This window comes from Solanum pennellii, chromosome 3, assembly GCF_001406875.1.
Source record: "Solanum pennellii chromosome 3, SPENNV200".
In the NCBI taxonomy this organism is placed as follows: Eukaryota; Viridiplantae; Streptophyta; class Magnoliopsida; order Solanales; family Solanaceae; genus Solanum; species Solanum pennellii.
In genome coordinates, this window is record NC_028639.1 from 29756166 (window position 1) to 29828254 (window position 72089).

The following is a 72089-nucleotide window of genomic DNA, read 5'->3' on the forward strand; positions in this document are numbered from 1 at the left end:
GACCCGTCTTACATTCAAACAGTTATATTATCCCACCCTTAGGAACATTCGTCCCGGAATGACACTAAAAATCATTTGAAGGAAGGAATAAAGTCAAGACTAGCAGCCCAACCAATCAACAACATTAAATCAAAATAAATCATATCATTTCAATAAGACAATTTCCACCACTCCAATTACCACACATAAGGATAAAAACACTTCATCATGAGGTAATTCCTTCTCACAACACACATGAGCTCAACATACATAACATGAGTCCATTAGCACATAGTTCAACTTATAAATAGTTCGCATAACTTTTCACTAAGACTCACCATGTCAAAATGCACAACATAACACAAACAAAGCAAAACGGCAAAAATTTCAAGTTCAAGTGTTAATTTCACTGTAATACAACTTTAAAAATGCACATTTTTGCAAGACTTCACCAAAAATCATGAAATTTCAATTTCTAGTCATTTATATTATTAAAAAGAATGACTAACCTTAATTATCAAAAATATGAGGGTAACGGGACTTCATGTCGGCCTTGGCCTCCCATGTAGCACCTCAACCAAGTGATTTTTCCATAACACTTTTACGGAAACCATCTCTTTATTACTTAACTTCTTGACTTGCCTACCAAAAAATTTGAACTGGAACTTCATCATAAGAGACACTATACCATTTTAGGCCTACCGCCACACTAAATCTGGACAACACTTGTAAAGTGTTGCCTAAAATACTTTTGGGAAAACTTTTAAAGCGTGGCCTAAATTTTTAACTTTTGACTTCAATAATATTGACAACACTAGTAAAGCGTAGTCTTTAATGGTATATGCTACAGTTTATAAGCGTTGTTACAGTATGACAATATTGGCAACACTTATTTTCACATAAGACTACACTTTTAAAATGTCTTACATTTATAAGTGTAAGAACAACACTTAACAAGTCTGGCCTTAAAATTTTCACTAAAAGTTAAATATCCCTCCAACATTTTTGATTCTCCCTCCCATTTTTATTGGCCAAAAATAATAATTCATAAAATGTTAATAATTAATAAAATATTAAACATAAAAACAACACACTTTTATCTGTCTGAAGAACGACACTCTTTTCCCTAGAGAACTGAAGATCGAGCCAAAGAACATCGAGATGAAGAAGAGCGAGGTGAAGCTATGAACTGAAGATCTGAAGCAATGAACTGAAGAGCTGAAGTTATCACGGTTTCTCCGATACTGGATTCGGTCAAACGTAAGTACCCGATTCTTGATTCTTGGTTCTTGAGTTCATAACTATGTTTTCACAAGTTTATGTATAAGGTTTTGTTGTAATAATCACCATGGATGCTTGTACCTCAAAACCTCCAAGACCCAATCCCTGTTCCCCACAAGATATTCATCCCCACTGGAAACACCAAATGCTGCTGAAACCCAGAAAGATAATGAAGCTTAAAGTCACCTCTACTCCGGCGAGGTTGTGTAAATTCCCTTTTCCTCCTCCTCCTACAGCGAAGCATATGATGTTGACACGAAATAGTAGGGTAAACCTAATATTGCAGCTATTCCTGAAAGGAGATGAAACAGAGGGGGCTAACTTAGATAAGAGTTTTGGGTTTTCTAAGCAATTTGCGAGTAAGTATGAAATTAGGGAGGAAGTGGGTAGATACTATTTTGGGTATACTTGTTTCGCTATTGTCAAGAAGGTGAGCTTAAGGGTAAGAAAGTTGTTGTTAATATCATTCCAAAAGCCAATGTCTCTTCTTCTCAACTCTGTTTAGACCTTAATGATTAGAAGTGCATTTGTGTATTGAATTAGCTACAATGTCTGATTGTTGAAGTACGTGGTGTGAATAATTGGTCAATTTTATGAGTCCATTTTCTTTAATTTAACTTGTGTTAGGGTTTTAGATTTATTCTTTGTATGTCATGATCACCATTATATTTTATGAGTCCATATTCTGAAGCTGAGGTTCCTTTTTATATTCTACTAATTTTTATTTTTTGTTTAGAAGGAATTGATTACTTTGGGGTGTTAAAATGGAACAAATCACGAGTTATAGCTTAAATTCCAAAGTGCACGAAGAAAGTGCTGAAAATTGTGAACATCAAAGTGAGCCCGAGGAATATTCAGCAGCCGAGATATATGGAATTACGACTCGAAATCATTTGAATCAGTTAGTATCTATCTTTGACATAGTTTGCTCCTGTTCTATTTGTTAAAATCTTGATTTAACTTATAGTGAACCTCTTTAAGGTTCATTTTTAGCATTAAAACTTGTTCTATGTCTTGCACTTTGAAAATTGTTTTTCTAATAAATGTTTTTTGGTCAAACAATATGTTATATTAATATCACCAATTGTCTCATCCAGTACTACATGCTTTTTTATAGTTATTCTTTGAGAAATCAAAAACAGACAAGACCTCCCCTGTCCCTTCTTTATTTGTACGTAGCATGATATTTGATTGGTAGTTCTCTTTTTCTTTTCCATCATGCAATCACTTTCTAGACTAAAATAGTAACATTAAGCATTGGTGCATCTAAAATGTCTTCAGAATTTATTACATTTGCATATTTGGTCTGTATGCTTGGTTTGAATTGCAGGATAAACGGAAAATTATATGTAATGCATTATGATATATCTAACTGAAGATGGTGTATTGAACTATTGTACTTCTAATCCAGAGCTGATATATATGAATTTTTATGGACAAGTGTGTAATCAGTTCTTGTGATAATGCTCTAATAAAATACTTTAAACTTTTATCATGTACTTAATATTTGAGGATGTCTTTAAGAAACTTATATATATATAATCCTATTGTATTTTTGTCATTTATGTATGATTCGAATGCGAAAATGACTCAATCTCTGAATATGTAAGCAGCGAAATTATCGTAGTTGAAAGTAACTTTGGTGTAAGGAAAGTACTTTTTCATGGATAACTGATTTTGTGTTTTTTTTTTAATCTTGGAATTAATTTGAAGAGCTTGCAGTGAAGTTTAAAAAAACTTTGTATTGCAAATACATGGAAATTCCTTTGAGCTATTATTCTTTAGTTGGATTTTTGAAAAGTTCATCATATTTGAATTTTTTTAATTTAAGAACTGGAGTCAAATTTATGAGTAGCTAAACAAATTTATTCCTGAAAATCTCTTGTTGATTATAATTATTTATTATGACTTAATAATGTTATAATGAACATCTTTAGAAGGTTTGCTACAGAAATATTCTGCGAATAAGTATGCCCAGACTATGCCATCCTAAGGTTGAAACCAGTAGGCAAGAAGGCCGTTTAGGGGAGTAAACAAAGTTGAGGCGCTGTTAGGGTAACTAATCAAAGAAGAAAGTTGTAGTAGTGACTAGACGAGATGATTATTAAATCATTATTATTTTATAATAGATAAGTATAATCCATTAAAGAGGTTGGAAGGAATAAAACTTTTTAGCCAAAATGAATAAGATGAATACTTATTTAATCGATGATAATGATGATTATAAGATATTACTACTTTATATATTAAAAGATCTTAATACTGATATAAAAAGAGAAATTTATGACAAATTGGTAACATATGAGATAATAGAGATAACAACCCAAGGTTGGACTGAGTTAACCATACAAAGTATACAAGATGAACTTTATTATGACATGTATGATTTATATGATGATTTAGACATATTCGGAGATTAATAAAATCAAAAATGTTTGAAATTTGGCAAAGACGAAGTATAAAATATAGGAAAAAATTAGTTAAAAACCCAAGTAAACTAAGTAAGCTTTTTAAAATTTTGTACAGAAAAATATAAATGACTAATACAATAAGTAAAGAAACCAAAATAAGAAGAATCAAGATAGATAAAAAAGTACGAAAAATATGGAAAAAATTAAAACCATTATATATAGAATATGAATTATCGCAACTAACTAAAACAAGTAATGATAAGAAAGAATATTTAATAAATATAATTTCAAAAACAGAATATAAATATGTATGTTACCTAAAAAACAATATGAACAAAGAAATTTATAAGCAGCAATTGATAGAAAAAATAGATGAAAAAAGACAAGAATTACAATATAGAAAAGAAAGAATGATAGAAAATATATTAGCAGGAGTATGTAATAAATCAATATTTATACAAAGAAAAAACATATTTATACTAGAAATAGAAATAGATCACCTTGAATATAAATTACAACATAACATAATTCATAAATTATAATGAATAAAGAAGAATTTGCAGTAGATGAAAAAACATATGAAAATCAAGATGGAATGATAATAAAGATAATATTTTTAAATTTAGGAAGAAGGTATAAAAAAATAGGAAATAATCTATACCTAATGTTAGAAAAAGAAACAGCAAAATTAGAAGATAGTTTAACAGCCACGATAAGAATAACAAAAGAAAATAAAGAAATAGACAAATCAAAAGAAATAGAAAAAATAAAAATACAAGAAAACAAGAAGTACAACATTTAGAAGAAATAAAAAATACAAGAATAGACGAACTAGAAAAAGAATTAGCAAGATTAAAATTATTATATGAAAATAAACAAAAAGCAAAACAAATAAAAAAAGAAAAAGAATTAACAAATAAAATAAACGAAATGGAACAAAAATTAAATGAAGATCTTGAAGTAAATGAAGTAAATGAAATAGATGAAAATGAAAATGACCAAAAATCAGAAATAAGTGACATAAGTGAGACATATACAGAAATTTTAGAACAGGTAAATAAACTAAAAAAATTAGAAATAAACACAGGAGATATGAATAGACCCAGTACATCAAGAGTCAAAACCCCAGATAATAGTCCCAGAAATAGCCCTAGAGCTAGTCCTAGAAGGACACCACCAACTTATTATATAGAAAGTTATCAGCAATCAGATAGAACTAATGCAATATGGAATAGTAGATTAAATAAGAATTGGGAACAAAAACCAATAAATGAACAATATAATTGCTTAGATTTAGATTGTGTTACAGACATAAATAAAGCAATATTACTATGGATAGGAAATATATCTAAGCAACTGATAGATAACAAAATAAAAACAAAAGAAACACCAAGATATATAGAAAGAACATTCGTAGGAACAGCTAGATTATGGATAGAAAATCTACCCCCAGAAAGTTTAGAAGTACTTAGGAGTGACATAAAAAATGAATGGATCTCCATCAGCAACAAATTTAGATATACTAGATAAATATGAATCAACAATAAGAAATGAATTTGGAGGTATGACCACAGATATAAGAGAACAAAACAGAGAAAAAATAATAAACAGACAACTTATAACAAAATTAGCTATATGTAAAATGTGTTATATAGAACAATACACTTGTGCATTTAAGGAATACTACTACAAAGCAAAATATAATTTAGATGAAGCAAAAGAAATAAGACAACAATATTTTACAAAATTACCAGAACCATTTAGTACAAAAATAATTAAAGAATGGAATGATGAAGGATTAGTAGATACTTTAGGAGCTAGGATAAAATTCTTATCTCAATGGTTCATACAACTATGTGAAAGCCAAAAAGAAAAATTGAAAATGGAGAAGGTACTAAATAAAAATTTATCATGTTGTAAAAATAAAATGGCACCACAATTTGGATGTACAAATAAAAAACAAAAACCCAAAAAATATAAAGATTATAGAAAAAATAAAACTAAGTATAAATATAAGAAGCCAAGACAAAGGTATTACATAAAAAATTATAAAGTAAAAAGACCATATAGACCAAAGAGAAAAATATCCCAAGGTACTTGTTACAATTGCGGAAAGATATGACACATAGCTAAAGATTGCAAATTACCAAAAGATCCAAAAAGAAAACAAATTGCAGAATTAATTATAGACAATGACAAATATATGCAGATAGAATACATAGATTATGAAATAAGTGAAAACGACAGTATATATGAAGTATCAGATATAGAAACTGAAAATGAAGAAGAAAATACTAATTTAGATAATAATGAAACTGATGAAGAAATATAATGTTTGAAAATGAAATAAAAATAATAACTGAAGAAAATTGTGAAAATGAAGAACTATCACACCAAAAAATCATATTTGATAACACAATTTTTGAACAAATAAAAGGAAAAGAATTAGACCTAAGTGTTGAAAAAATACTTGAAATACCTACATTAAAAAATTGGTTTGAAAGACAAAAAGAAGAATATTATGTAGTTAGCCAGAAAGAACATGTAATAGATTGCAAATACACAAGCGGAAAAGCGTATATACCAATAATAAGCAAACGAGTAATAAATAAGGAAATACAAAGCATAAAGAATAAAACAGCTATAAAATATGTACATTTAGGAGGAACAGAAATATTAATAAAAGCATGTTTCAGAGAAGGAATAGATACTCCCATTGAAATATATTTGGCAGATGATAAGATAATACACCCTATAGAAAAAAGCGTAATCAGTGCAGTTAAAGGAAATTTAATATACCAAAAATTTAAATTCATAATAAGTGCTAATTATACAGTAGCATTAACAGATACAAATATAGATAAATCATTAGTATTATATTGGAAAATGTCAGGAATAAAGTTAGCACCAGGAAGTAAAATATTTACAGCAAGATGTAAGAATCTATACATATTAACTACAAAACATGAAATAACAGCAAGAAACAAAATTGATAAAATAAAAATAGAAGATCCTTTCGAAAAAATAATTACCGTCATAGACAATAATGACTATAGCTATAGAGAAATTGATACAGAAGAAGATTTAGAAATAGTAAAAGAAAGATTAAGCACCTCAAGCACACCAAATACGATAACAAGAGCTTCCTCATCAAGAATGAGTACATCTAAAAGAAAATATGAAATACCACAAAATTTATTAGAAGAAATAACACCAAATCATTATTTTATAACAGGAATAATGGATCAAAGAAAATACAAAATCTTGATAAACACAGGACAAGAAAATCATATAACAAGAGAATTAGTATTAGAAGAAGAAATTTTAAAAACAGGATACACATGCCCTGGATTACCTAGTGAAATAATAAATACAAACGAAGAAACAACAGAAAAAAAAATAATTATAGGAGGAATTCCATTAAAAATACAATTTAACATATACCAAGGAAACCATAATATCACAATAAGAGTAAAATGGCTAGAAAAAGTTAAACCATATAATATAGAAAACGAACAATTAACAATAACATGTCAAAATAAAATGACTGTAAATCAGGATTTTACCACCTTAAACTAGAAGAAGAATCTAAACAGTTAACAGCATTCACAGTACCACAAGGTTTCTATGAATGGAATGTATTACCATTTGAATGGAATGTATTCCATTCATAGAAACCTTGTGGTACTGTGAATGCTGTTAACTGTTTAGATTCTTCTTCTAGTTTTAGGTGGTAAAATCCTGATTTACAGTTAAATTTGCTAAAATAGTTGTATCCTTGTATTTGTCTTATTTTTAATATTTTATTTGGTATTGGGTAATTATATGTTTTAGTTTTAGCATTTAAATTTCTGTAATCTATAATCATTCTACTTTTTCCCCTTTTTTGTTCACTGTGTTTTATAACTACAAATGCTGGGCTTGTATGTTTACTATTACTTTCTTGTATGTAATTGTTTTTTAATAATTCATTTATATGTATTTTAAACTCTTGTAGATCATCAAAGTTGTATTTTAATGGTTTTTGAGTTATTATACTATTTTCGTCTATTAATTCAATTTTTACCTTTGTTTTATGTTTTTCCCATCCTTGTAATGGATCTTCATTATATAGTTGTTCTAATTGTTCATTAATTATTCTGACTCTATCTATTGTAAATATAATGATCTCTAATTGTGTTGTTTGTTTTTCATTTATATTTTCCATTTCTTGGTTTATTTTTTCACTACCTTTTATCCATTCCATAGATTTTCGTTGTTTATTTTTTACTCTTTCTGCTTCTATTTTATTGCCACATGGTGTAGTAAGCCACCAGTGTTTTTTTGTTATTATATGTGGGTAAAATTTGTTTATAAATGACATTCCTAGTAACATATCTTTTGTTGTGAATTCAAAATTATAAATTTCTTCTATTGTTAGTATTTTATCCCATATTTGTATTTTTATATTTTTTGCTTTGTATTTAGAGCCTGTTTGGCTCAGCTTAAAAGCTGGTCAAACTGACTTAAAAGCTGGTTTTTGACTTATTTAGCTGTTTGGCAATACTCAAAATAACTTATTTTAAGTTAAAAAAAAACTTATTTTAAGCTAAAAGTTAAAAGCTGGGGTAGGGGTGCTTTTTTTTTTAGCTTATAAGCTGTTTTAAGTTGACCACCCATTTTATCTTTTTGCCCTTAATATTTTTATACAATCTCCAAATTACCCACATAACCCTAACATCTCTTTCTTCCATTTTTCCCTTTTCACGTTTGGCATAGCAACTTCAGCACTTTTATCCAAACGCATAACTGCTTATTTTAAAAATAAGTTTCAGCACTTTCAAAAGTACTTTTTTAAAGCTGCTTTTATTAAGCCCATCCAAACGGGCCCTTAATCATACTTCCTTCATTGTTAAATCCTGTTACTACCATAGGTGTTTTTAGTTTTTCCCATTTATCTTCTGGTAGACAATTATATTTACATATATTTGCTTCTGCTCCTGTATCTATCATAGGGGTATAATATCTGTTGTGATATCCTTCTATGATAATTTTTGCGAGTATATATATTTTCATTATTCATTTTGTTCTTTTTATAATTATCTTTTTATTTTGACATGTTATTGTTAATTGTTCGTTTTCTATATTATATGGTTTAACTTTTTCTAGCCATTTTACTCCTATTGTGATATTATGGTTTCCTTGGTATATGTTAAATTGTATTTTTAATGGAATTCCTCCTATAATTATTTCTTTTTCTGTTGTTTCTTCGTTTGTATTTATTATTTCACTAGGTAATCCAGGGCATGTGTGTCCTGTTTTTATAATTTCTTCTTCTAATACTAATTCTCTTGTTATATGATTTTCTTCTTGTCCTGTGTTTATCAAGATTTTGTATTTTCTTTGATCCATTATTCCTGTTAGAAAATAATGATTTGGTGTTATTTCTTCTAATAAATTTTGTGGTATTTCATATTTTCTTTTAGATGTACTCATTCTTGATGAGGAAGCTCTTGTTATCGTATTTGGTGTGCTTGAGTTGCTTAATCTTTCTTTTACTATTTCTAAATCTTCTTCTGTATCAATTTCTCTATAGCTATAGTCATTATTGTCTATGACGGTTATTACTTTTTCGAAAGGATCTTCTATTTTTATTTTATCAATTTTGTTTCTTGCTGTTATTTTATGTTTTGTAGTTAATATGTATAGATTCTTACATCTTGCTGTAAATATTTTACTTCCTGGTGCTAACTTTATTCCTGACATTTTCCAATATAATACTAATGATTTATCTATATTTGTATCTGTTAATGCTACTGTATAATTAGCACTTATTATGAATTTAAATTTTTGGTATATTAAATTTCCTTTAACTGCACTGATTACGCTTTTTTCTATAGGGTGTATTATCCTATCATCTGCCAAATATATTTCAATGGGAGTATCTATTCCTTCTCTGAAACATGCTTTTATTAATATTTCTGTTCCTCCTAAATGTACATATTTTATAGCTGTTTTATTCTTTATGCTTTGTATTTCCTTATTTATTACTCGTTTGCTTATTATTGGTATATACGCTTTTCCGCTTGTGTATTTGCAATCTATTACATGTTCTTTCTGGCTAACTACATAATATTCTTCTTTTTGTCTTTTAAACCAATTTTTTAATGTAGGTATTTCAAGTATTTTTTCAACACTTAGGTCTAATTTTTTTCCTTTTATTTGTTCAAAAATTGTGTTATCAAATATGATTTTTTGGTGTGATAGTTCTTCATTTTCACAATTTTCTTCAGTTATTATTTTTATTTCATTTTCAGACATTATATTTCTTCATCAGTTTCATTATTATCTAAATTAGTATTTTCTTCTTCATTTTCAGTTTCTATATCTGGTACTTCATATATACTGTCGTTTTCACTTATTTCATAATCTATGTATTCTATCTGCATATATTTGTCATTGTCTATAATTAATTCTGCAATTTGTTTTCTTTTTGGATCTTTTGGTAATTTGCAATCTTTAGCTATGTGTCCTATCTTTCCGCAATTGTAACAAGTACATTGGGATATTTTTCTCTTTGGTCTATATGATCTTTTTACTTTATAATTTTTTATGTAATACCTTTGTCTTGACTTCTTATATTTATACTTAGTTTTATTTTTTCTATAATCTTTATATTTTTTGGGTTTTTGTTTTTTATTTGTACATCCAAATTGTGGTGCCATTTTATTTTTACAACATGATAAATTTTTATTTAGTACCTTCTCCATTTTCAATTTTTCTTTTTGGCTTTCACATAGTTGTATGAACCATTGAGATAAGAATTTTATCCTAGCTCCTAAAGTATCTACTAATCCTTCATCATTCCATTCTTTAATTATTTTTGTACTAAATGGTTCTGGTAATTTTGTAAAATATTGTTGTCTTATTTCTTTTGCTTCATCTAACTTATATTTTGCTTTGTAGTAGTATTTCTTAAATGCACAAGTGTATTGTTCTATATAACACATTTTACATATAGCTAATTTTGTCATAAGTTGTATGTTTATTATTTTTTCTCTGTTTTGTTTTCTTATATCTGTGGTCATACCTCCAAATTCATTTCTTATTGTTAATTCATATTTATCTAGTATATCTATATTTGTTGCTGATGGAGATCCATCCATTTTTTTGTCACTCCTAAGTACTTCTAAACTTTCTGGGGGTAGATTTTCTATCCATAATCTAGCTGTTCCTACGAATGTTCTTTCTATATATCTTGGTGTTTCTGTTGTTTTTATTTTGTTATCCATCAGTTGCTTAGATATATTTCCTATCCATAGTAATATTGCTTTATTTATGTCTGTAACACAATCTAAATCTAAGCAATTATATTGTTCATTTATTGGTTTTGGTTCCCAATTCTTATTTAATCTACTATTCCATATTGCATTAGTTCTATCTGATTGCTGATAACTTTCTGTATAATAAGTTGGTGGTGTCCTTTTAGGACTAGCTCTAGGGCTATTTCTGGGACATTATCTGGGGTTTTGACTCTTGATGTACTGGGTCTATTCATATCTCCTGTGTTTATTTCTAATTTTTTTAATTTATTTACTTGTTCTAAAATTTCTGTATATGTCTCACTTATGTCACTTATTTCTGATTTTTGGTCATTTTCATTTTCATCTATTTCATTTACTTCATTTACTTCAAGATCTTCATTTAATTTTTGTTCCATTTCGTTTATTTTATTTGTTAATTCTTTTTCTTTTTCTATTTGTTTTGCTTTTTGTTTATTTTCATATAATAATTTTAATCTTGCTAATTCTTTTTCTAGTTCGTCTATTCTTGTATTTTTTATTTCTTCTAAATGTTGTACTTCTTGTTTTCTTGTATTTTTATTTTTTCTATTTCTTTTGATTTGTCTATTTCTTTATTTTCTTTTGTTATTCTTATCATGGCTGTTAAACTATCTTCTAATTTTGCTGTTTCTTTTTCTAACATTAGGTATAGATTATTTCCTATTTTTTTATACCTTCTTCCTAAATTTGAAAATATTATCTTTATTATCATTCCATCTTGATTTTCATATGTTTTTTCATCTACTGCAAATTCTTCTTTATTCATTATAATTTATGAATTATGTTATGTTGTAATTTATATTCAAGGTGATCTATTTCTATTTCTAGTATAAATATGTTTTTTCTTTGTATAAATATTGATTTATTACATACTCCTGCTAATATATTTTCTATCATTCTTTCTTTTCTATATTGTAATTCTTGTCTTTTTTCATCTATTTTTTCTATCAATTGCTGCTTATAAATTTCTTTGTTCATATTGTTTTTTTAGGTAACATACATATTTATATTCTGTTTTTGAAATTATATTTATTAAATATTCTTTCTTATCATTACTTGTTTTAGTTAGTTGCGATAATTCATATTCTATATATAATGGTTTTAATTTTTTCCATATTTTTCGTACTTTTTTATCTATCTTGGTTCTTCTTATTTTGGTTTCTTTACTTATTGTATTAGTCATTTATATTTTTCTGTACAAAATTTTAAAAAGCTTACTTAGTTTACTTGGGTTTTTAACTAATTTTTTCCTATATTTTATACTTCGTCTTTGCCAAATTTCAAACATTTTTGATTTTATTAATCTCCGAATATGTCTAAATCATCATATAAATCATACATGTCATAATAAAGTTCATCTTGTATACTTTGTATGGTTAACTCAGTCCAACCTTGGGTTGTTATCTCTATTATCTCATATGTTACCAATTTGTCATAAATTTCTCTTTTTATATCAGTATTAAGATCTTTTAATATATAAAGTAGTAATATCTTATAATAATCATTATCATCGATTAAATAAGTATTCATCTTATTCATTTTGGCTAAAAAGTTTTATTCCTTCCAACCTCTTTAATGGATTATACTTATCTATTATAAAATAATAATGATTTAATAATCATCTCGTCTAGTCACTACTACAACTTTCTTCTTTGATTAGTTACCCTAACAGCGCCTCAACTTTGTTTACTCCCCTAAACGGCCTTCTTGCCTACTGGTTTCAACCTTAGGATGGCATAGTCTGGGCATACTTATTCGCAGAATATTTCTGTAGCAAACCTTCTAAAGATGTTCATTATAACATTATTAAGTCATAATAAATAATTATAATCAACAAGAGATTTTCAGGAATAAATTTGTTTAGCTTACAAATCTTGCATTAATTTCATTTCTTGCTTCTTTAACTTATATGTGTCTATTTTATAAGTTCAAAGTTCCAATTTTTTACCCTAACTATGAGTGTTTGGAAAAAATTTCAGCATACGAATTTGATCTTTTTCTAAACATTGTTAGTATTCTACTTGGTCTCTTTCAACCAAGCACCAATCGATGGCATCTCATCACGTGTACTTTCAAAACCACCAGATGAAATCATATAGGTTAATCTTATATCGCAGACCGACAGTGAAACCATTGAAGATTGAGCCTAAGTTTAATGGTGAGTAGTTTCCTCTGCATCAAACGTGCATAATCAAATCACAGATAAACACTTACTGATGTCTTATAGTGGATTACAGAGTAAGGAATCACTACCTTAACGTGAGGAGATATAGCAGGATGTAACTTACTTCATATTTCAGGTAAATGATTTTCTTTTTTAAACAGATTAATGAAGAGAACGATGAGCCAAAACCAAAGGGGCATCTCAGGTTAGATGAAAATTAAAATAGATATTTGGCACAAAAACTAACCAACTCAATATTGGTTATTGTTGTTTCTTATTGGCTGCTCTTTTTGTGTTGATAGTGAGAGGAGGTGTGTATGGTGCTACTAAATTGCAGTGGCTTAACTTTGAGTAATTTGTTTGGGATAGAGATAGTAAAATAATATAGAACATTATTTAAGATTGAATGTCATTTTCTTCTTATAAAAGTATTCTTGCATTTAAGAACCTTGTTGGATTATCTGTCTCTGATGGTTACATTGGTACTTTCTTAGAGATGAATGAGGTATCACTTACTATCAAATATATCACTAATACTACTTGCTTACTTAATTTAATCCTAGATGAGCCCTTAGCAACGATTCATTTCATTAATGGTCTTGAATCATTATAAGTTCAGATATGATGGATAAACATGTATTTTAAAGTCATGTCATGGTTATATTATGTTAAAAGATATTAGTCGTAACATGCCCCAATTTCTGATAACATGCCCAGACAGATATCATGGCTTTTCATACTAGGTTCTTGACATGTTCAGATGCAAGAGGTTACTGGGAAATTTGTAGGTTACTTCATTAAAGAGTATAGATTCTCACTCACAATAATTGCGTCCTCCTTTTTTCCACTTCGTACATAAGTCAGTCCATATAATGGAAATGTGGATAGTTTCTTGAACCTTGTTTAAGTTGTATATTGCGGTCTTGGACAGCAATACCTTGCGTAACCTCAAGGAGCAGATAGAAGCCGTGGAGGATGCTGAACGCCTTCGAGAAGTGATTTCTTTTGAATGTGGGTTGACACATGCCTGGTTTTATTTGGTAAGTTGCTGCTGTATATCCTGCCTTGCAAGTTCCATTTGCCAGTTAAATTGCTATTAGTCAAATAATTTGTAAGAAGTGGCTTAAAACATTAGTAAAACTTTCTTAATTGTTTGCAACATCATCGTATGCAACCTTTTTGAATACACCAACTTAAAGCGAATGGAATATCTGATAGCTTGTCATTTCATCTTATTGTGTTTCTTTTTGAAGTCTCTTTGTTCGTGGGATCCTCGTAAGAGGCCAACGACAATCGATGCTCTTCAGCATCCTCTCTTCCAGGTGAATTTAACTGCTAAATCAGAATCCTAATATTCTTTTCACTAACCATTTTATATTTTTCTTTCTTGAATTTAACTGTGAAAGAAAAATTAATCTTTATAGCTACACGCAAAAACTTACCTTCTTTATTGTGATGCTGATTCAATTGTTTCTCACTGAAAACACTGTAACATGTGTACAAACAAATCTTTATATGAATTATTAGTTATGTTTTTCTTGAAATTACCATTTCTTATTTTTCCCATCTGACAGACAGATAAATGTTGGTGCTACACGTAGGTGTCGTCTCGAGTGCTGATACCTTCAGAAATCTATGCCTTATTATCGAACGCTGGTTGGAAGTAGGACATACCCCTAGAATTATCAAGGTGAATACAAGCTAGTGTCAGTACCATTGTAAAAAAGAAGAAGAAATTGATCCACCTAGATAAGAGAAGCATCAATGATCTTAAAAGAAACTCGTTAAACCTCATATCCAAAGATGAACAAAACCAAAACTGCCAACAATATAAGTCGATGATATTCTAACTGGACATTAATATATGAGAACACATAACTACATCTCAATTCCAAACAAGTTAGGGTTAACTATATGAATTAGAAGACTTATTTTTTTTGTATTTCATATGATAATATTTCTGCTACTCTAGGAGCATGTGTATCATAAATATTTACTGAAAACTTTCCCTTTTTGTTTTTCTTATGCACTGTACCGAAGGATTTGAAATTGAATAAGTGAAGTTGTACTTGATTTTCGGTTGTCAGGAAAACTTCTTACAGCCTCTGGCTACGATGCCCCATAGTTTGAATAAGGGATTTACACTTCTCATAGTGATGTTTATAGTTTTGGTGTGGTGATACTGGAACTCTTAACGGCAGAATGTCATATGACCGGTATAGCCATTTGCATCTCATTGATTAAATTTCATTTGTGTTGTTTTCTCCTAGCTTTATCATTACATATATATAATATTTAGAACTCGAAGTTAAGGAGAGCAATTCTTTGTCAGACAGGCAATCCCTCAGCTACATGATATTGATGCCTTGACAAGAATGGTCGATCCTTCCCTCAAAGGAAACCACTTAAGTCATTATCACATATTGCTGACATAATTTCCCAATGCGTTTTGATTTGTGAGTGAACTTAAATTTCAGGTAACACTATGATATGTTCGTGATTTTCTCAAGTAAACAGTTATCTTATAGCGTTTATTCTCTATGATATGAAGGTTAGGTGACCAGATAATGGCAGCAAAACATTGAGTGAACTTCAATTTCAGGTAACACTATGTTCATTTGAGATCACTGAGCTCATCCTTTTTCTTGACACTTAATTTTCTTGCCCTCGGGTAACAGATCTTATAATGTTCGTGTTTGCTCTAAATTTCGAAGTTAATGGGATACATTATGAAAGTAGCTTGTTGGTGTCGGGAACTTTCTAAAGTCTTGGCATCCCCAAAAACATTTGGCGCTTACTTTAGAAAGGTACTTTTGCTCCTCATTATATATACTTTTCTTTCCTTCCTTGCTCGTAACATACTCTAATTTTTTTAGAAATGGTAGAACTATTAATAGATTTATATATATTGAACTAGCCAATTGATATGGATCAGTCTGGTTTAGCTTGTGGTCGATTAGAGGTAAGGATGAAGATACCCAGTAGCTCAGTGGATGACCAAAAAGAGACATCAGGGTGCAAGAATGTGATATTCCTCTTTAAGTGTCAAATTGCTTAAAAAGGGAAGGTCTATCATATGTCAAACAAGAATAATATTACTTCGATCTAACTCTTTTGTATTAGTATATGCAACTTTTCCTTGTAAGGGTCTGCAAAGCTAAAAAGTTACTCATATCTTCACTTGCTCTATATACAAGAGTAAAACTGTCATTTTATAACTTAGCCAGGTCAAAATGAGAATTTTTGTGGTATAAAGTAAGTAGTTATCCAGAACGCTTGTATTACATATGTTTGGAGATTTCGCTGTATCACAATGTCCAACTCTATAGTTATATTGACTGGACATCATTTATGAAAGGGTTTTCTCCTTAAAGAGACCTAATTGTTTCCTTTTAAAGTTTGGTTATACAGTTTCATCTGACATGACATTAGTATGTGCATGCAACTTATCTATCTTCCGCACAGTGCGACCAGAGTAGTAGTTGGTCTATTTTTCAAGAATTCTATGCTCAAGTCAATTTGATCTCATTGAAGTGGATGATGAAGAGTTTTTGAACTATTGTAGAAGTTTGAATTCTTTATATTTGATTTTGTTAAATATATTCATTGCTAGAATATATTGAACTATCGTAAGAGTACTTTTTGTACTATTGTGTACACATATGTAGAATATTGCTTTATAAATGTGTATGTACACGAGACATACTATCTTTAGAACTGTATTGCAAATTTATATATTTGATTTACTTATTAGCCAATTTAATGCTTAAGATTATTTATTGCAAATTAATATTGGAGTATTTTAAATAAAAATTGTGGCATATAAATATTTTATAACAAAAATAGTATTACCATACTTAAAAGTGTAGCCATAGGGCTTTAAATTGTGGTATGAACATGGGCAAGAACTACACTTCAAAGTGTTTTCATTCAACATATAAAAAAGGAAACACTTTAAAATTGTTCTCATACATTAGATAGAAAAGGCTACACTTTAAAATTGTTGTCATACATTAGATAAAAATGCAACAATTTAAAATTGAGGGCAATAAGGAAGCAAAGGCCACGCTTCAAAGTGTAGTTGTATGAGATAAAAATGTTCCTATATGGGGTACATAAAAGTGTTTTCATTTTGTATTTTAGGCTACACTTTTAAGTGTATCTGATAACGCAACACTTGAAAGTGTTGCCTAACCTCTAAGGTTACGCTTCTTTTGGGTACCCCTGGAAAAGTGTTACTTAAAGTCCAAAAGTGTTACCTTTTATCAAAGGCCACACTTTTTGCTAGTTTAGGCTACACTTTATTGGGTGGCCGTAGGCCTTAAATTGTGTAGTGAGATGTTATCCTTGACACCAATACCCTCAATCGGAAGAATGGACTCAGGATCAGTGATACACTTCTTTAATATAGAAACACAGAAAACCGGATGAACCGAAGCCAATTCACTGGGGAATTCTAATTCATAGGCCACCTTACCAACACTTTACAAAATTTCATAGGGACCCACATAATGAGGACTCAATTTCCCCTTCTGGCCAAACCTAACCACCCATTTCATTGGTGAAATTTTCAAAGACACCTTATCACCTCTTTCAAACTCCAAATCCTTTTTCCTGTGATCGGCATAAGACAAATTTTACCGACTATAGACCGTTTGCAATCGGTTCCTTATGATATAAACCTTTTCCAAAGTTTTATAAACTAAATCTTGACCAAGAAGCGAAGGATCACCTACTTCAAACCACCCAATAGGAGCCCTACACATCCTACCATACAAGGCTTCATAGGGAGCCATGGAGATAGATAAAGAAACAAGCAAGCTCCACCAAAGCAAATGCTTATCCCAAGTCCCTTTAAAATAAATAATGTCAGCCCTAAGCATATCCTCAAGGGTATGAAAAGTGCGTTCCGCTTGACCATCCGTTTCTGGATGAAAAGCGGTACTCAACTTCAGTTTAGTACCCAACCCTTTTATGAATGACCTCCAGAATCCAAATGTGAATTGTGCACCCCGATCAGATATGATGGATAACGGAATGCCATGGCGACACACAATATCATCTATGAAGATCCTAGCATAATCTTTCGCGAATAAGTAGAGTTGATCAGAACAAAGCGAGCGGAATTAGTCAACCTATCCACAACCATCCATATGGAATCGTATGACTTTTGAGTCCGAGGTAAACCCACTACAAAGTCCATATTGATGTCTTCCCACTTCCAAGTAGGAATTTGGATCTCTTCTAGTAAGCCACCCGGCTTTTGATGTTCGGCTTTTACCTCTTGGCAATTTGGACACTTAGCGACAAACTCCTCTATGTCCTTTTTCAAACCTTCCCACCAATATATCTCCCATTAGGTCATGGTACATTTTCGTCGAACCCGGATAAATGGAGTAGCGGGACCCATGGACTTCCTCAAGGATCCGGTCCCTCAACCCATCTATATCGGGAACACAAAATCTCCCTTGGTACCTTAACACACCATCCCCCCTAAGGAGAATGATTTATTTAACTTGCCGAGAACCGATTCTTTCAACTCCATTAATGGTTGATCGAGGTGTTGTTTGGACTTCACCTCAACCACTAGAGATGACTCGGAGTTATGATGGACTATAGCACCCCCATTCGGAGAATCTTCCAATCTCACCCCCAACCTAGTCAACCTATATTCCTCCTTCGCTAGGCCTTTCTTGGCTTCATCAATGTGGGATACACTACCCATAATCATACTACTAAGGGCATCCGCCACCACATTATCCTTGCCGGGGTGATAGAGGCCATTCATATCGTAATCTTTCAACAACTCTAACCACCTTCTTTACTATTCCACTCCTTTTGGGTAAACACACATTGGAGACTCTTATGGTCAGTAAAGACATCGACATGTACACCATACAAGTAATGCCTCCAAATTTATAAGGCAAACACCACGGCCGGTAACTCAAGGTCATGAGTGAGATAATTTCGCTCATGTACCTTAAGTTGCTTAGAGGCATAGGATATCACTTTCCAATGTTGCATAAGCACACACCCCAAACCCACTCGGGATACGTCACAATACATAACAAAACCCTTTGTACCCTCCGGTAAAGTCAACACCGGAGCGGAGGTAAGCGTATCTTTCAATAATTGGAAACTTTTCTCACATGCATCCGACCACTCAAATTTCTTACTCTTTTGGGTCAAAGTAGTAAAGGGAGATGCAATGGATGCAAAACCATCCACGAACCTCCGACAATAACCCGCTAAGCCCAAGAAACTCCTAATGACTATTGAATTTAATGGTCTAGGCTAATTCTTCACCGCCTCCATTTTCCTTGTGTCTACATCAACCAAAACTCACACTTGTTATATTTGGCAAACAATTGATGTAACTTAAGGGTTTGCAATACTACCCTCAATTGACCCATATGATCATTCTAACTCTTCAAATATACCAAGATATTGTCAATGAAGATAATGACAAATGAATCCAGGTAATGTCAAAACACCCTATTCATTAGGCCCATAAACGCCACCGGAGCATTAGTGAGACCAAAAGACATAACCAAGAACTCATAGTGCCCATACCTAGTCCTAAAGGCCATCTTTGGTACATCCTCACTTCTCACCCTAAGTTGGTGATACCCCGATCTCAAGTCAATTTTCAAAAAATATCTCACCCCATGGAGTTGATAAAAAAAGTCGCCAATCCGAGGGAGAGGTTACTTATTATTAATTGTCACCTTGTTGTGTTGGCAGTAATCAATACACATTCTCAAGAACCCATCTTCTTTACAAATAAACCTGGAGAACCCCACGGAGAAATACTAGGCCTTATAAAACCCTTATCTAGTAAATACTTAAGTTTAGCCTTCAACTCCTTCAACTCGGCTGGAGCCATCCGATAAGGAGGAATTGAAATGGGATTTTATCCGGTAGCAAATCAATGCCAAAGTCAATTTCCCATTCGGGAGGAATACCGGAAAGGTCATTAGGAAAGACCTCCGGAAAACTCATTCATTACAGGTACCGACTCAATGGGAGGAATTTCAGAGTCTAAATCTTGGACTCTTACTATGTGATATAGACAACCCTTTGAGATCATTTTTCATGCTTTTAGACAAGAGATAAGACAACCTCTATGAATAGCATTTCCCCCTTTCCACTCAAAAACGGGTTCATTTGGAAAGTTAAACTTCATCACCCTTGTCCTACAATCAATAAAAGCAAAGAAAGCATGCAACCAATGCATACCCAATATAATATCAAAATGTAGCATATCTAGTTCTGCTAGATCAACATAAGAAACTCTATTGGGAAACATTATAGGACAATTTTTATATACCTTTTTAGCAACAACCGACTCACCTAGTGGAGTAGGCACAATAAAAGTTTCATGCAAAATATCGGGTAACATATCAAACTTTTTGGCTACTAGAGGAGTAACAAAGAATAAAGTAGCGCCGAGATCAAGTAAGGCATATACATCAATAGAGAAGACTTTCAACTTACTGGTCACCACGTCGGGAGAAGTCTCTTGCTCACCCCTAGATGGAGAGCATAGAAGCGGTTCTTCTTTGTCTCCTCATTAGAACCACTTGCTTGTGATTTACCACTACCCTTGTCTTGACTACTCACATTAGGGAAATCCCTCACCTTATGCCCACTCTTGCCACAACCAAAACAATTATCCGTCCCCTAAAGACAATCACCATAGTGTTTCTTGCCACACTTCCCACAAGTTGGCTTCTTGATTAGTGAAATAGTATCTTTTCCCTTCTTGAATTTAGGGTTAGACACCCTATCACCACTAGCTTTTGGGAACTTGGAAGGGACTTGACTTGAAACCCTCTTCTTAAATCTAGGCTTGTCTTGTATCTCAAGCCTATTTTTTGAAGAACCTCCATCAAAAGATCTTGCCTCTTAGCATCATTACTCTTCCTCCTAGCCCTTGCCTCTTCTACATGCTTGGCATGCACCATAAGACGAGAAATTTTCATGTTGCCGTGTAGCAAGCCAAATGACACTCCTCTTGCAAATCATCTGACACCCCCATCATAAAGCAGCTCATTTCATCTCTAAGATCGGAAACCATAGAAGGAGCATATTTCGACAACTTAGTGAATTTCAAGGAGTATTCATGAACACTCATACCTCCTTGGCGAAGGTTGATGAACTCCACCACTTTAGCCTCCCTCATCTCCCTAGGAAAGAACCGATGCCTTCTTGAAGATCTCCCAAGTAACCGGCCCACCCCAAAGAGGCATATTATCCCTCCATTGCACATACCAAGTTTGAGGCACATACTTGAGTTGGTATTTGGCCAACTCGTCCTTCTCCCTCATGAACAACCCCATAGACAAAAGTATCTTATAGACTTCATCGATGAATTCTTGGGGGTCTTCATCAACCTTAGACCCGTAGAAAGTAGGAGAGTTCATCCGAGTGAAGTCCCTTATACGGGAAGCCATAGCAGTGACTTGTTGATGAGGAAGGGGGACAATCTCCCGATTCGATTGGGCCATCATATATTGGGCTTGAGTTGTTGCCGCTTGTGCTTGAGTAGCGATAGCTTGGGCCATTTGGAGAAGAGCGGTCCTTATATCTCATCCATCAAAGGAGCAGGATTGACCGGTCCATGCTCCATATTAGCATCTTCTTCAAGTGGAGGAACTTGATCACAATGGGGAGATGCTCCCGCATTGTCAATTTTCTCTTCAAGTCTTCGTGTCGTGTTCCTTCTTGTGTTCTTTCTTCGTGTGAGTACAACAATATGATTAGATGCAAAAGCACACAATAAGTATACTCTAATTGCATGATCTAACATTTCCAAGAAAGAGAGCGATTCCTAAGCATCACATAGGTTCCTATTCATAAGTGTGGTGCGCTTCACATTTATGAATAAAAACCGACATAGACGTTGTAGATAGAGAGATATAACTCAACGATATTCAACCTCATGCTTTGATATCAAGTTTTTCACATGTGGGTTTATCCCCTAGATGTAACCAGCATCGTCGTCCTCTTTAAGGACTAAGACTAGCCTCTTAGTCTCATTGCATTACATTCATAGGTTGAAATTGCGGAAAATTTAAAAGTTTTTATTACATCTACTTAGAGGTTTACATAGACCTCTACATATATAATATAGTTGTATTGAGTATACATAGACCCTTTGTATAGGAAGGTTACATAGCCTTCTACTTTTATTGAACATACATATATATAAGATAAAGAGATAGTCTCAAAGATTGTCTCATCTCATACCGTCTAAACGATCATCACAATATGGGCATAACCCTACATCAAATGTAAAGAAGCCACATATAGCTTATACAAGTCGTACAACAAAGAAAGTGGAATGAACATAAACGTCTTAAAAAAACAAAGGAACTTCATATGCAAGATATTGGCATCACCATCGAAAAGTGAGTACCTACACACTTGGATGATAAAGAATATCCAAGTCGTCTTCAAGTCGTCCAGAATGAGGCTTTAACGAGCGGAACATAAAAGGTTTGGGAAAAGGGAAGAAAATGGGGTTAGTTCTCCACATGTACTATGTATGAGACCATATGCACATATAATATCAAAATATGCTAAATGTGGACATTTAGTAAAAACATACCATTTTACCCCTTCTAAAAGTCTAATGCAAAATCAAACAAGTCATACCAACAAACCAAACATGCTTACTAACTCAACCAAGTAATATGTATCTCAAAATACTTGAACCCATAATTTACTACAATCCTATCATCAACGAATAACATCACAAGCATGATTAAGAGTTAGCCATATCATAATAAGCAAGACAATTACTCGTGAATCCTTATCAAGTCAACAAGTGTAATGACCAAGAAAAGCCCCATAACCTTACTCAATCAAGTAGAGTCAACAAGAAACCATAAACAATGTCTAACTCCACATAATATGACATTTAGATATATATTTCATCATATTTTTACAATGCAACCCAACACATACTCACAAGTGAACTAATCAACATTTAGCATTAACAATGTCCAAAGTTCATCATGTACATATCATATATCATCATAACATAAACATATATATAAGAACATCCCCCTAAGACACCCCTCAAGGCTAACTAGTGCAATGCTTAGGTAGAGTTCCCATACCACTACCTAGACTAAGCTAGACCCTTTAGGTTATACAAGTTGGAGATCAAATCCTTTTAATTCATTATACCTTTTGGGAACATCTTGCCCTAACCAACATAGACCACATGAGCTAGTGTGGAATCCGGTGTCATGAAACCCTACACCGTAAGAAGGCGGACTACTTGCCAAGGTAGTACCAAAACATGAAACATAGCAACTAAGTGGATCCACTAGCTAGTATTCCTATGGGGGAAACATAGTTCAAGAACTAGGAGATATAGTTAGGACCCTCTTTATGCGCCAAGCATTATAGTCTCTAATTTCAAGAGAAATTCAGTGCTCCTCCTTACCTATGTGGGAAGGGACACTCCCCAATCTAGTTCACTTGGTGTTAAGTTAGAGTCCCTTTTTCAAATGTCTTTAAGCTTTTAATTGTCAATCATAGCTTAGTTTAGGTCATAACGTCAACCCCTTGTATAATCATCATCATCAATAGCTTAATAAGAATTGTATAAGTATAAGTCCTTTGATCACAGTTCATATAGGTGAGGTTAACACATTACATATCAATTTATAACAATGCACATTGATATACATCACCATCCTTATATTATATACATCTTAATCAACCTCACAACCATAATCAAGACATTTAAATTTAACATTATACTACCCTATCATCCTAATATAAGACATACTCCAATAACATCATGACTTAACCACAATTGATCACAATTGGAAGTAAAGGTAGAGATTCTAAGAGTTACAAAGTCTTTCACATAGTTCATCATCAAGGCCTTACCATAAACCCTCCATTCAATATAATTTAGATGTTCAACATGATAATTCAATATTCAACATGATAACAATAATAGATGAGTCACTAAACCATAATTCAATACCAAATCAATGCTTAAACAAGGTTACTTAGGCCAATTTTTATAACCTAGATCACTTCTAAAGATTTAGCCTGAAAGACAAAAATTCATTCTAATTTTTTAATTATTGGTTCAAAAACATCATCTAATAGTGATATAACCCATAACCAAGACAATTGAATCAATCAAAACCCAATTTACATCAAGATCAATCTAGGGTTAACGGTTAAGGATCATAATTTTGCAATTGAACCAACCATTACAATTGATCGTAATCAAGTTAAAATAAATGTTAATATTTCCATTATATCCTAAATGAACCACCAAAAACTCAATCACAACATTAATTTCGTAATTGGATGAAACCTACATGAAAACTCAACTTTTGAAATCCATTTTGAAGGAACCCTTTGAGAAAAGAGTCTCAAAAGTGAATTAGATTCCATACCTTAATGTTTGGTGAAAATTTGATGGTGAATTCGTCCCTTTCAAGCCCCCAAACCTCTATCCTTGCTATTCTTCAATGGTGGCTTCCAAATATAGAGACAAGGTAGAGAGAAGATAGAGGAATTGATTTTAGAGTTCTCATTAGTTTAATGGGGTTGGGGACTTTATATAGGAGGTTAACTAACTTAATTATAATCCCCTAATCCCTTAATTAACCACCCAAACCCTTAAAAAATGAAATGATCTTAATTTAAAACGTGCAGGAAATCAAGAACCTCACAGACGGAACCCTATCGATGGTCCGTCTGTGAATCGACGTACTGACCCCCCTCCGTCCTGCACATCCGTAGGTAAGTTTAGAGACTTGTGCAGGCGAGGGCTTCCTCAAATTGTCTAAGTGTGGGACGACGGTGGCATCGACACCCCGTCAGTCCACACACGGACCGTAGCCTGTCCCGTCGATGCTCACTGCTTAGGCAGTGTTGCCTCAACCTACAGGGGTCCTCCTCAAGGACCCTTGTTTTGTCCTTGGGGAGTCGTGCCCAAACTTTTCGACCATGAAACAACTTTAAAACCTATTAACTACCCTTTCACCACTTTTCATGAATTTTCGACTCATAAAAGCTAGTCAAATAGGCTAAGGCACACTATTACCCCTATGAACCAACTTCCGGACGTCATGGACGTTCTTGGACGCTTTGGTTCTTAAACTTCCTAAATGACCTATATTTATTAAAATAGATCATAAAATAGTGTTTAGACCCCATTTCACGTAGGTTAGGCTCTAAGATCCGTCTTGCATTTTCAAAGTGTTACAATATGATGGAGAAGTGTCACCATCTGCGCCTCTAGCTTCTCAACCTTAGCTAGAGGGTTCACTCTTGCACCTAGTAGTGTCGATCATGATGAGCTAGGGGCCCTATTGGCTGCTTGCAGAGATGAGGACGGAGAGGAGTCGGCATGCTCTGGTACGGAAGGGTCAACCCCTTGGGCTAGCTCCACCATGTCTTTCAAATTGTCTTCCAACGGAGGAACCTTGACCAGGCGCCCTCTACAGGGTGTTGCTGTAACACTCTGAAAATTCAAGACGTGTCGTAAAGCCTAAATAGGTGTAATGAGGTCTAAATACTATTTTTAAGACCACTTCAATGAATATAGGTCCATTAGGAAGTTTAAGAACCAAAACGTCCACGAACGTTCATGACGTACGAAAGTTGGTTCAAGGAGGTACTAGCGTACTTTAACCTATTTGACTAACTTTTAGGAGTCGGAAATGTATGAAAATTGGTAAAAAGGTAGGTAATAGTTATTTGAATTGTTTCATGGAGTTCAGGACGAGAGGGGGACAGGTCCGTAGACTCACAAACGGCCCGTCGGTCGTATTCTGTCTGTGAGGGGGTAATTTTCCTGCAGATTTTAGTGTTAAGTCATTTAATTAATTTAGTTTTTTAGAGGTTAGTTAGGGATTAAGGGGAGACTAATTAACTAACTTAAACTCACATATAAAGGCCCCAACCTCAATTAACCTAATGATAACTCACAAAATAAACTATGTTCCTTCTCTCTTTTTTCTCTCTCTACTTGAACTCACCATTGAAGACTAGCAAGGATAAGGGTTTGGGGGATGGAAAGGAACGAATTAACCATCAAATTTTCATCAAACATTAAGGTATGAGATCTAATTCACCTTTGAGACTCTTTCCTCAAAGGGTTCCTTCAAAATGAATTTCAAAAGTTGATTTTTCTTATGGTTTCATTCAATTACGAAATTGAAGTTATGAATTGAGTGTTTGATGATTTATTTAGGTTATATTGAATATACTAACATGTAATTTAACTTTAATATGTGAATTGTTGATGGTTTGGTCTAAATTGAAGAACATGATCCTCAAACCCTAACCCTAGGTTGTGATCTTGACCTATATTGTATTGTGATCATTCAGTTGACTTGGTTATTGATTAGATTACTTTCCTATGGTGTTATTACGAATAAATTAAGATGAATTATAGGCCTATTATTCTAGTTCTTTAGATGTGATTTAGGGCATGAAGTAAATTGTGAAATTGGCATATGTATCTTGTCTTAAGCTATAATATAGTGGTGAATTGTATTATAGAGATGCAATGGGCCTTGTTATCTTATTGGTTATCATTGTGTGATGATGTTACTCACCTAATTGGGTTGAGTTATGGGTTTATGGTAAGACCATGATAAGGAACTATAAGGAAGACTTGGTAAGTCTTATTTAGAATCTCTATCTTTACTTCCAATTGTGATTAACTGTGGTTAAGTCATGATGTTTTATTGGAGTATGCCCTATTAGTATGATAGGGTGGTATGATGTTGAATTGAAATGTCTTGATTATGTTATGAGGTTTATTGAGGTGTATGCGATATAAGGATGGTGATAACTATTAATATGCCTTGATATGCTATGAAATGCTAATGTGTTAACCTTACTTATTTGAATTGTGATGAAAGGACTATACTCATGCAATTCTTATTGACCTATTGATGATGATGATTATAAAAGGGATAGACCATATGACATAAACTAATCTATGATTTCTAATTAAAGGCTTAAAGACATTTCAATAAAGGGACTTAGCTTAGCACCGAGTGAACTTGAAAATGGGAGGTGATGACTTCCCAAAGAGGAGTATTCACCCTATAGTTCCATATGAGATGTTGACTTCCAAAAGAGGAATACTCATCCAATGGATTCCCATGAGAGGCGGCCCCAACTACCAAGTGGTATCAAGAGGATATACTATCTCTTAGTTCTTGAACTATATTTCCCTCATAGGAAGACTAGCTAGTGGATCCACCTAGAAAACTACGTTTGTGTTTGGTTCTACTTTGGCCGGTAGACGACCTTCCATCAGTGTAAGGTTTTACACCACCGGATTCCACACTTAGCTCATGTGGTCTATGTCGGTAAAGGAAAGTGTTTCGTAAAGTTAAAATAAAGTAATGAAGTATAAAATAAGGTGACTTGAGAGGTTTAACTTAGTCTAGGTAGGGGTATGGGACACTACCTATGCCTTGCACTAGTTGACTTTGATGGGCTTTAGGAAGTTGATATCATGTATGCATATGATATTGATGTATATGATGATAATATGTTGATGATACAATGTAAATGATTATATATGATGATGATTATCCTCTTGATATATGTAGCTGGATTATATTGTTTAAGATGGACATTGGTTATGCTTTCTTGTTAAGTATACATGGTTAAGCAAGGTTATGGCACTTTGCTTGGTCATTGTACTTGTTGACTTGTTAAGGATTCATGAGTAGTCGTCTTGCTTATCATGATATGATTGACTCATACTCATTCTTGTGATGTTATTCCTTGATGATAGGGTTGTAGTAAAACATAATTTCATGTATGTTGGAATGCATATTATGTGTTTGAATTAGTAAGCATATTTGGTTGATTGATATGACTTGCTTGACCTTGCATTAGGCTTTAAAAGGGGTAAAATGGCATGTTTTGACTAAAAGTCTCTTTTTAGCATGTTTTTTCTTGTATATGTGCATAATGTCTCATACTTAGTACATGTGGAGTACTAACCCCATTTTCTTCCCTTTTCCCAAACATTTTAGGTTCCCATCGTTGAATAGTTTGGAAGGCGACATTGTTGAATGCTTGGATTCTTCATTTCATCAAAGTAGGGTAGGTCCTCAACATCCGAGGGCACACTATATGGCTTACAGACTTGTTATGAGCTTAAAGACTTTTTCAGTTCTTTACTTTTCAATTGAATACTATACTTTCGTATGACCTATATGTAGTCTTGTTGGATTGATGTAAGGGCTATGCCCATATTGTGATAATCGTTTAGATGGTATGAAATGAGACAATCTTTGAGACTATTTTTGTATCTTATATATGCATATGTGCAATAAATGTAGAAGGCTATGTAACCTTCCTATTCGAAGGGTCTATGTATACTCGATAAGGCTATAGATTATGTGTATGTAGAGGTCTATGTAAACCTCCAAGTAGTTGTAATGAAAGTTTTAAATTTTTCCTCATTTTCAACCTATGAATGTAATGACATGACTTAGTCCTTGAAAAGACGACGCCGCCGGTTACGTCTAGGGGGTAAACCCAGATGTGACAAACTTTGTATCAGAGCATGAGGTTGAATATCGTTAAGTTATTCCTCTCTCTCTGCCACATCTATGTAGGTTTGTATTCATAATTGTGAAGCGCGCCACACTTATGAGTAGGAATATGATGCCTAGGAGTCGTTCTCTTTCTTGGAAATACTATATCGTGCTATTAGAGTGTACTTATGGTGTGATTTTTCATCTATCGTATTGTTGTGACTATAGGAAGAATGATTACTTGAAGGAATGAGGCTCGAATACTTGAAGAGGAAATTGCCAATGCGGGAGCTCCTCCCCGTGGTGAACAAGTTCCTCCACTTGAAGAAAATGTTAATGTGGAGCAAGCACCAGTCAATCCTCCTCCTTTGATGGATGAGAATGTAAGAATCGCTCTTATTCAAATGGACAAAGATATCACAACTCAAGCACAAGCTTCCATAACTCAAGATCAAGCAATGATGGCTCAAGCAAACCGGAAGGTTGTGCCCCATCCTCATAAACAAGTCACTACTATGGCTTCCTGTCAATAGACTTCACTCCCGACTTCTTAAATTTAATTATGAACGCGAATTAAACGTGAGGGGAAGTCGAATTACTTTACAAACGATGAAGAGTGTTGTGGTTGAGTGCCTACAATGATGTGCAACACAAAGACAAAGCCAACACGCGCCGAACCTGATCACCGAACTTTTCAGGATGAAGGAAATATAGAATTTGGTAGAGAAAGGGTTGTGATTTGGGGAAAGTGAGGAGGCAAATGATTTTTGAAGATGTGGTATTAAATTGTGGAGTGATTTAGGGAGGAATTGAATAGGGGAAACGGTTATGGTAAAAGATTTGAAATAAAATGGAAAGAGGGAAGGAATTTAAAAGATTGGGTTACGGGTCGGTTCACTGGCAAATTGGATCCACGAGACCATGTTGATAGTCCGTAGATCTATCGAAGGACCTTCGATTGGGACTTTCGATCACTCTTGGACTTAGAAAAATTTTGAAGCTTACCTGGGATCCACGGACACCATTGACAGTTTGTCGATGGGGTCTTTCGATTTGATGATGAACCGTTAATGGGGTCCGTAGACCTCTGCACCAGCCTATTTTCTATAGATTTTTTATTTTTCCTCCTGCACATGTAACCCCACTTAGGTCGTTCTTTTTGTCTTTTTCTGGACAATTTTTAGACACGAACCCTATTCTATTCTCTAGGTAACACTAACACACAAAGAAAAAGAAAAATAAACACTTAGAGCAACTAAACAAAACAACTCTTTCTACATTGAAAACAAAACCTATTGTTGGCAAAAGGGTACACCTTGGATTGCATCCTAAGTAGCACTTCATTTTAATGTTGCGGCACGACGTAGGCCCTTGATTACTCATACTTCATCAATATGGTAGGCCTTAAGTACTTCGTGAACACTCTACGTATGCCCCATATAGATCTTTAATTTTTGTTTATTGATCGTAAACATTGTGCCTTCCTTGTTCTCTAGCTCAACCGCTCCATGTGGGAACACATTGGTGATGAGGAATGGCCCTGTGTGTTTGGACATGGGTTTGCTCAGAAATAAGAGCACTCTAGAGTTGAATAAAAGCACAAGATCACCAACTGCAAATTTTTGCTTTTCAATTCTTTGGTCATGATACTTCTTCATCTTCTCTTTATAGAAGGCTGAAATTTCATATGATTTTAGGCAAACCTCATCAAGAACATTCAAATCATTAAGCCTCCGTTATGATGCTCAGGTCCAATCCAAGTTCAATCTCTTCATTGCCCACATCACCTTGTGCTACAGCTCGACCGGTAAGTTACAAGTCTTCCCATATACAAGTTAGCATGGAGACATATCGATGGGGGTCTTGTATGCAGTATGGTAGGACAAAATAGCATCATCTAGCCTCCTTGCCCAATCCATTTTATAGGCATTTATAGTTTTTGCCAGAATTTGCTTGATCTCCCGATTGGACACTTCAACTTGCCTTCTAGTCTGTGGGTGTTAAGAATTAACCACATTGTGGCGAACACCATATTTCTGTAGTAGCCCTTTGAAAAATTTATTACAAAAGTGAGAGCGCCTTCGCTAATAATGGCCCTAGGTGTACCAAATCTGGAGAAAATATTCTTCTTCAGGAATGCGGTGACACTCTTTCCTTCATCATCAATTTCAGTCTTTTCCCCTAATTTGCGCATAGCTTCATCCTCTAATCTAGACAAGTGGTCGGCCATTTGATTCTCTGTCACTTTTCTGTCCTTTACCTTAAAATAAAACTCTTGGAGCAATAATACCCATATGATCAACCTTGGATTCGCGTCCTTATTTGCCATAAAATACCTTAAAGCAGAATAGTCGATATGTGTTATGACCCTCGGGACAAGCAAATAGGAGAGAAATTTCTCGAATGCATATACCACTGCTAGAAGTTCCTATTTAGTTATTGTGTAGTTCTTTTAAGCTTCCTTCAAGACTTTTCTCGCATAGTAGATAGGGTGAAGGATTTTTTCCCTTTTGTATCCCAATACCACACCAAGTGTAACCCCACTCGCATCACACATCACTTGAAATGTCTCACTCCAATTTGGTGAAAAAATAATGTGCCCAGACACTAAATTCTCTTTAAAATTTCCAAATGCTTTCAGAAAGGATTCATCGAAATATAACTTACAGTTCTTCTCGAGTATTTTACACAACAAATGTGAAATTTTCAAAAAATCCTTGATGAACCTCCGATAAAAAATAGCACAACCAAGAAAACATCTCACACCCTTCACTTAGATGGCTGGTGGAAGCTTCTCTATCACCTCAACTTTTGCCCGATCAACCTCTATATTTTCTGAGATTCGATGGCCCAACGCTATACCTTCTTTTACCACAAAGTGGCATTTCTCCCAATTTCGAACCAAATTGGAACGTTCACATCTCTTGAGAACCTCAACCAAATTACTCAAGCACCGACAAAAGGATTCCCCATTGCAAGAAAAATCATCCATGAATACCTCGATCGTGTCCTCCACCATATAAGAAAATATCGACAACATACATCGCTTGAAGGTGGCTGGTGCATTACATAACCCAAATGACATCCTTTTGAATGCAAAATTCCCATAAAGAAAAGTGAAGGTTGTCTTTTGTTGATCTTCCGGGGCGATAGAGATCTGGTTGTAGCCCGAATAGACATCAAGAAAGCAATACCAACAATTGAATCCAATTCTTTCTAATATCTGATCTATGAATGGTTTGGGAAAATGTTCCTTTTTTGTCCAAGCATCCAACTTCCAATAGTCCATGCAAACTCTCCAACCGGTCACTGGCCGAATTAGAACAAGATCGTTCCATTCATTAGGTACCACAATCATCCCACCCTTTTTAGCCAAGCACTAAATAGAACACACCCAATTACTTTCCGCAATAGGAAAAATGACCCCAACATCCAACCCTTGATGATCTCTTTTTCACTACCTCTTGCATGGGTGGGTTCAACCTTTTTATGTGGTCAACACTTGGTTTGTGATTTGGCGTGAGTTGGATTTTGTGGTAACAAATACCTAGAGGGATCCTAGTAATATCAATAATAGTCTATCTAATGGCTCTCTTGAACCTCTTAAACACCGACACTAAGCACTCTACTTGTTGCCCATTTAAATTGTTGCAATGATCACCGGCAAAGTGTCCTCTGTAACCAAAAACACATACCTCATATGAGGTGGTAGAGCCTTAAGCTCTAATTTTAAGGACTCCACAATAGATGGTCTCGCATGTCGAGACTCGCGATGCTTCATGTCCAACTCTAACTTCTTTGACTTTAACCAATATTCTTTTCTTTCAAGTGCAGCCACCAAAGAATCATACTCTTCAATTCCATCACTTTCAAAAATCAAGATGACCGCTGCTAGTGCCTCAACATCTAGTCGCTATTAAATTTGTACTTTGGATACACTCTCAACTTTGTTGGTTACAGCGGAGCTCACCAATCTGCTTCATGGACCTCAGATATTGAAAGTTGCTTCTTCATTGTTCAACCTAAACTTCATTTGCCCTTTTTCCATATCGACTAGTGCACGCCTAGTGGCAAGGAATGGTCTTCCTTGAATAATGGGGACCTCAAAATCAACCTCAGAGTCAAGAATCACAAATTCAGCCGGAAAGATGAATGATTCCATTTTCGCAAGCACATCATAGAGTACACCTAAGTGCCTCTTCACAGTTCAATCGGACATTACTAACCACATCGTGGTGGGGTTTGGATTCCCCAAGCCTAACTTCATATAAATAGACAGTGGTATGAGATTTATGCTTGCATCAAGTTCACACAACGCGTTCGTAAAGTGTAGTAACTCTATAATACATGGAATAATGAAGACAGCCGGATCCTCCTTCTTCTGCAAAAGAGACCTGGTGGCAATATCACTACAATGTTGCATTCTTTCATCATCTTCAAAATGCACCGACCTCTTATTTGTAGCCTATCCTTCATAAACTTAGCCTACCCAGGCATTTCCTCAAAAGTTTTTATCAACGGAATATTAATGGAAAGCTGTTTCAACATAGTGATAAGTTGACAATGTTTCCCATCTTCCGTTTTCTTCACCAATCTTTGTTGAGATGATGGTAGTGATAGGGATCACTTTTTGCGAGAACTCTGCCTCTGTCATTGTTTCATCACCCAACTCTCCACTAGATTATGCTATTTCATCTTTCTTTCTCATATCCCCTATTACTACAAACGACATAGGTGGGTCAATGGTCTCCTTACCTCATCGAGTAGTGAATGTCATGCAATTTCATCATTATTTGGGTTCTATATATTTTTGATTGAAAGAGTTCCAGGTTGGCGTGGGTTCACTGTAGTAGAAAACTGAATCATCTGTAGCTCAAGGTGCTTTATCGAGACCACATGGGTATCCACCTTTTGTCCAACGCGGATATGTCACTTATCATCTCTTTGACATTCTCATCAGTTGCCTCAAACCTCCTCATCATATTCTCAATTAGTGCCATACTACCTCCACCTTCCCTAGGGGAAACTTCCCCCTTTTTAGTGGGAAAATATGGCCTAAACCAATTGTTCATGTTGCCATAATTGTTTCCGTTGAAGTTGTTGTCGCGATTGTAGTTCCCGTCTCAGACATTTTAACCCTCTAAGTTGTAGTTTCAATAGTTTCGACCTTGATTTACTAGACCTTGGCGCAAATTATCCTGATTGGAAAATTGGGTGTTTGGTTGGAAACCCCCAGTCTGATCATTAACTCCATATGCATCCTCTTCATAATAATAGTCTTCTCCCAGGTAGTTGGGGTCTAGTCAAATAGTTTACCGTATTCACCTTCTCTGCACCTCTACTCACATGCTTCAAGACCAACCGAAACCCTGGTATCATCTACGCTATCTCTTCATGAATCTCATCGGCGAATGGATTGTTTGTAATTTGAACAGCGAAGGTGTTTCACCTAGTGTTAGACTTTTTAGTACTCCAAGCTTTATTGATATGAGATATCTTCTCTAACTACTCTACAATCTCAACATATGTGCATTCCATGTAGGAGCCACCAGCAATAGTATCAAGCACTTCTTTAATGTTGTCATCTTGACCTCCATAGAAATACTCCTTTAGTGACTCATCATCAATGCAATGATTCTGGACACCCCTCACTCATGCAGTTAATCTATCCCAAGAGCTGCTCACCAACTCTCCAGGCAATTCCACAAACTCATTCAACTTATCCTTGTGATTGAGCTTCTTGGACACTGGATAGTACTTTGCTAAGAAAACATCTCTTAATTGACCCCAAGTATGGATTGAGTTGTAGGTCACCTCAGTGAACCATATAGAAGCTTCTGCTATCAGTTATATAGGGAATTACTCACAAATCGGTGACATCCATGTCCAAAACTGGTCTACCGATGAAACTTTTGCAAATAACCCTTAGCTTTGTTATGTGAGCATGTGGATCTTCCGATCGCAGTCCCAAAAATAAATCCATCGCGGTGAGCATCTGCATCAGGCTACTCGTCACCACGAATGTGTGCCCAGGGGCAGTGGAGGTAGGATAAGAGTTCCATCAGAGTCTACAATGTTTACGCTACATCTATAATAGTCTTGAGTTTATGGGGCTGCTGGAGGTTGCACTCTCAAGGCGTCTCTTAATTGATTCTCAATGGGTGCCTCATTGTTTGCACCATCTAGTATTGGAGGATGCAAGCTTGCTCCATCACCGAAATTCCCTCTGTTTGGGTTACTTGGACCCCTTGATTCTCAATTCTCCGCAAAGCTCAATTTGTTACGAGATCGTAAGGTGTGAGTGGTTTCCCTCGACCCCATGTACTTGGCATACAATAGATAGACCTGAGAGAGACAAAAACTCAAAAAAAATTAAAATTAGGAAAAGTTCATTAATGTTAAATATTGTAGTTAAAATTTATCTAAAAGCCAAATTTCTCCGGTAGCGGTGCCAAAATTTTTTACGCTCAAATTACACCTCTCTAAATAAGCATAAGAGATCGTTATCAGGTAAAGAATCCAACTAGTAGGTTGGGATCGATCCCAGGAGGAAAATGGTTTAGACTTACTTTAACCAATGATTACATTTGTTTAGCCAAGGTTTTTCCAAAACAATTAAATAAAGGGTGGGGGGGGGGGTTTGTGAAATAAATTCCATCAATAGTATGGTTATCAAGTGAACAAAAGTAGACTTTAGTTGTTATCAAGATGAGAACGTAACTAGGGTGTATGTGTTCCTCACAGTTTCAAAACGCAGTATTCCTAGCAATAAAAATCATTTCCTAGTATATTACATGCAAAGCGATAAGATTGGTATCTCTAAATCTTTGGTCTGTCATCTAGAGAATTTCACCCCGCACCTTGGTCCGGCTACGTGCATGTGATTTACTTACCCTTGCCATTACCTCATATTAGACATCATAATCGATGTAATGCTTAGTTATTACATCTCACAAATCGATACTAGCATATTAGATAGTATCAAACTAAATCTATGTTGATAATTTTTTTTCCTATTAACTACCTCCTTGTTCCGGCAAGCCGAAACAAGATGTGTTCTAACGTTTTCCACCGTTAAAAAGACTTCTAAATGAAAGAGTTATCAATGCATACAATAACAATATTCAACAATTACTTAATTTCTACTCATACTTTGTTAATTACTCATGGTTCCAACAACCCTAGTTGTAGATTTAGTTACCATGTTATCAGGATTAGAATTCATATTTTAAGATGAAGAAATCATGAACTTACTTAGCATAAGAATAAACCCAAAAATCGCAGTTGAATTTGGAATCAAATGCTTCAAAACCAAATCCGAAAATCAATTAATTCTCAAAGTTGCAAAAATTAAATTCCAATACATAAACTAGTATAACATTAATAGTAATTAACCCCAAAATACCCTATTTAAAGAAACAAAGTAATAATGATAATGGAATTCAAATAAGGAACGTTTTGTTCAGGTACGCGGCTTCAATCGACGAGACAATTGACGAACTGTGGATTAATCGATGGATCCTGGTTTGATTCCTTCAGTCAAGACTTAGAAAATATTTTGCTCGTCGTATGGCACCCTCTCTTTAATCAAATAACGGACCAACAGAATAGTCGTAGATCCAACTACGGTCCGTCGATGCTATTCCGCAACTCCATACATAGAATCTTCAAATATCAGATATTGTAACTCTATATGAATCAAATGACGATGCACGAGTATGGTTTGTCGATCAATCAACGGACCGTCAATGCCACTCATGGTTCCACCCTTAGTTAGACTTCCGTTATTTTCCTCCAATGCCTAAGCTGCTCATCTACAATCACCACATACGGTCCGCCGATTGCATCCGTAGGTCTGTTTCTACAAATTTTTGAGTTGTCTTCTTCGCTTTCTACTTGAACATCTTTCCTGAAAAATAAGACACAAAAATGGTTAAAACCAATATAAGAAGGCTCTAGACACACACAAATCGTAAGTGAATTGCATTACAAATACTGTGAAATCATCGTACATCAATAAATAATGAAATTTACATGTAATTCAAAGACTAAAATACTCTCAGAAGTCTTCAAGAGAACAAATGTAAACCCTACAAGGCTAACAGGCCAAATGTCATGATATATGTCACTCGATCCCCAAGGTTCACAGAGAGTGTCTGTTAAATAAGATAAGGTTCTCCAATATGAAAGTTCCTCATATTCCGCTATTTCAACCTATTTTGTTTTCAAAAATATGAATAAAATCACGTGCTGACATATTAGGGAACATATTCAATGACTCAAACTCTTTAAATTTTCTCTTTTTCCCATCGAATGATCCTTAGGTTCCTTGACATATTTTATGTCGTCCTCGGGACACTAATATGTATGATTTCACGCCCTCATAAACATATCTTACGGTGACTTAATCTTCTACCTTGTCCCTTTGCTCGACTTTAAAACACCCACTTGGTTTAATTTGAGCATGTACCGTTCAGCCATATCTTAAATGGGAACAAAACAAAAATATGGTTAATATCATTTTGATGCGACAACATATGTCAAGTTTGCGTAAGAGGTAAGGAACTTCTTGAGGAACGTAAGGATTTAAACGAATTTTTCAAGATCAATTTTAATGCACATATTTAATAAAAATATATAGTCAAAACAATTGGTCAACATTCTTTATTAAATAAAGAACATATGTCAAGTTTGCGTAAGAGGTAAGGAACGTGCGTTGCACGTTTGTCCCTTAATATTTTTATTTTAAGTTTGTCTTTATAAAGTTCAATTATATAATAAGAAATGCAAAAATTAACAATTTTAGTTATGATTTAATCTCAAATGGTATAAATATGTCTATGAATAGCTAATTATTTTTTCAGATCAAACAACTTATTTATTGAAATAGTTTACAATGAATTTCTACTCGAAAAAATAATAAACAGATGTAAAAGTCTTTGACGAAAGTAGCAAAGACATGAAGAAGAAATAAATGCAATTCTAGTCATTGCTGAAATCACAAATATAAGATTCTTTTTCTTTTGTGCTTATATGAATTGCATTCTTCTTCTTTTTTTAAAAAAAATATACAATAGTATTAATGAAAATAGAAAAAATTGACGAACATTATTCTCATTTTCGAATATCTTTTGATCTTTGTTTCCATAAGATGAAAATTAATTATATGAACCAAAAGATTAATTTAAGAAATTGGGATAAATAGTTCTAATTTAAAAATAATCATTCCGTTTTCATATCAAACACTATATTGCTAAACATACTAAGATTGAGGCTTAAACCACACATACATATATAAAAAGGATAGATATACCTGGAAAAAAAGAATCTCTAGCAGAATGAGAATGAATGGAAGATGAGAGCAAGAAAACGTATTGTGTACCTATATAGAATTTTGTAATGTAAAGAATATGAAAAGATGGAGAAAATTATATAAACATTGATCAACAATAACTAAGAAAAATATGACATGAAACGTTTTTGGATTGTAATCAAGGAGCTTATGACTATCTATCTTCAATCTTAAGTATTGAATTTAGTGTAAAGCATTAAGTGCGGTTGGAATGAGTTTAACTGCAGAAACTCAAAGGATCATTAATTAAAAAAAAACTGTTTTGCTATCATTATTTATTTAATTTTCAAATTTTGTAAATGACTTTCTAATTTAATAAATAAGTGAAGGGCATTTTAGTAATCCAACTTTAAACTCAAAACCTTCCCACTTATAATATATATATATATATATATATATATATATATATATATAAAATCCAAGTATATGTAATGTTTTTTTTTTCATAAAAAAAATTTGTACAACTTGCTGCAAATTAATTTTAATAGTAAGTAAATTAATAGTGACTACTCTTTCATATGAATAAATATTTACTTTAAGGTACATGTTCCTTCAAAAAATAAAGTGTTATTGTACTTGATCTTGTCTTTATTTACTAAAGAACAAAATAGTACTAACACCCTTTTCTATTTATTTAAGGAAAAACTTTTAAGGAAATAAAGGAAAAAGAGATTTTTTCATACCCAATAAGTTTTTTTAAAAAATTTTAAAAACTTGACAACCCACTTTTTGGCCCTTTTTCTACTATAAGTAGGTCATATCTCATATCAAGAAAAACAAAAAAAACATCATAAAAAAATCTACGCATAATATTTTTTCTTTTTTCTGAAGAACACCGGACTACATTCGGATATGTTGGAGAGAGAAAAAACTTATTTACCCCTTTATTTTTATTTTCTAAGTAATATTTTCAACATTAATTGTTTCTACTTCTTTGGAAATTCATGAAAGAAATAGAGTAAATAAAAAAATTTTGGGGCTCAAACAACATATCTGATTCAAAAGACACAATAATGGGTTCTAAATTTTAATCAACATTTGTTCTCCTACGTTTTCAAACAAGTAAGTAACAATTATTTTGTATTAAGAGCCTTGTTGCACTGCATTCAACAAATATTATTAACAACTATCTCATAACAATAAATTACAAACAACAATTTTATCAAAGAGCAAAATAACTTTGCTCTGATTCCATTTGTATGATTTACAGAGAATTGTGTATACCTTATTATTCGTAGCGGAAGTCGATTGCTCCAATGTCCTGCTTTGAATAACTAGAAATCAAATATTGATTCACAAACTAAATGTCTATCTTCATAAAGAAAAAGTTCTCATTTTATTTTCTTCTGGTTTGTGTTTTCTGTTGTTTTTGTATTTGTTACGTTGTTTTTTCTCTTTCCTTCTGTAAAAGAATTTATAGGGGTTGGGAAGTTTTCAGTTTATTAACTGTTTCCTCCCTTCTTTTTCAAATAAGGTATAAGTAATTCATATCTCTTATCAGAGAAATAATCTCTTGGGTCTGATTGGGTCGGGTCAATCCACATGGGTGACCCACGACCCTAAACTTACATTTTTTTACCAAGGTCTAGCAATAGCGATCCAATGTGATGAAAATTTTTACCACGGATCCTGAATACATAAGGTCCTTTCCCACGATTGATTGCTTTGTCTACTTGGCCTCCGATGGACGCAAATGTGAACATGGAGTTATACATTCGAATATGCTTTCTAAAACTTATACCCTATTGGCCTGAGTTTGTGCCCAATTGATTTTTGAGGTAGATTGGAGGTTGACACAGTAATGATTGCTCAACTCGGCCTTCCATACAATAAAATGTGAATTTTGGTTGTCTCGTATTTTTACTTTTGTGCGCCTCATACCATAAAATGGTGCCACAATGTTGATAATTATATGTTGGAGGTCCCAATTTGTAAGGCGTTGAGTATTCATCAGCCACATAATTTAGTTTTCAATCAATTGAAGTAGTTTTATGTAATAATAGTAATGTTGTACACCTGATAATGTGTTATGTGTGCATGGGTGTTTTCCAAGGCAGAAGAGACGTACTTTTATTTTGTCCATTAATTAGAATGATGTGGCCAATCTGTTCATACATGGAAACTGAGCCTATTCCTCTTTCCCCTACTTGCAATTGAGATTCCATTGGACAATGGTTACGTGAAAAGTTTTATCATAAATGTATACATCAGTACGTCCATGTAGTCTGTAAGCAGTGGTTTTGTAACACAATGTTGCACTAAGTATTCTTCCCTATTTATTGATCACAAGTTTGGATATTTTTATCATTTTTGAGTAGTGTAACAACGGTGTTAATTATTGTAGGTGGATGTATCCGGTGGCTTGCTATAGATAACTCTTGTACATGGTTATTTACCAAAAAGATAGGTCAGTTTTACATTGTGGGGCTGTGAGTATATAGTAATATCCAACAGTATCAGCTTACCATTCATTTCCTGATCATTTCTCCTGGCGGGCAGTTTGATAAATTCATCAAATTGGTAAAGCTTCTCACAAAGTGTAGTAGCTGTTGTATTTTCTTAATTGGTTGATATTTGTATTTTTGGCTGATTAATGTGAGCTTTCTCTTAAATTTCGCATAATAGCCCTTGAATCTTTTACATTGGTTTATTTCCTCTGTCTTTTGAGTAGTGTGTGTCTGGGTTTGAAATCTTGCAAATCTGCTTTGCAACATCCTATCTTGCAGCTCTTAATCCGGTAGTAGTTGTTGAAGCAATATAATCTTTGTGAATATATTAGCAAGTCTTTGTAATCTTTTACTATGTCTGTGATCAATTCCATTTCACCTGTTTCACACAATTGTGGAAAGCAGGTTATTTGTGCATAAAATTTTATTTAGTAAAGACATTGGTGTACGACTACCGACCAAAATGAGTAAACATAGTTTGTATTGATATTATACTTATTTTTGTGTTGATATTATGTACTCTATTGTTGCTCATTGGTTTGTATTTTTCCATTATGCCTAGTGCTAAATAGGTCAATATTGAGCATAACACAACCTACATTTAATTAGTGTATGCTAACCTGTACTTGTCCCCACCTGTATCGATGTAATGTTGTCCTCTTTCCACGAGTTATACAATAGTGGTATGGTAGACTTTGCGAAAGTGTGGGGAGTTAGTTGCAGTACCTTGCACACAGGGATTTAATTTCTAGCCACAACCTTGATTTCAGTGGGCTGCTGTTGTGGTTGTTGCGGATGAATGAGATAATACAGTCATGGATGTTTCTTTTGTAGAGTATGGATCAGATATATGAGTAGTAGTTGTAATTGCAGGCGGTTGTAATAAATTTCTCATCGGGATAAGTAATTGTATACTGTGTTTTTATTATATTTTAGTTGATTGAAGTATACGACATGAGTGAGAGACATACTCTAGACGTACACACCTTTTTGGTGTTTCGTACTATTTACAATTATAGTGTCTATATGACGTGCAATTTTAATATATTTTTCGAAAAAGTAACATTCATTAAATTAACTGACATGCGGCAGTTTCTGTTTATGCCAAAGTACACACCCTTTTTTCCCATTGAATATTAAAAATTTTCAATTTCACAAAAGTTTGTACCGTTTAGCGTTAAAATAAATGGTGAACAACACCAATATTTTTTGTCCTTTTGTATTTGGGTTCTGAAATTTTTAATTTTTGGGGTGGAGGTGGTGGGTGTTGGTGGTTTGAGAGCGCCTATCGACAGCCTCTGAATCTTATAAGTGCACCTGTAAACTAAAATTGGTTTGCAAGTATTGAAACTCAATTTCATGCACTGCTACATTTATCGACAAAACACAAATCATATTCATGCAGAACAATGAAAGTTCAATGCCTATAAAATTTGATATTGCTATAACACTAAGTGAAGAGACGCCTAATAATATAGCACAAAATAAATCTATCCAAATACCTCGAAGCTTCACATTAACAGAAACGTTATCAAAATTGTGCATACTATCAGTATCAATTGCCGAACGAACAACGTTTTCCTTTTAAAATGAGATGCCATCATCATAGATATATATCATGCATTCACTTGAGATATCATAGTACCTCTGCAGTATTTCTGTTTGCAACCAATGATTAATTTTATGAATCTATTATGTCACCAACTCTTCAAGCATTGCTGATATGTGTGTATTGTGGCCTTTCAGTTTTTAAAGTAAAAGAAATCATAATTCACATAGGATTGGGAGACAGCAGAAAATTGAGAGAATGATATTAGCGCCTGATAAATCATTTACATTTTCTCCCACGAAACAATTAATCTCCAAATCAAAAAGTACCATACGGTCTGCAGATGCTCATTAAAAGAGTTTGACTGTTAGTCCCTAACTATTCACAAACACACTCTGAACAAAACACAAGGATTATAAAATTTAGACATTAGAAATATTATGTTAGTTTGTCCTAAAAAATCATTGAAGTTTGTATTGCATTAGTTGGCATGCAAATATGCATTTTAGTACTACTATTTGAAATCCTCAGTCTATAGGTCAAGTGTCACATTTCTCGTTTGATGCATAAGACAAAGTACAGGTGGCTAATCATTACCAATGACTCCTTTAAGTGCTGAATAAATTGTATGTACTATGTGCTTAACGTTGTTGATTGTGATTTAAGATAACAACAGAAGTAACATTATTGTATTCAAGAACTACATAGTCAAAATTTTGAGTATTCAAATCCATTATTAGAGTTACTAACCTTCGTCAATACAGATGCTGTATGAAAGTACTCCTTCAGGAACTAATATGAGCTACATTAAAGTAGGGAAATGATCTATGTTTTTTAATCCTCCAATTATAAATCCTCGGTGCACAGGTTGAGTGTCATATTTCTTATGCGATTGAGGAGACAAAGTACAAGTGGCTATTCATTACCACTCATGCATTAAATGGCACAAGGAAGAGTATGTACCATGTACTAAACATTGATAATTGAGATTCGGTATAAAAATACAAGTAACATAATTGTATTCAATAATCAATTAACATTCTTATTAGACAAAGCCATTAATATAGTTAGTACATACATCATTACCATCCTAATACAAACTACTTCATTGGTGAGTTAATAGTAGCTACATTAAATTAGAAGAATTCTCTATTTGGCATTTGTGTTGGTGGGATATAAGTTTTCTTCGTCATCCGCTATGCATATGCTTCTCTTCTTCTTGTGTTTTCTAGTAGAAACTCTTCTCTTCAAAATGGGATCTGGTTCGTCATCCTGATCTTCTTCCGGAGAATCTCGGGTCTTAGATCCCTCTGCATTGTAGTCACTCGGTGTATTTCTCTCTTTCATTTTTCCTTTACCATGGAGAATGTAATACAACTCAAACATTGATGACAATATAAGGCTATCTGGGTTTTACAATTTTGTATTGAAAATGGCCATTAAATATATTTTCCATATTGTGTTAAACTATACGACTTGACCTTAGATTCTGGGTAAGTGTTGTATAGCCATGCCACTTCGTCATCTGGAATGTCAAGTTCTGACTCTATTTTTGCTAGTCCAATGATAGGTTCTTTGTTTTGTATAATGAGGCTTCTCATGTTTTAGATATTTGTAGTTGAGAATGTTATGTTGCAACTGGGTTTGTTGTTTAGGTTACTTTCATAAACTCTTTTGTTGCCTGTAGAAGTGACTTCCCCATCATCGGGAACTTCTTCTGAGTTGTTTGTGTGTGAACTACCTGCCTCATGTTCGTGTGATTTTGTCATTTCTTCCATTTTCAGTTTTTCCTGTAATTTTAAACGCATATTAATTATTAAGCTGGTGTAGGTTCAACGGTTAGTTCTGCAGATCAATAACCTATGTGTAAAATAGATAAGTATTATATTGTGAATGATAACAACACCTATTGAAATAGTGCTGAATAAGTTCAAATACTTGAATTTCAATATTGTCAAAACTTCAATTGATTTAAGCTTTACATTTGAAAAGAATGTAGGTGAAAGTGATTCTTAATTGGAATATGTCGTAGTGTTGGGATGTTTGATGTATATTATGAATTGTACGTGACGAGAAATCAGATCTCGATGGTTGTCTAGGTATAAATAAAATCTCGATGGTTCAAACTTATCACATCCACCGATTGACCGAGTATATTCGACATATGTTCACTTTGGAAAGTCCAAGGGGAAACCTACTTATCCATATGCAATTGATCATTGCTTGTAAAGTTCACACTTGCCCATGCATTCATGTTATAACCATTCTCCATTCATGTGGGGGATCGTTGGGTATTTAGCAAGAGTTAATGGGAAATGGAAGGAAGAGGAAAAGAAGAGGAACTTGGAAATTGGGAACTTGAAGAGTTGAGAACTTGAAATGTCCTCTTATGCTTTAGTGAAAAGACGGAGGTGGAAGGAAAAATAGGAGATTATAAATATAGAAACACTTCTATTAATTGTTAAAAGGGTTGAAAAAAGAGACCCCCCTCGCGCCGTTATCGTTGTCACTCACTCAGCTCGCCTTCGGCTTTGGTTTTGGCTTTGGCTTTGGAAAATGATCGAGAGATTATTTTTTAGAAAAAATATGTTTTAATCATTTAGTTATTTATTTATTTATGAATTAAATTAAATTTCCAAAACGTTTCAATTAATTAGTTATTTAACCAAAACATTTCAATTATTCAGTTAATTGACCGACCCGACTTGGATCAGCGCCCAACCTATTTTATTTAAATTTTTTTCCATTTTTCATTTTGAATTTCCCGTCATTGACAGTGACTGTTCTGAAAGGTTGCAACTTTTAGGAACAACCATGACCGTTTGAAAGGTTGCATCTTTCATGAATGGTTGTGTGGATTTTGAAAGGATTGAAACCATTCAGAACTAGTTTGTCTTGCCTATAAATACATTGATTCTTCATATTTTTCCTTACAAAATATTTCTGATCTCTTCTTATTCTTCTGGACATAAAGTTTCTTCATGGACATTACGGCTGTTGAGTGGTTCGCTGACACCAGAATTTTTGGTATCAATACGCTAGTGATTGATATCATTCTATCCTGGGAGGATATTTTACAAATAAAACCTTGGATACTAAAGGGGAATAATTTCCTTAATGGGACATTGTGCATTCAGTTGGCTTGGCCTTTTCCTTTTTTTCTTTTTCCAGATTCTGCAATGTTTAGAGATTTTACTTGTTGTGAATTATTTTATGTTCTTTTGATCGTACTGATTCATTGAACTTTGGTTACTTCGTGTTTCTGCAAAGTTGTTCAAATCTTTAATTATGTTTTAAAACAGATTGGCAACAAGTGTATCTTACGTTATTTGAAATCCACTTCTTCTCTAGGTATTTTATTTCTAAACCGGAACTCTATCCAATTTCAAGGACTTTTTTTAATTCAATTTTGGTCCATGATAAGACCACATTTTATTGATATAAGGCAAAAGAAAAATTGGTCTTTACATAACATAACTATGCCCAAACGGCTAGTCCAATATAATAAACCTTGTCTTTCCTAATTAAATAATCATTGTGCTCTGGAGTGCTCCATCTTCCTATTTGTCGCCTCCTCCTTCTCTCTCTTTGTCTTGTTTTCCATCTACCATCTGGTAAGCTCCACACTTTCCCTTTGAATATTTCTTTCTTGCTACGTCCACCAGTGAAATTCTGTAGATTCTTTTTTTATTAAAGAAATCAGTCTTTCTTCTAGTTGTGTGCGACTCTTTTGGTGAGATAATTTATGTGTGACATATGTTACCGCTAACCCGGTGTTTAACTCTCGCACCAATAAATGGAGATCTATTTTTGCTTTATTCGAGATCTTGTAAAGAAAAAGATCTCCAGGTTCAATATATCTCTTCTCATGAGCAGCTTGCGGATATTTTTATGTAACCTCTCTTGAAGTATAGTTTCTGTGATTTGTGTGGCAAATTGAACCTTATATATGTTTAAACTTGATGGGAAGTGATAAGTATGGTACAAGCTAAACTCTCAATTACGGGTTAATTTTTCATTGCATATGCATGAGCTCTTGTAGAAATACCTGCTATATGATTAACGAATGCAACAACGGGATTTACTTTACATATTAAATTCAGTCATGAGCCTAACTCCATATAATGAGACAAATTTCCAATCTCTCTACAGATATGGGACTTCTTAACATCTATGATATATAAGTTAACATAGAGAAACAAAAATTGTGTCCTAATCAACTTGTGTTTCATACATCCTTTTCCTTGCAAAGCATGATGATTATATCTGTTTCTACATATGCAATACATTGAACACATGTTTTTTTAAAATTAAGAGTTGTATCCAGCGGAATACTACGATTTAATGACTAGATCCTCCAACTCAGAAAACCATACTTTGAGGTAAATTGTGCAAATTTCCAATGCCTAACAACTCGATTGTTTGGTAGTGACATTTTTTTCTTGTGTACCAACATTGTAATTGTTCCTTTAGATTTTTTCAAAACCTAGACAACATAGACCAATCGTGGACCAAGTTCACCTAAAGTTAGCAATGCTAATCCATGGATATTCTGAGATAGATCAATACTGGAACAAAAAACAAGCTCGCCCAAAGTGTTTATTCTCTCATTGTTATTTTGAGAAATGGAACTTATCATAGCAAGCAGTAGTGTGGCATATTCATATTCATGGCTACTATTTCAAGGTATGTTCACCTAATATACCTTCATTTAGTTAATTTCGTGTATAAGCTTGTTGTGGTTAGGCTATCAGGTTAGTTTCTCTACGTATATTCCATCACTTCTGTTACTTGTATCGAATAAAATCTATCCTCTTGTCCTTCGATACTGAAAGAGGGCTGATATTTTTCTTTATTTAATTTCGTGTAGAAGCTTGTTGTGGTTAGGCTATCAGGTTACTCTGCAAACGTTTACAAACTTCAGCCTCACACTTGCACGAATTTTACTAATTATAAATATTCTTAAAGGTAGTAAACAAAAACAGTGAATAAACACTTTAAAGGAACTCTTCCCAACCTGTATTAATTATGAAAATCAATAAAAGGAAGACTTCACATATTAATCTACGGCCAGAACATCCTCTATCTGACGAAATTCCACCTTTTAAAAATTACTACACAAGGTAGTTACGACAACCACATAGGCAGGTACAATTGTCATATGTCCAACACTTGTCATTATAGAACATAAATTAAGTTTCCAATAGATATATTTCTAAAAGATAGAATATATTTCGAATTCAAATATATTCTAACCGAATTTACAATATTCCAATACTTAGAATATTTGAGCCTACTTTCCAACATTTAGAATATTTCAGCCTACTTCCAACATTTTGAATATTTCAGCTAGTATCCAACACTTAGTTTTATTTCAGCAACTCTTCGAAATGCCTTTGCCTTGCCATCGTCAAGCCCACAACCTTGCCTTGTCAAGCCAACACATTGTCTTATCTTGCCGCGACTTTTGCCCACACGTAAGACTTGCACGTCCAAACTACCTTGCCAACGCCCAATCACCTTGAATCTTTTTGCACTGTTTTACCCACATACATGCCAAGACTAATCCTAAAATCCTTGACATGCATGCACGTTTTTAGTTCACACAGTTTACAGGCCTAACAGACCACCCGCACTACTTGAACTCGAGGCTCTCTTTGAGACTGTTTTGAGATAATCACCGATTTAATCATCGAACTACCAGACGTCCTTTGCTTTATCCAAAACTCCATCAGCTGCACTCTTGACTTTCTAATGAATCAAGAATTATGTCTTTGTATATTTCTTACTTTTGCCCATAACCCAGTGATCAAGGATCTGTCCTATCTCCACATCAAACTCTGTAGGAACTTATAGAGGAGGCCTTTTTGACCTGTTCCTATCCAGATCATTTGAATCTGTAAAGTAAGGTTTCTGAAAGCTAACATGGAAGGTGTGATATATTTTCAACCTTTCAGGCAGATTCATTCTATAAGAAACTTCACCCACTCGTTTTACCACTTCAAATGGGACATCATATTTAGGAATCACACACCGATTTCTTATTTTGCTTACAATATGTTTCCATATCTGAGGTGTAACATTAATCAACACTTTGTCATCCACACTGAACTGTACTGAACGACGATGTTGATCAATATACTTCTTCATGCGTCGTTGAGCTTTTTGCAAGCTGTCTTTTGCTTAATAAAACATTTCTAGTGTGTTCCTTGCGACATTGTACACTGTTGGACACTTCTTCTAGTTCATAGACTGAGCAACATCCAATGGTGTCAGAGGTTTTTTGCCTAAAAATAATTCAAAAGGTCTCATCTCTGTCGTAGACGACTTGTGCAGATTATACAAAAATTGCATAGTGTCTAACAAAGCAACCCAGTTCCGTTGACTTGTTGTTACATAGTGCCTCAAGTTTTACTCAATTAAATGATTAGTCCTTTCCCTTTGTCCATTTATTTGTGGGTGATTTGCAGTAGATAATTTCAACTCAGTTCCCATTCTATTGAACAATGTTGTCCCAAAATTGCTTGTGAACCTTGTATCTCTATCACTCACAATATCAGATGAAACACCAAAGTATTTAACCACATACTTATAGAACAAATCAGCAGCAATCTCAGATGAACATAATTCATGTGCACGAATGAAAACATGATGTTTAGAGAACCTGTCTACCACCGCCATTATAGATGCTTTGCCATCTACCTTAGAAAAACCATATATAAAATCCATGCTTACCAACAACCAAAGCCTTTAAGGAATAGGCAGGGGCTTCAATAAACGAGCTTTCTTTTTTATGGTCAGTCTTGTCCATGTGAAAAACATTGCAACTCTTGTAACAACCCTAAAAAAATGGATATACTAAGTGATACTTAATGTGTCAAGAATGCCTATGATTAGACCTGGGTTCACACGGATTGATGCGCGTAGAACTAGACTTCGGAACCCTTGCTACATCCAAGACAACTAATTTGGGGAGTTAGTTGAGCTAGGAAACGTTAGGTCCAACCATGTAGGGATCTCAAATACGAAGATTTACTCGAAGGAATCTTTACCTGACTTAAAAAGAGGAAATCTTAGGTTTTGAGGGTCTAGGGGTAAAATTGTATTTTTCCAGGATAAGGTTAATATCGTAATTACCCTAAATATATAATTAATTATTTAATTAATAATGTGGAGGGGCAATTTGGGGAGAGAGAGCCAAAATTGAGCTCTTGTAGTGAGGTCTTGCTTCACCCAGGTTCGGACCTAGGTGCAAGCAATGAATTAATGTGATTTTTATTTATGCTATTGAATTAACACAATTAATTAATAATTATTATTCATTAACTGATTTAAAATAAATTAAAAATCAGATTTTTAATAATTAAGAAAACCTTATTTGACTAAGTCTTAAACTGGACTCCTAAGCCTAATATAACTCCTACTCTCTCTCACGTTTATCTCTCCATTAACACGCTCGATCTCTCTACCTCTTTCATAAAAAAATTCTCTGCGAAAATAAAAGCAGAAAAATAAACCAAATTCTTCACACTTTAAGAACTCACACGAAAATATAAGAAAACAAGCTAAGGGAACACGTTAGGCAAAGAGAGGTTTTCCTGTCGAAAGTTTTGTGTTGAAAACTGGGCTTGGACGTGAGTTTTTGAGAGGGTTTGGGCAAAAACTTCAAGGTTTGAACGTCAAAATAAGGTATGGGTTTTCTTATCTCTTAGTCCCTTTCCCAAGAGACCCCTTAAGGTTCATATTATTTATTCGAAAACTAGGATTGTTTCCCCTCTTGCATGTCCCTGTCACTAGCACCCAATTAATCGTAGGTTTGGTATGATTGCTGGTATCTTTAGGTGTATGTAATGTTTCGTTATTAATATGATTATGGTGTGTACTTGAAATCTATGATAAGCAACCATGTATTGAATGTTTGTGCAAGTGTGTGCATGTGCAAAAGAATGTTACTATGGATGTACTTGAATGGGGCCGAATTTAAGACTTCAAGTTTAATAATGATTTGGTTGTAATTTAACGTACATAAATCTATGTAATCGTAATGTTCATTAAAATGAAAATAGGGCTGATTTGAGTGTCAACATTTTGGCTAAACGACTCTTTGAAATACCCCCCCTAAAAAAGTGTTAAACGATCCATGAATTGTCCTAAGTTTTTAAGTGGAAATATTGATGTAAATAAGTTGAGAAAATTATTAATTTCAAGCCAAAAAAAATATAAGTTTGGTTTAGGCTAAAGTTTAGTGATGAAATCTGGAAAAATTAATTAATTTTGAAGGGGTGAGGCCACCAGGATTCGAACCTGTGACCTCACACGTGTGGAATCTTAATTTCGCAAGAAAAAGAAAAAGAAAAAGAAAAAGGGTCTGGGGGATTCGAAATGTGGTCTACTGGTTGAGAAAGGAGAGAGCAACAAATTAAATATACAAAATGGGAGGCGTGGGAATCGAACCCACGACCTCCAGGTAGTGAATGAAAGGAAAGAAAGAAAGTGTGAGGCGTGGGAATCGAACCCATAACCTCAAGGTTGTAAAGGAGAAAGGGAGATATAAAAAGAAAACAAAGTGAGGCTGTGGGGGCTCGATCCCACAACCTCACTGCCAATGCATAGCTAAGTCAAACTTTAAATAAAAATAAAATAAGGAGGCTGTGGGGGTTCGAACCCACAACCTCATAGTCCCTAGAGAATTAAAGATTAATTAAAGAGAGGCTGTGGGGGTTTGATCCCACAACCTCATGGTCTATGCGAAATTGAACAAGAGGAATTAAATTTTAAATGAAAAATAAAAGGCTTTGTGGGGGTTCGATCCCACAACCCTTCAGACAAATAAGAGAAGAATCCAAGGAGAAAAATAATTATAGAATGGTGATGTTGGGGCTCGATCTAGGGTCCCAATGTCATGAAGACTAAAAATAAAGTCAAGGAAAAATGTAAGTATTGTCCAAGGGGTTCGAACTTGGGTTCCCTTGCCCAAATTTCCGTATTGATACATAAATCATATGTGATTAAATGTTCAAGAATAATGCCACCTACTTAGATCGAAATCGAGATCTTGGCATACATATAAGATATATAAGTCTTGTACTACATAATCTTAGGAAGATATGAGTCACTTAAAAAACTATGAATGAAGCCTCATGGCTTGTGTGTATAGACCCATAAGTCTAGCATACGATTAAAAACAAGTAAACCTAAGATGTATGTAATGAAATGATGAAAGCCTAGAAGGGTTAAGTACGAGTGTAAGATAAACTAAATGGCCAAGTGCATTGCCATATGACGAAATGAACAATGAAATGATAAAATGAACAATGAAACGATGAAACCCTAGAAGGGTTAAGTAAGAGTGTGAAACACACAAATGGCCAAGTGCATTGACATATTATGAAATGAACATTCACGTAAAAGGGGTGAGTAATTATGAAGAGCAAATGCGCTAATGTTTATGAATGTTGCGACAACATGAAATGAGGCTAATGTAAAAGATGATAGCAATCTCAAATGAGCCTAAGTAAATGTTACCAAAACGTACTCACCTATGAGAGTGTAAAGTTAATGAAGCGACCAGTCTCTATGAACACTCTAATGAACATATTGAGATTAACACACTTAATACTAATGATGAGATGAGAAATCATCTATTGAGCTATGATATCCTCATACTAGAAGCCAGCTTCCAAGACGTATGAGTTGAATGAAATGAAACTTTATACTGAGCACCGATAGTCTAGCTATGAACGGTGATGCCTTCTAGCGGGAAGGGAGGAGGTTCACGTAACTCTCATGAGATGATACTGTTCGGCATGCCGAGTATGGGTCTCCTTATATCTCCTAGTCTTCGATCCTATACTTTCAATATAGGGATCTGTCGGGGTTAAATTCCCATGTACGCTAGTATGTTTTGGGTCACTTTGGCTGGTGATTCCACCTCTTTTCGGTGTGGGGGAGACACTGGATTTAATGAGGCTCACATGATCTATGTTGGTTAAAGTTAAAGTTCCCTATGAATAAATGAGGCCAGCCTCAAATGATGAAAATAATGAAATGAACGACACCGAAGGTGTCAGGATAGGATAGTTAAGAGGTGAGCTAGACTCAAGTAATGACACTAGGTTATTCTTGATCATCGCACAGCAAACCCGATGACAGTCTTAAACTACATCCTAGGTATATCTGGTGTTCACACTAGCCTATGAACGAAATGAAATGAAGTACGCATGAATGAATGAAGCAGACTCTGTGTTTTCTAATGAAGACTTCCTAGTTGAGGTCCCTATGTTGAGCCCTCATTTTGGAAAGTCTTAATGTCAAGTCCATGATGCATGTTACTCTCATGGCTCGACTTTCCTAATCCAAATTTGGAAAGCTCACTGACTTCCTAATCCAAATTTGGATAGTTCACTAACTTTGCTAATCTCAATTTGGCAAGTCCACTGACTTGACTTTCCATAATAATGTTGTTAGGAAAGATCTATCCTTTCTCATGCATGTCCTTAGTGTGTGCTTGCATATACCCATACTTAGTACAAGTGTGTACTAATTCCTTACAACTCTATATTTTTAGGTACAGGCACAGGTGGATGCTAGAGCTTACAGGTTGACGTTGCAGCTATCCGGACGTGGAGCTTTCATCTGGACTTGGTAGACCCTCATGCTTTCGAGGTTGTCTACTATTATTATCTATCTTAGATGTAGGCTTTAGCTAGTGGAGCATGTTTCACTAGTGTTTCATTTCCCATTTCATTTCAGACATTGTATTGGTGCCGTTTTGGCAAGTACACATTTAGTGTAGTTATGAACTAGTTCTTTCATTTGATGATCTTAATGTTAGATAGTTGATGCTAAACAATTATACATATAATAGAATGTTTAATAAGCATGTTAGGAAACAAAAAGTTTCAAACTTTCTGCTAAAATTAATCTAGATGAAGTAAGAATGACGTATGTAGGCTTGTCTGTGACCTTTAAGAGGTCAACAACGCTGGTCTGTTCTGGGGTCTAGACTCCGGCCGTGACAAGTCTTCACTTGCATCTCTATATCATATTCCATATTTGGCCATAAATAAACATGGGACAATAGGTCTAACATCCTTTGAATACCTGTATGGACAGCCCAAGCCGTATCATGTGCTTCCTTCATCAAGTCTTTGTGCAGTCCACCCTGATTTGGTACAATGATTCTCCCCACTCTAAAATGGAGCAGATCATCCTCGATCAAATATTGTCTCATTGTCCCATCTTGAACTTGGACCATTCATTTAACATATAATGAATCATTAGCAGCACACAACCTGATTCTACTAAAGAAATCAGTCTCAATTTTCAAAATTGAATACGCAACAAAAAATAACTCTTTTCGACTCAATGCATCAGCAAATTGGTTGTGTTTCCCCGGCTTATGTTCCCACACAAAGTCATACTAAGCCAGAAATTCCTACCACCATTCCTCTTTAGGACTCAACTTTTTCTGAATCTTGCAAAATGTATTAGCAACATCGTCAGTTCGCACCTTAAATCGAGTTCCAAGCATATAGACTCTCAAAACCTGCAGGCAATGTACAAAAGCAACCATTTCTTTTTCATGAGTCGAATATCTTTGTTCTGCATCGTTCAATTTTTGACTTTTGAAAGACCACATGATAACCTTCCTGCACTAGCACACCTCCAATAGCTTAATCAGATGCATCATTGTATACTTCAAATGGTAACTCAAAACCAAGAAGTTTAACTATAGGTTCAGTCGCAATAGTTTCTATTAAATTTTGAAAAGCTTCTTGACATCGTTTAGACCACACCCACTTAGTATCTTTCTTTAACAAATCAGTCAAAGCCGCTGCTCTTTTTGAATAACCACCAATGAAATTCCCGTAATAGTTAGCCAACCCAAGAAACGATCTCAAATCCTTAACACTACGTGGTGCCTGCCAATCAACAATGGCCTGCACTTTCTTAGGATCCATTCTAACTTGGCTTTTACAAACAAGATTCACCAAAAAATTTTTATCTTGTTGAGCAAATTAATACTTTTCCATCTTTACATTAAGTGTATATTTTCTCAATTAAGACAGAACCAAACATAGGTGATGAACATGTTCTTCCAAAGTTCTACTATAGATAACAACATCATCCAAATAGACACCCAAAAAATCATCAAGATAGTCAAACGATTTATCATTCACTAAGTTACAAAACTTAGCCGGAGCATTAGTTAGCCCGAATGGCATTACAAGGAATTCATACGAACCATATCTAGTTACACACGTAGTCTTTGCTTCATAACCTTCTGCTACTCTAACATTCCAATAACCTGCCCTGAGATCAAGTTTAGTGAACTAGCATGCCTTGCTCAACTTGTCCATCAAATCCTGCATCAATCGAAGGTTCTCATTTTCCTTCTACAGTCCCTCCAATTGTAGTATCGTTGTATCACTAAAATTCAAGATCACTACAAGTTTTCCGTCGAAATCTTTTCGATACACACCAATGTCATCACCTTGAACATTTGCAGAATCTAGTCTCAAATCAATGATTTGTGTCCAAAGATCCACAAACGTTGGGTCTGCCCAATTTTCATCAGTGATCCCTACGAAAGCTTCAATTATGTGTGACAATTTACATAGTTCAGCTTTCTTCACCATCGTCCAACTGGGCACTCTGATACCAATTGATAGAGGGTCGATTTTTTTCTTTAATACCACTCCTAGGTAGTCTGCAAGCGTTTACTAACCTCAGTATAAAAATACTTAATGCAGTAAACCAAAATGGTGAACAAACACTATACAGAAACACTTCGCAACCTTTATTAATCATCAAAATAAATACAAGGAAGGCTTCACAAATTAATCTAAGTCCAGAACATCCTGTGTCTGCCTTAGATAAATTTTCACCTTTTTAAAATTATTGCACAAGGCAGTTACAATTAACATGTGTCGAACACTTGTCAGTACAAAATTTAAACTAAGTTTCCAACAACTATATTTCTAACAAATAAAATACATTTCGAATTCAAATCTAACCTAAATTACAACATTCCATCATTTAGAATATTTCAGACTACTTTCCAACATTTAGAATATTTCACCCTACTTCCAACACTTCGAATATTTCAGCTAGTTTCCAACAAATAGTTTTATTTCAGCAACTCTTGTAAATGTCATTGTCTTGACATTGTCAAGCCCACAACCTTGCCTTGTCAAGCCAACACAGTCTCTTATCTTGCCGACGACTTCCACCCACAAGTATGCCCTGCAGATCTAAGCTGTCTTGCCAACGCCCAAGCACCTTGAACCTTGTTGCACTGTTTTGCCCGCATACATGCCAAGACCAATGCCCAAATCCTTTTCATGCCTCCACTTTGTTAGTTCACGTAGTTTAGGGGTGTAACATATACCTTTATCAAACTTACCTCTTCTATAGTTGCTTGTAGTGTATCTTCTTTTTCTATCTGCTTTTTATGCTTTAGTTATCTTAGAAGCTCAATCTCTCTATGCTTGTTGAGTACCACGTGTTCCGTACACATACTAAACTTTTACACCATAACAATCTAGTTTAAGCTCTCGCTGTTAATGTACCTCATGCGAATCATCTCTGGATAAGAGACGTTTAGTGAGCTCATGGCTTTCATAGTTGTTCTTGTATTTCTGTTATGACTGCACTAGTCTTTATTATGTCATAAAAAGGTTTTGTACATTTGCATTTATTTATTTTTTTGTTAATATTATAAGTAGCTCTAATGAATGATACCATGTCTTGGAGGTGTTTTATTTTCATCTTGCTTCTCCTTCCCTCCTTTACTTCCTACATTTGTTATTTGCTTTTGCATAGACAATTACTCTTCGTTCTAGGATATATTTTTAACTTACCCATTGGTGGAATTCTGAAGGTGTCATCATGACTTGAGATGTTGGATCGTGATTGTAAAAGAAATGTTTTTTACGGCATGGAGAAGATGAATAGAGAGAGAGATTAGGCTTTGGAGTAAGGTTTGGAGGAAATATGAGTCAAGAATTTAGTTTTGTTCTGATTTGGTGGAAGAAGAGTGGATCCGAAATGGTTAAAGGGAACTGACTCCTTTTGAATATTTTATCAAAGTTAACCTTACTCGAAATTAATTCAAATTTGATAAGACATAATGATTTAAATAAAGTTAATGCGCCTCTCAACTGAAATAATATAAAATAGTTATCTTGATATAAAAGAATTTTCAAATAAAAGACTAACTATACAAATTTTTAATTGTAACTTAATTTATTTTGATAAAATAATTTCTCAAATATTTATAAAGGTAGATATTTTTAATTCTTTCTATCATATATAATAAAGATACAAATTTATTCTTTAAAAAGAATAATTTCCGTGAAATGATTTTGCAATTATTTTTATTTTTGTAAGAAAATTATTCCAACATTATTTGCTAATGAATTAACTCAAATAGTTAATTAAATTATGGATGATAAAAATTGGGTGTTAGCAAGCACGTGTTGCTTTTATTTTGAAAAATATTACAGCATCTGAAATTATGAAGAAGTTGTAGCATTTGCTACTACTTTATCAGAGTTTGTGAAACCTTCTATGTGATTAGATCATGCTAAACCAAACAAATCTTTCACTAAATAATAATTATTATAATTATTGTTAAAAATTTAGATATGATTGCAAAGTCAAAGGATATAACATAAATTAAAGTTATAAATTTCCTTTCTTAACTGATCTCTAATTCACTGTTTAAGTTATCTTTTTGTGAGTAATATTAAATTTTAGATAACTTTGAGTAATATCTTACATATAATTACTGGAGATTATTTTTTATATATCTTTTATATTTTATATATATCAACTCTTTCACCCTAAAAGAACAAAAAAAAATTATATACATCAAAATTATAAGTGAGTGTGGATGCGTGGGGATGGGCAGGTTCCCCTCTTCAGTTCCTCTATATCATACATAAACCATGCTTAGAGCCTGTTTGGCTCAGCTTAAAAGCTGGTCAAACTGACTTAAAAGCTGATTTTTGACTTATTTGGCTGTTTGGCAATACTCAAAGTAACTTATTTTAAGTTAAAAAAAACTTATTTTAAGCCAAAAGTCAAAAGCTGGGGTAGAGGTGTTTTTTTTTTTTAGCTTATAAGCTGTTTTAATTTGACCACATTTTTATCTTTTTGCCTTTAATATTTTTATACAATCTCCAAATTACAACATAACCCTAACATCTCTTTCTTCCATTTTTCCCTTTTCACGTTTGGCATAGCAACTTCAGCACTTTTATCCAAACACATAACTACTTATTTTAAAAATAAGTTTCAGCACTTTCAAAAGTACTTTTTTAAAGCTGCTTTTATTAAGCCCATCCAAACGGGCCCTTAGTTCTCATCCTAGGAATTCCCTATCCATTCAAACATTAGCTTTACTCTTTTCTTTTTCTCCAATATTTTATGATATTGTTCTTTATAAGTCATCCCTCTTCCCCATCTCCCCTTCCAAATAAAATATCATTAACAATCTTATTTTTGTATGAATATTTTGGGTTTTTGAAGATTTTCTTGCTTCGTACTCCATTTATTTTGTAGCTAGCAGGATGTAATCTCATTTCGTCAGTGATAACAATTGAGATATCGACACAGTTGTAGGAAGCTTCGAAAATAATATGTCTTAAATGGCGAATTTCGAGATTGAGCTTAGTGTCTCTAAATTATGAAAATGAAAATTGAATTTTTTTTTAAACACTTTTAAATGTTTACATGCTTAATTTGGATTGTTTACCTTAATTTTTTCCTACTTATTTTCCAGTTGCTTTCTAGGAAAATATAAATGATCAAACTTTAGAGAGCATCAACCTCAAAACTTTCATTTTTGTAATTGGTGATTAAGTTATCATGGATCAAAATGGTAACCAACAATTTCTATGATCCATTTAGAAAATTCATCTAAGCCAAGAAAAACTTTTTCCCCTTTTACCACCAGCTGCTAAACTAGCGTTTGTACCAACTGTGTCTGAGGCACCTCAAGAATGAATTCATCTGCTATAACAACTCATTATGTCGGTTAATATCATTCTAATTTCTTTTTTTCCATGAATATTGTGGTAATCCAAAATCGTAGCCGATAGGTGCTTCATGCATAACATTTTAAGTGTTCGTGTTCAAAAACTTGTGTTATGTGCTTTAGATTTGAAATCAGAAAAAATAGATCGATAAAGATTATTTGTAAATTGAAGCAAGAAGAACTTATCCATGATACATGGATATTGTCCAAGTATGGTTAAAAGACAATCAAAAGTTCTCCATTTCTGTGATTTTTTTTGTCACTATTTTTTCATGTCATAGAAAGTTATATTTAGTTCTAATTTTTCATGACAAAAATAAATAATATTTATATTGGTGATGGTACAGAGACATTTGAGCTTTTGCCTGATCTTATTTATTATTTTATGAATATATATCTTTTACATTATAGTAGCGTTAGTTGAACGAATCATAAAATTTACTGGTTATCTTTTTGATTTATGATAACTTGATTTGAAATTACATCAATATAGTTTGTGGGTTGATGATCACTAAAGATTGAGCATTTGGATTTTCCCAATAAGAAACTAGAAAATTCATAGGAAAATTTTTAATAAAGCCCTTCAATTTTGTCATGTCAACGTATGTCAAAAAAAATATTAATCATAATTTTGATAATTAAGAGACTCAAGCCTAATCTAGGAGGTAAAACATTTTTAGATTTACTAATTTTGGAACAAATTATAATTGTTCTTATATCCCAATAATTACTCATAGTATATTTTTTGTAAAATCATATTTAGTATTTGTAATTAAATTGGAGTATGGACCAAGAAAATCTCAAGAAAATTGGTTTACAAGTAAAAGCTAATGATGTTTTGTGTGAGAGGAGTGTGGGGAGAGAATGACTTATGAAGACTTATGACATATAAAAGAGGATAATGGTTGAGTAAAGAAGTTGTTTGAGTAGGTGAAAATTACTTAGATGAAAAACATTGAACATGATTTGTTTATTATATGGAGGATCTCTAAGGAGGCAAGGGGTACCAACCCACCCCGCCCATCTACATTCAGTTAGAATTGAATACATATTAAATATTGTTTCTTTTACTTTTAGGGTGAGTGAGATTGAAATGTACAAGATAACAAGACAAAAGATAATTTCAAATAATTCTACGTACCTTATATTTAATATTATGTAAAATTTAATATTAATCATAAAGAAAACTTTAAATAATGAAATAGAGGCCCAAAATTTTTTACAAGTTCAATATCCCATCACGTCAAGGTCCCTTTGACAATTCAAGAATATCATAACTGAGGCTAGTAGTTGCAATAACTATTTTTTATGGAATATCGTTGTAGTATATGCATAAGAACAATCATACACAATTATGAGGATGAGTTGACAGATGAACAAAATTTTTCCGCATTTCAGTTTTCAATTACTTATTTTCTGTTTCTTTCTCTTATGCAAAGAATAGGACGAGTGATTATAAGATATCATTTAGATGGTGAAGGATTATTATCAAACCTTGAAAGGGAAGATGTTATCTCAGAGTGTTAAGGATACATTAATTTGTAGTGTACTATAAAATGTTTCTTTCAAAATTCTTTAGCAAGTGTCCCTCCAAATGTGTGATAAAAGTTTTACACATGATTTTTGCTAGATACCTTTGGAACAATAAAGAAACTAGTAAAAGAAATATTGGTTTGTCTCGCTGGATATTTATCTGCATATAGAGGGAGTCAATATTGGTTCTATTTGCCCTTTTGGTATTCTAAGGTTATTTTGAATAATTGTTCATAAAAATTTTGAATCGGAAACTCTCTATGAGCAAACTTTACCTGGAATAAGTATTGGAAAAATGAAAGTCCTTTATTGGTGCAATGAATATGAGGTTAAGAGGTTCTAAAACACATAATACAAAATAGAGATATTCTAGAGAAGTGCATTTTGTAGGAACCAAAAGGTTGTTCAACCAACATCTAGTATAAAAACTGGACTAAACTTTTTCAAAATGAGGATGATAACTGTCGAATTACATACAAAATGGAAAAAATAAAGGAGTTGATGAATGAGAAGCGATAGGAGATGGAGAAATTGCACAAATATTCCTAGAAATAATTGTCTATCATACTGTGAGAAATTTGAACAACTTTCTCGCTACAGATGTTGCTAACAGACAATGATGGGTGCTCAAAAGGACATGAAAATTTAAAGGCAATTATGTTGTAGACATATTGGGAGTTAAAGAAGAAAGCAAACTATCAATATAAGTATGTTTCGGTGAAAGGTCTACCTATCAAATCCTATTTCTTGGATTGGTAATTTGGAGCACCAAAATTCCTCTAGCTACCATTTTACTGGATCTGACAGTTCTATGGATGGTAATTGTTTGGGTTATGCAAATCTTATTCTGAAAATAGTTCAACATCTTCTCCTCATGGGTGAAATGATAAAAATGGAATATAAGTATTTTGCAATCTATTGGTTTGCAAGGACCATGGATACAATTAAAGTAGAACGCGTGGAAATGGAGGAGTGTACCTGGTAATTAAAAGGTTAGGATTGTTATAATTATAGTACATGTTATGATATTATGGTTAATATTGAAGAGAAGAAACACTAATCTTCATGGTGCATTGCTTCGTTAAGGCAATTCATGAGATAAATGATCCAATCATAAGTTTATTGCAGAAATTTTCTAAGAAATGGCCTCATATATTACAGTTTTCGGAAGAATTAAGGTCAAGTTAATGACATATGATTGTGAGATTGATTCCCTCTTTTGTTGGATGTTATATATGTAACACAAATAATGCATCCAAGGGAAACCCACGCCCTAGTGCTACAGCGATATGTGACAAAAATAGTGACACTACATCAAAAATGATCATTAGCGGCAATTAATATTTAATTGCTGCTAAATATATATTTGTAGCGGAAATTAGCACTCTTTATATATCTCTCTGAATCCCTTACACATTGGTTCTAATGGAAGTTGACTAATGCCGGTAAGACTTTAACACTCTTTATTAATGTCAATATTTATTGCCGCTAAAATTCGTTTTAGTTGTAGTGTGAGAGAATTATTTTAGGGGTGAATGGACGGAGACTTATTGATTTCACAAATCTTTTTGCTGAAGTAGTAACAATTAGAGAAGGTTTTAGTTTTACAGTTATGTATGTTGTATTCCTTGCTAGTGGAAACTGACTAACTTGTTATGGTCAATATATAGAAAAGATGATAGAATGTGCTTTAGAGCTTTGTGAAGGAGGTTGAAGATGTCAATATAGTAAAGTAACATATCTCAATTAACTTTAAATACACTCTTGGGGAAGGCAAAACATTGACTAATTATTTTTGCTGACTTATCTGGTCATTTATGGGCCATAGGAAGTGCCCGTAGTGCTAATTCAGTATTAGTAAAATTTTGGACTCGAAGTTGAGTACTATTGGTGAGGTTTACGAATTTTAGACCAGATAACAAGTTTTAGGACTAAATCATAGGAATTTCCTAGGATTTAGGCTCAGTAAGTGATTCAATGATTCACTCATATTGATCATAGAAAGGTCTATGAAGCGAAGGTAACTTCAGTAGTTTTTAAATTGAGGGTGTTTTGGTCATTTCCTGCTCACCTAACCCAAACTATACTTTTTTGGACCTATAACTACCGTATAAGAGTTTTTTCTCTTACAAAAAAAGCCTAATTTCTTCTATTCATTTAAAATACCCTAATTCTCACTCAAGCTTCAAGCTGAAGAACTAGGGTTTCAAAGGATTCAACGCTTAAATATCCATTTCTTTGTGGTATTTTATTATAAATGTTGTGGGAATTCACCAATTGATTCTTTTCATTTATTGAGTCCAAAAGAACTCCAATCTCCAATCAATTAGAATTTTGTGAAAATAATTATGGATCATTTTTAATATGATTCAATCGATTTTCTTCTATATTATTTTGAATGATTTAACCCAATTGAATGATTTAAAATTGATTTCATACAGACCTATTCTTTATGATTTGAATATTACCTATGAACTATGAACAACGATACTGAATTGATATGAGATTTTTTTGCATATTTTACGACAGGATGAAGTCATGATTTAAGGATGATTTTAAGTTAACTATCAATGATTTCTGAAAGTTCTCGCAATTTGAAAGGAAAACATGATTTTTGATGCTGAAGAAGGTAAGTGTTAATATGAGTGAAGTTATGAAATCATGGTTTTGAAAGGAGCTACTCTTATACGACTTTATTATTAGGATTGGTATTGCGATTATTCCTTTCCTAATATTATGCGTTGATAACTAACTTTATCTAATTCTATTGGGACTTAATTTAGAACTTAGAGGACTTTGAGGTGCAGGCTCAAATAGACCGTCTCTAGTATTACTCTCTAGTCCCAAACTACATGCTACTGTAGGATTGTGTTAAATGACCTTGCTAGTGGTTCAATATATCCTTCATGAAATGATACATCATTCTACCTTTGGATATTAAAATCTCCTTTTTCAGTTTAGGAGTTAAATCGGATTTCATACTATAGCTCACATGGTGTATTGTCGCTTAAAAGTAATATCCCACAAAAGAACTATGCTTTCCTTTAAAAGATTTATGTTATGTCATTGTACTAATGCATTGGCTTTGTATCATATTTCTTTAAGAGCATGCTTTTCCTAAAGTTTTTAATGTTCAACTTGGTCATGAATTATCAGTTTGAATCCTATTATTATATCATGTGTACATTTAACCATATTTCCTCCATACTTAGTAAATTCTGTGTACGAATACATATTTGTGCCTACATTGTCTCATATTGTAGGTCCCAAAGCTCCTTCTCCTCCCGTTTGTGTCTAGTTGTTTGCTTTGTTGTGAAGATTAGTGAGTCCTATATATTCCAAGTTCTATGTAATCGTGGCTACATTTGTTATGTATTATTTTTCGGAATCCTTACTTTATGTATGAGTTACGGCTCTACCGCTCTTATGTTGTTTAGAATGTTTTGTCAAGACATATTTATTATTCAACCTTTTAGTTTAAACTCTCTTTCATGATATGACACGTCCTACTTAAACTATCTTGTTGTATATTCTATTACTTTGGATGTATGTCAAGTAACTTGTTAGGACCTCTCGTGGTCTTACACACCATTTAACATTGAAGGTAGACTTTGAATTTGTAACAATTTCATACCGGCGTGGTACCTGAGTAAACCAATAATAACAAATAACATGCATAATCATAATTAGTGTGAACAACCCCACTGGAAGCCACAAGTAAATTAAACAGGTTTATTGTATTAAATTATGAACATGAAGTAAGATCAAATTTAAAATTTATCTTATACATGTTTTGCAAATGAATTTCACATGGACCAGTCAACATGAACACACAAAAACTTATATACATCTATGTATCAATAACCCAATACTAGACCCATTATGTGTATAAATTCATTTCTTCAAAAATTACCTCCATATTCACATGAATTAATACTCTTCCCGTTTATCCTGTTCCCCTTGACGACCATAAGTCCTACAAATGTATATTACAAGCAATTTCATAACACTTAAACCTTATAATTATCACTAAACCAGCCCTTTGTCATTATCTTTCCTTGTCTTAATACAAATAAGTAAAACCTTTAGCCATCCAGACTCCGTGCCTGGAAAAATGTACATGAAATATCCTTTACATCTTAAATAATATTATGAAATAGAATGTTGGTCTAACTATTCTGTTTAGAAAACCTAGCCTACTTTGGGCACCAAGAAATTGTTGCATAAATTTGATCGTGAATTGTGTGTCCTTTTGTGGAGTTCTTAGCTAGTTCTTAGCGTAAAATAAATGTACAATACAAAATCTATCACAAATGCCCTAAATATTTTCAAATAATATCATCATCCCAAATGCTAGGCAAACCTCATGATTTTACCAACTTATCTAGGTGTTTCCCACTGTATTTCACCTCAAATTATTAACATCATGCTTAAGCTAGTTCCTTACAGGAATTACCTCTTTTAAGAACAACTCAAAGTGTTACACCATAAAATCTTAATAAATCCACATTTTCAGTACCTTCGAATGTATTCAACCTCCCTCTCTCGGGGCCACAAATATATTTTCGAAGGCCTTGAAATGGAAATACAAAAGTAGGGGATAAAATTTTTTACATTTACAAAATCTCCTCGATAAAAGTTGTTAAATTATCCTTTGATCACCCTTTTTCACTCGCCAAAACTTCCTTGGGTGAATATGGCTAATTTTTTTTGGGGGGGGGGGGTTTCAACATTTTCAACAATTTACCCCACTATAGAAGTTTGGTCCGACTATTTTTCTTATGCGGGATGATACAAATGATCGTTTAAATAGATACCAATTTACTTATCGCTCATCCCCGAGAGATCACACAAGAAACAACAGGGATAATTCAAGAAGAAAGTTACCTATCTCCTCAAACAAATGAGGATGTTCGTCCCACATGTCATCCTTGATTTCACAAGTACCTTTACCAATCTAATTTCCTTTATTCTCAACTTTTGGGCATCATTATAAATAATAGAGACCGACTCTTGTTCATATTGTAAATCTTTGTGTAGCAGTATTTAGTCTCACTTGATAATGTACTCCTTATCCCTGTGTTATCTTTTAAGCATGAATGCATGGAACACTGGACGGAATATGAATAACTTTGTGACAATGATAACCTATACATTATTGTCTCTAAATTGTCACGAACCTTATAGTTCGAGGGATATGCTTAGCCTTTTTACAAACCCTCATCACACATTTCGTTGGTGGAACCTTCAATAAAATGTGTTCACCAAATTGAAAGGCGATATCCAATAAATTGCAATTTGCATACTCCTTGTTTATACTTTGGGCTGCCAACAACTTTGATCTGATACCTCTCACCTTTTTCTTTTTCTAAGCTTCCTTTATCTATTTCATGCATTGAGGCTTCACCTCACATGTTTTAGACCACCCAATGAGAAATCTATATCTACTTTCATAAAGTGCTTCAAAGAATGTTGTATTTGTACTAAAGTGAGAAGTATTTTTGTATGAGAACTCTCGCAATGGTAAGAAATGATCCCAATGGTACAAATCTACTCATACTTCTCCAAAGCCTTACGAAGACCCACAACGAAGTCCATGGATGTCATTTTCTATTTCCATTCAAGAATGGGCAACCCTTAAAGAAACCTATGTAAGCCTCTACTCTTATATTCCACATGTGGACAATATTGACACTGAAGTCACTCACTCAAATATGTTTTTGTTTAATCTAGGCCAACATAGAGATGCCTCAAATTCTGATACATCTTTATTAGACCCGGATGAATAAAAAACCATGAATCATAAGATTCTATCAACTCATTTTGAAATGAATCATCAACCTGGGGAATGCAAACACACCAACTAAGACTAAGGACCCCTCACGTGCCAAGGGTGGAATCCCGGGCTTATTTAGGCAAAACATTATTTCAGACACATTTATGTAATTTCACACTCATATGAACTGAAACTAAAAATTTCAACTTTTTGTAAATGGAATGCAAGAATATGGGGAAATAGAGTTCAGAGTCTACCTCACCTATCTGCTATACCGACTAAAACACCTCTATCATTGCTACTACAATAACATCAAAACTTCCACTATAGTGGCTGTGTCATGCTATGGACGTCCTGACGAGTTTAGCCAAATATTTTCTAAAATAAACAGTGTTTTCCATTCATTTATCGCGAACAACTCTTAAAATACATCACCATTAATAATATAATACCAAGATCAATCTCAAAAACACATTCCCAACATATTTGCATCATAGAATAGCACCAGAAAGTAGTGCATAGTATCACATTCTCACTATTATGCTAGAAAAGCCTATTCCCCATTATTCCGAACCAATACTAACTGTTCAATAATAAGAGATTTCTCATTGTCATAATTTATCCTTTTCCCATATCATCTATACTAATGGTAGGTCTGTGTTAGTTTGACAAGATGCTTTCAATAAATAACATAACCATTAAATTAGAGAGTTGGACTAAACCAAAACATGTTCAGTAAATCACATAGATATTTATCAGTAATTCATCACACATAATAAATTTAAATACTTTCCAAGTACCATAATATATTATAAATACAAGAAATTATACTTCCTACACATGCAGACATTCAGGCTATGCAATGCAGAAAGTAACAACTAAGGTATATTGTTATGGAAAGTCAGGTTCATTTCCTTTTATTCATATGATGAATGACTACAAACTGACCATCCATGTATTCAGTGACTCTTAAAGCTAGACACGAATTGGAACCTTCCCAGTTCTAATCATTCCTTGCTTGAGTTCCTTCAACTGAAATAACGACATCTAGCTTACTTTGTCAATATACAAACTAGAATCCAGAGCAAAAAATATGCTCAACTCATATAACAAGAGACAAGTCACACAAAAGGAGTAAAGAAGTGAAACAAACTTCTAAAATTCTTTTTAGCCTCCTTAATGTCAAATGTGGATGTCAACACACAAATCATGAGGAATCTATTCAAAAATTCCTCTCGTACAGGGAGACCGATAGTTTGGGATCTGACACCTAAGCGTCAAGATCCAACCCACCTATCGTACATGAACCTACTCGAATACCTTGATAGGATAACCCTTAATTGTAAACTTAATGTACCAAAAAGTCACACATAAAACTATATATGAGTCCAACTCACCCCTCAATTCATTTTGACCATTTAAGGATTGATAAGACATTATGTGCAATTTTTGACATGAAAAATATGATCTACATAAGAACAATCGTAGAATTTAAATACAAACATAGCCACTTAAAGACAGACATGTGACAAATATAAAAAAAATAAATAAACTAAACTCCGTTATGAGTCATGATGTTATTCTAAAAGGGAATCACTGTTAAATACGGAAACAAAAAGAAAGATAGCATAAGAGATAATATAGAAGGAACAATTGGCAAATAATGGATTTATTAAATCCTAAATCCTCCAATTACAATCATAAACAATAACCTAATCAAAATAAGTAGATTGACACAAGAAAAATAAATCAAGAGCAACCTAAAGATATATTAATCCTAAAGACTTCAACTGATTTATTCAAATCAAGCACCAAATATCTTGCAAAGACCTCAAGAAACATGAATCTCCAAGCAATCCCCGTTTCTAAACAATGTTCAACACAAGATTTACTAAGTTCTCAAGTATCTCAGAGGATGTCCAATTCATCAATCATTCATTTTCAAAAAGTCTGATCATAAAATGACGCTAAAATGCGTATTAATAGTTTTAGGTCTTTATTACACAAAGGGACCAAAAGTGACCTAAAACGACCAATGGATGAGCTAAGTAAAGCTCACCCAATCTAGTTAGATACTCACCCATTTGGTCAGCGAGAGATCCTACATGGATCTTTCTCCTGGCACACGGTGGAACATTAGGTGCTCTCGGATCAACAATGTGCAAGTTCATCATATACATGTCATTAGCATTATAAGCATATTCATACATAAGAACATCCTTCTAAGACTCCCTTTAAGGCTAACTAGTGCAATGTTTAGGTAGAGTCCCGTACCTCTACCTAAACTAAGCTAAACCCCTTAGGTCATCTTAGTTAGAGTTCAATCCTTTAGTTCATTTTACCTTATGGGAACATCTTGCCCTAACCGACATAGACCACATGAGCTAATGTGGAGTCCGGTGTCATGGAACCCTACACCGAAAGAAGGCGGACTACTGGCTTGCCAAGGCAGTACCAAAACATGAACATAACAACTACGTGGATCCAGTAGCTAGTATTCCTACGAGGGAAACATAGTTCAAGAACTAGGATATATAGTTGGGACCCACTGTATGCTACATGCATTGTTGTCTCCAATATCAAGAGTACATTAGTGATGCATCCTTCCATATGTGGGAAGGGACACTCCTCACTCTAGTTCACTCGGTGCTAAGCTAGAGTCCCTTTTTAAGATGTAGTAAATGTCCTTATTAATCATCATAACTTTATGTAGGTTATAGGGTCTAACCCTTGTATAAAATCATCATCATCACAGCTCAATAGTAATTGCATGAGTATTTTCCTTTCATTACAATTCACATAGGTGAGGTTAGCACATTAACATTTCATATTATGATAAGGCACATTGGTAAATCATTCACCATCGTTATAAAATTTACATCTTAAGCCAACACCTCACAACCATAGTAAATACATTTCAATTCAACATCATACCATCCTATATATCCTAATACAAGGCATATCCCAATACAAAATCATGACTTAATCACAATTAACCATAATTTGAAGTAAAGGATAGGGACCATAAGACTTACCAAGTCTCTTTCATAGTTCATCATAAAGGTTTTAACATCAACCCTTAGTTCAACCCAATTATGGTATAGCATCATCATAATTAAGTGACCAATATGATAACAACTCTAAAAGAATCACTACATCACAATTTAATACTAGATCATAGCTTAAGACAAGATACTTAGGTTAATTCACAACATACTTCTTAACTTAGATCAATTCTCAAGAACTAGAATGAAGAGACCATAAATAACACTAATTCTTTCATGATTAATATAAAAACATCATATAGTATCAGTTCAACCAATAACCAAGTCAATTGAACCAATATAATGCAATTCATATTAAGATCATCACCTAGGGTTAAGGGGTAAAGATTAGCTTCTACAAACTAGACCAAACCATCAAGATATATCATAATTCAGTTAAAATACATGTCAATATATTCGTAATATCCAAAATAAATCATAAACATGTCAATTGACAATATCAATTTCGTATTGGATGAAAACCCACTTGAAAACTCAACTTTGGAAATCAATTTGATGGAACCCTTTGAGGAAAGAGGTCTCAAAGGTGATTTAGATCCCATAGCTTAATGTTTGATGAAGAATTGATGGTGAATTCGTCCCTTTAAAACCCTTAAACCCTTACCTTGATTTGTATTGAATGATGTTCTTTACTAGATAGAGAAAGAAGAGAGAAGGAAGAGAGTTTTGGGTTTTGGAATTATGAGCTTAGGTCTAGTTTAATTAGGCTAATTCTTTATGTAGAGGTCCTTAATTAACTTAATTGAATCCCCCATTAACCTTTAATTAACTAACTAAATTAAATTAATTACATAAAACAACACAGCCAAAGATAGACCTGACCTACGATACCCCGACTGACGGGCCGTACGTTAGTCGACGGGCAGTGTGGCCTCCGTGCTACACGTCCGTTGTTTTGTGTAAGACCCTGGAAATTATTTAGATAAAGATAACGCCTAACGTGGTTGTAATGGTTATATAAGGTCCTAATTAGGTCAATAATGTGTTATAGAGGCAGTAGCTAAGAGTTTAGGTGCATTGGAAGTCAAACGTCAAGGGACGACCAAGACATTCGACGACTAAGTCACCTAAGTGCCTCATATGTTGTTTTATGTTTTTATATGTGATGAATGAGCTTATAAGGTTCTTAAATGAGTTTATATGGTGTTTAAAGTCAGTGTGTCATGTTTTGTGAATTTTGGAGGACTAACGACCAAGAACGTCCATGACGTTCGAAAGATATGTCTTAAGTTGACCTTGTACATATAGGCGAGTTTCGTCGAGTTTTTGGATGAAATTCATGTTAGAGGTGTTAAAGTTATATAGGGTCGTATTTGGGTTGTAAACGTCCGGTAATTTATCCCCAAGGACCACCAAAGGGTCATTGAGGAAGGACCCAAAATCAGTGTGCAGGCTGTCTAAGGAAGACCCTGGCGACGGAGCAGTCAATGGCTAGTCGGGCCTGTGACGCCCCGTCAAAAGGTCCCATAATGAGGTACTTAGCCAAGGGTGAATATAGGAACTTTAGGCAGCCACTTTATCCAATGAAGGAGGGTTGTGATGCCCCGTCGTGCCTGTAGCGACCCGTTAAGGGCAGGCGTCATGCGCAACATGTTCCTGCGCAGGTGCTGCTGCCAATTAAGGGGTGAATTGGTAAATTCACCCCACTTATAAATTAAGTCATTGGAGGTTTATTAAGGGTCTTTTGGGTATTTTAATTAAGTATATAAGGGGTAATCACATGGAAGTATTCATTTTTCAAAATCATAAACCCAAAACACTTAGAAAATATAACCTCCATGTTAGTTCAAAGTGAAGATGGAGCTTAAAGATGGGTCTTCGATGGAGTTTATTCTGAAATTATCTTTCTATTCTTCAAATAAGGTACGGGAGTTTTTATCTAAGGCTTGCTAACACCTTAGAGCCAATTTCAAAGATGATTTCCAAAGATTTCAAAAAGATGAAAAAGTCCAATTTCTACTCTAAGTGTTGGGGTCTTGCATAAATGGTTTCCAAACATTAAGATATGATGTTATTGATGTTTAATTGATTTTTTCTAATTAAATTCTCCATGAACCCTTGATCTTCTCAAATCTCTAAATTTCACTAAAATATGGGTGAATTGATTATGTTTTGATATGCATGAATTCATGTGTAGATTGTTATGGATTTTGATTTATGTCTAGATTATGTATGTATGGTTCATAAGCTGTTCCAATTTGATTAATTGATAATGGGTACTCTTATATTTATTGCATGCTAAGCTTATTGAATTGATATTGACTGAAGGCTTATGATTTCTAATGTAATTTTCTATGGCTTTCTAACGATGCAATAATTATATTCAATTGATATCTAGTTTGTATTAGATTAATAAGTATGTAATGAACTGACATAGTTTCATTGATTATCGATATAATTGTATTGAGTTGTTGGTTATGGCCTTGGGTAAGAGCCTTGTAATATCGAATTGGATTATTTAGCCTTGAAATCGAAGTGGTAAGATGGAGTGGGGCATGCTTCCCTAATTCCTTTATTTTGATGTTAGTTAGACTTTAATTACGTTGTGATTGGTATAGTCCAATTATGATGGCGTGTTATGTATTTTACTTGCAATTGACGTGGCCTTGTCGGTGTTACTTTATGCAATATGACGATCATGGCCTTGTCGGCACTACATTAAATACTATGATGTTTTGCATAGTTATTTAATGTGAAATATGAGTATATCTATCTATATGTGAAGGAATATGAAAGTATTTGTTCTTGTCATGTATGTTAGGAAATCATGTAAGCTATGACTATGAGCTTCTATGTGTAGTCTTAGGGTTGATGCATGGTTGTTCCTACTTGACTATGTGAGTCTATAATTGTTATATTGATGATGATATGGTAGTGTTTAGTATGAATTAAAGATGATAATAGTTATTCCTATGTGCTTATAGAATGACTAGTAATATGTGTTAAGGTGAAGTATGTGGTGTCTTGTCTTGATTGACTTGTATACCTTACTTGATGCTTGTATAGTTATGAATATGTGATGTCTTGAAATAGGATTCTTAGGTCTCTTAGTCTTCAATGCATAATTGATATGTGACCTTGAATAATGCTAAGAGGGTCTTTTATGTGAAACCTTGAACCTAGTGGTAAGGTTATGTTGGTTGAAGTCGAAAGTCGTAATGGTATCCTTCAAAGTAAAGGATGGTGGACATAAGGTTGATTGGCTGGAATTATATCATATCAAACCTTAGGAAAGTCATAATGAGCTTCTTGTCGTGATTGGACGGTATCCCTAAGAGGACCTGTTGGTAGGGTAAAAGTGATTGGGTTATGAACTTGTTATGGAACCCTCTTATGTGAACCTTTAATGTGAATTACTCTATTAGAACGAAGGCTAGCACCAAGTGAGTATGGAAAGGGGAAGTAGTTCTAGTTAAGTATGCGACTAGAATACAAATCACACCCTTCATATTCCTTAACCATGTGCCTACATGGGATGTGTCCTAGTTCTACCCTTGGCAAGTAGAACATCCTCATCGGATAGGTTAGAACTCCGGATTCCATGAGTTGCTAACATGGTCTATGTCGGTTATTGCCTATTCTCATCATGTGGGATACCTACTAGTATT

General features: G+C 33.8%; 1 long non-coding RNA gene across 23 annotated transcripts; it reads left to right on the forward strand.

The window, feature by feature from the left end:
- The first annotated feature begins 1068 nt into the window (after positions 1 to 1068).
- On the forward strand, positions 1069 to 28371 carry LOC107012065. Of its 23 annotated transcripts, none has more exons than XR_003577523.1 (12): positions 1069 to 1239; positions 1997 to 2161; positions 13007 to 13151; positions 13231 to 13293; positions 14089 to 14197; positions 14411 to 14479; positions 14732 to 14847; positions 15245 to 15373; positions 15490 to 15634; positions 15709 to 15759; positions 15836 to 15964; positions 28208 to 28371. It is a non-coding gene; the product is annotated as an uncharacterized LOC107012065 (long non-coding RNA). The 23 variants fall into 23 exon arrangements; XR_003577519.1 differs by lacking the exon at positions 28208 to 28371 and adding an exon at positions 16556 to 16915; XR_003577522.1 differs by lacking the exon at positions 28208 to 28371 and adding an exon at positions 16569 to 16915.
- The last annotated feature ends 43718 nt before the right edge of the window (positions 28372 to 72089 follow it).